This window comes from Rhamphochromis sp. 'chilingali', assembly GCF_963969265.1.
Source record: "Rhamphochromis sp. 'chilingali' genome assembly, chromosome: 4".
In the NCBI taxonomy this organism is placed as follows: Eukaryota; Metazoa; Chordata; class Actinopteri; order Cichliformes; family Cichlidae; genus Rhamphochromis; species Rhamphochromis sp. 'chilingali'.
This window is the reverse complement of record NC_137948.1, coordinates 45,144,584-45,213,844: the sequence shown is the minus strand read 5'-3', so window position 1 is coordinate 45,213,844 and position 69,261 is coordinate 45,144,584. Positions and strand designations below refer to the sequence as shown.

Sequence of the window (69,261 nt, the reverse complement as noted above, 5' to 3'; positions counted from 1 at the left end):
ACTGAGTACCAGGTAAGTGTGCAGGTTAAAGACTTTGTCTGCAAATGAAGTGGTCTCCTGTTTACTCCTGTGTATCCGAGGATTTCCTTTTCACAGTGGGAGAGTTTCTTTTTAATGTTTTGTAAAGATTTCAGGTGCATGTGTTTGTAACAGTTCATCATATTTATGTTAACCTGAATCATACTGTTACACTGGTTTTATTGTTTCATATTTGAGAAGCGCTTTACGCTACATCCAGTCATCCACCAATTCTTACACTGGTGTGATGTTTAGGTTAGTCTACCAGTAGCACTTAGTAAAGCTCTTAGTCTCATTGTTATTTCTGAACTGTTTGAGAACTGATTCTCACCTGCCTGTGTCCACATTTGTGTGGATATACTGTCCATACTGCAGTTTGATATACTGTTTCCTGTCTTGCAGTGACATGGCTTCTGAGGGAGCAAGGTTACGTCGCCTCTTTGCCTGGTTTGACCCTGAGAGTGTTGCGGTGAGATTTAGACACAACTAAGCTGCTTGGCTGAAGCTCACTTGTAACTTCATATATATTATTCAGTGGTTGTCTTTTGCGCAGGTGCTCACCATCCTGTTGGGGCTGTTCCAGGTGCTGTTCTCTGCCCCGTTTGCTTACATTGACCAAAGTCTTCCAAAACTCTTCATACTGCCACTAGTCTTAGGAATTGTGGTATGTACTTCATGATTCCTCCACCAATTTGCAGCCATAACGTAACATTCACACACATTCACACTCTGATGGACGCTTCAGAGAACAACTTTGGGTTAGCATCTTGCCCAGGATCTTGACACTCAGACTGGAGGAGCCAAGCATTGAACCACCAACCTTCCAATGTGTAGATGTCCTGCTCTAGGGCGTACGTTCAGAACCTGAGAGCAAGGCTACACCCATATGGGAGATTGTCCCGGGAAAATTTGCTTCAGGCCCAGGAACGTCAGCAGAGCTTGCACAACAGAGGGGCTAGGCTCAGACAGTTTTTGATTGTATTGCTTCTTTCTTCTAGCTCAAGGATCCTTGCTAAGTGGCAAGGACCCTTTGTGGTCACATGGCGATTGGGTGATCTTGACTAATAAGTAGTGCGATCGGACAGGGACATGCAGATATACCACTAAGTCGAAGCGTATAGAGAGGCTGGACAACCCGTTCTCACTCCCAAAGCGTAACATTTTACGCTAGGTGACAAATCGTCACCATATTACGTTTTCGGCTACCCACCACGTTCCTAAATGACGACCTCGGAAAAAAGAGGACATATGAGAACCGTCTGGACTGAATCTACACATGTTCGCTCTTTTTCTTCAAATCGCTTAGAAACACGCTATTTAACATCATTAAAGTCCTGGATAAGATCAGGAATAAGGTTATGGTCAGGGCTAGGGATAAGGTTAGGTTTAGGGCTGGAATACAGGGCTGGAACGTCTATTACTGCGGGAGCATCATTGCACTGGATTCCAGCCATAACCCGCCGCGTACCATAAGAACGCCGAAGGTCTCCTTTCGCGTTCCTCAGGAACGCCGCGGGACGTGACAAAACGTCGACATGTTACGCCTCGGGAGTGAGAACGCTCTGGGCTGGAACAGCTTCTCAGATGAGACTGGTGAAGGAAAGATGAGTCGTCAGAGGTGCCAGATTCGACCATTCCTGTCTTGCTCCATTGTGATGACCATCTCACACAGGCCCACATAGCAGATGTTGCTGTACTGCAACAGCACTTTGCAGATGTGTTCTCCCCCTGCCTGGTTGTACTACACTCATAGAGCACTGTTGAAATGTGCTCTGGCGTGGTGGTGCAGTCACGCACCTATTGGTTACCTGAACATGTAAGACAAATTTATCAGAAGGAGGTGGCGTCTATGCTGGAGGTGGGAGTGATAGAGCCCTGCAGTTCCTGGTGTTGCTCCATAGTACTTGTGGTGAGGAGAAATGGGTCTTTATGGCTCTGTGTGGGATACCACAAGCTGTCAGGTTGATGTTTATTCCAAGCCCCAGTTTGACAAGCTACTGGTCCAGTTAGGCACTGCTTGTTTTTTCACAACGCTGGATTTGACCATGGGCTACTGTGTCCGGGAGTCCCTGAGGCAGGAGGGCTCATAGCCAACCCAAAAAGAAGTGAGCACATTGATGGAGGGCGGCACACTATCTGGGGCATCACCTGGGAGGCAGGCAGGTGCGCCTGCAGACAGACAAAACTACAGCCATCGTCCCAGAACCAAAAAAGAGGTGAAGCAGTTTTTGGGTCTGACTGGCAACTGCTGCTAGTTCATGCTTAGTTTCGTGGTGCAGACCAGCAACCTATCTGATCTCACTCACAAAGATGCCACACACCCAGGTCAGTGGATGTGTAGCCGCTAAGGCTGGTAGGCCTGCTGTTGACTACACCCGTTGCCTCCCCCTCTAACTCTTCTTGCTGTTGGGACTGCAATATAAATATCAGGATAAAACAAGTATGATCAAAACAACATAAACCATAAAATAAACACAAATTTCCACTTTGTGACAGATCCCACACGGCATTTGACCAGTTCCCTGTGGGGAACCCCTACTCCACACCCTTACTTTTCCTTCCCTTTTAATAATAATAATAATAATGGCATTTATATAGCGCTTTTCAGGGCCCTCAAAGCGCTTTACAATACCACTATTCATTCACTCTCACATTCACACACTGGTGGAGGCTACAGGTGTAGCCACAGCTGCCCTGGGGCAGACTGACAGAAGCGAGGCTGCCATATCGCGCCATCGGCCCCTCTGGCCAGTTTTAATCTGTAGATGGATGCCTCGAACAGAAGCCTGGGGGCCGTTTTGGGTCGACAGCCCTGTTGTCTACATTAGCCCAAAACTGTCTGTGAGAGAGGCCAGAGAAGGAGGACTGAGTTCACCTCGACTGAAAAGACACCGCAGTATAAAATCATAATTATTACTGTGGTTGTTGTCATTGTGGCTAATAGGAATAAATGGACTCTCACTTTTGTTGTGGAAGTTTTCCATTCAAATAAAGGCTGCAGACGAGCGGTGAGCGGTAGCTAACGTTCTTTAATCAAAACACAAAGAACAGACAACCAAGCTTGATGAAGTCCCTGCATGACCGCGGGACAGACGGTCAGCAGAGTCTGAGCCCAGCATGGCTCTCAGTTAAATACCTTCTCCAGGAACAAAAGGCAGTACACAGCTGTTTCACACTCACTTGCTGCCTCCCAGAGTCCTCGAAGACACAAAAGATTCTTCCTGAGGAGTTGTCTGCTTCCCCCAACTTCCTTACTCCACCCCCACCATTTGTCTTACTGTATGAGTGTGAGACATGTTAAAATCCAGTGGCACCAAGGTATCATACAATAAAATAATGTGATTAATACATAAGTAAAAGAAATTCCCATACAGCCTCCACACACTGTGTGCATCGGGTCCTTGCCATAATGTAACTGACTTCATTATGGCAAGAATCAGATTGTTGCACTTTTGGGGGAGCATCAGAATCAGAATCAGAAAGGGTTTTATTGCCAAATGTTGAGCGGGTTTACAACATTAGGAAATTGCTGCGGTGCTTCAGTGCAAACATACTGTTATAAATACTGTTATAAATTAAGCTTAAATAGACATGAAAATAAAAATGAGAATAAGAATTAAAAGAGATGAGACTGAACATCTTTTAATCTCAAATGATTGATTTAGTCCCTCACATTAGACCAGTTCTGCTACTAACTGGAAAGTAGGTGCTTTGATTTCTCGTGGCTCCAGCCTGCAGACTAAATTGTCTTTTGGCCTGCAGCCTGATGGGAACAAACAGAGTGTACAAAGTGTCCTTTGGAGTGGGTGTATGTTGTATATGAAGCACTTGGGTAGAAAAAAGTACTTGAATGAGGCATGTTGTATAAAGTGCTTTAAGTGATCAAGTGCAGTAGAAAAGAGCTAAAAAGTTGCCCATTGCCTGCATATACACACAGTACACATGTTGTTTTTGTTCAGGGAAGGCCTTGTGTGAATCCTGTCCTACATGTTGGAGTACATGTAGGACATGGTGCATCATAAGAGTTCATACAGTAAAGGAGGCCACAAACTGTAGAACAACTGGAATCTCTCATCGTTCAAAATGGAAAAGCTTTTGATTTTAAAATATTTTTGTAAGTTGGATTAAACCATGTGCTGTGTGTACCCCCCGCCCCAACAAATGAAAGAATTCCTTAGTTCGAGGATTTTGTTCTACTCTTTCATATTTGACTTGTACACTGTTTGATTTGTGCGCTCCTGCTTGCTATCATTTATCATTGAAGCAACATTAACCTTCCAGTTATATTTCTTGTGTGTCTTGCAGGTTATGGCAGGGGGGTCCTTGACAATGGCCAATGAAAAGAACCCTAGCAGACTACTAGTGAGTTGGCATGAAATGCTAATGTGAAGGTCAGATTGAAAAAAAAGGGAACAAAAAAACCAAACTCAAAAACTAAAATATCACATTAGACGGGTTTTCTAACAGCAAATACACTGCTGTGTGTGTGTGTGTGTGTGTGTGTGTGTGTGTGTGTGTGTGTGTGTGTGTGTGTGTGTGTGTGTGTGTGAGAGAGAGAATCCTTGGCATAACTGGGATTGAGCACTCTTGTTTTTGCGACGTAGCCTGAAAGACCTCAAAAAGTAACGGCAAGCATCGAACTAAAGAAGCAGCTGAGACAATAGTCATCGATGTCTGTCGGTCTAGACCAGGGGTGAGCAATTCCAGGCCTCGGGGGCCACAGTCCTGAGGTTTTAGATCTCACCCTTGGTCAACACACCTGAATCACATGATTAGTTCATTACCAGGCCTCTGGAGAACTTGAAGACATGTTGAAGAAGTCATTTTGCCATTTAAATCAGCTGTTTTGGATCAAGGACACAACCTGCAGGACACCGGCCCTCGAGGCCTGGAGTTCCCCACACCTTGTCTAAAAGTGTTACAAAGACATTTGTAATGCTTTGGGACTCCAGTAAACAACAGTGAGAGCAAAATTGCTCCAAGAAGCCAGAACATCATCTACAGACCTGCAGGCCTCACCTGCCTCAGTTATAAGACTGGGCAAAAATGCATGGGCATAGGCTTAGGAGGAACCCAATGCTGACCAAGAAGAACACAAAGGCACTCAGGTTTCCCAAAAACATCCTGATGATGCCCATTCGATGAGGAAAAAGCTAAAGTGTTTTAGTCCTGTTGCATGTGGTGTAAAATCATTACATTTCAAAAACACAGTTTTTAAAGTAATGATACTCAGGTTTGTGTAATCTTAAAATTAGTTTGTTCTGAAACATGTAGAGTAAGTATAAGAAACATGCCAAAAGACTAAGACTGCTATCATGTCTCACAGTGTCCCAATACCTGATTACATTCCTGATAAAATGAGCATTTTTTGTATTACATAATCTCGCATGATTAATAAAATCACTGTCTCCTCTGCAGCTTCAAGGTTGTGTCTGCAGCAATGTGGTTGGTCTGTTGGGGACGTTGCTTGCTTTCGGCCTGTATTACTACACCCTCCACACATCACCCAGAGAAGTCACATGCTCGGATGACTACTACTCGAGGGGTTGCCTCCCACAACTACTGGCAGTCAGTGTCATCAGTTATGTTTTGGTTTTTCCCCTTTCACTTATTTTGACACATTGATCTCTTTTCATTTTCCCCCTTTCTAATCCTAAAAGTCCTGTGGATTGTAGTACAGCCTGTCTCTCTTGTGCTCTGCAGGACTACTCCTGGAGTGTGACGCTGCTGCTGCTGCTCTTTGACACCGGTGCTGTGGTCATGCACTGTCTCCTCTCTATCGCCGCCTTCAAAACACTGAAGACAAACTGAGACACACAAACCAAAACCACTGTAGTAGTCATTCTACTTTGGTGTCCTGAGCTTGATTCCTGGTGTAAGAAAACTTAATGGAATCTGACTTTTCCTTTACTGACAAGTCAGAATATCTACTGATCCCACCCTCTGTACAAACAACTACTTTCACTATATCTTATGTTTTGTAACCACTGTATAACAAAGACCCTCATTAATAAATGTGATTACTGGTTGTCACTGTATTATGTGGTCTTCATAGGTTGACCTCTTTGTGAATGGTAGCTTGGTTGTACTAAAGTTACCATCTAATTTTCTGTTGAGCTCCTGGTGATGGGGAGGCCTAGCATTGCACACACTGTTCCCTTTTCCCAGCTTCCAGTCTGCTTTCAGTAGACAGATGGCCTCACTGTTAGTCTTCAAACTTTTGTTGATAAAACCTTTAGTCAGGGCTGAATCATGTGACCCTAACCCATACATCAGTTATGCTGTTACATATTTTCATTTTCAATATCTTTCCTGACTTATATTAAATAGTTATCACATTTTTTTCTAAACCCCGCGTCTCTGTGGCTTTTAAACCCCAAAACACGCTGCGCCAAAAACTGGTCCACCCCAAGGATCGGGTCCCCCGACACAAACAGAGTAACATAGTGTACGCTGTTAAGTGCAGGAGGATTGCCAGGATTTATACATCGGGGAAACCAAACGACCTCTGGCGAAGCGGATGGCACAACACAGAAGAGCCACCTCATCAGGCCAGGACTCTGCAGTCTATTTACACCTACAGGCCAGTGGACACTCTTTCAATGATGAGGATGTATCAGGGCGGAGTCAAGGAGGCCATTTATGTGAAAAGGGAAAGACCATCTCTGAATGGAGGAGGGGCCTAAGGGTACATCTGTCACCATCTCCTCCTCCTCCATCCCAGACACCACAGATCTGCTCCAGTTCACCTACCGACCCAACAGATCCACCGAGGACGCCATCGCCCACGTCCTGCACACCACCCTCAGCCACGTGGACAAGAAACAGGGTAACTATGTGCGAATGCTGTTTGTTGATTACAGTTCAGCGTTTAACACAATAGTGCCCTGCAGACTGTTCACAAAGCTGAGGGATCTGGGACTTAACAGCCGTCTGTGTGCATGGGTGTTGGACTTCCTCACTGGCAGAACTCATTTGGTGAGGGTGGGCAGGTGCTTCTCCAACAGCATCACCATCAACACAGGAGCACCTCAGGGATGTGTCCTCTCGCCACTGCTCTACTCCCTCTACACTTCAGACTGTGTGGCCACCCATGGCTCCAACACCATTGTGAAGTTTGCTGACGACACAGTGGTGTTGGGTGCCATCTCCAACAACGATGAGGCGGCCTACATGGATGAAGTGAAGAATCTGGCATCGTGGTGCCAGGACAACCACCTCCAGCTGAATGTCAGCAAGACCAAGGAGCTGGTGGTGGACTTCAGAAGGGGTCAGCACAGAGACTACAAGCCCATTATCATCAATGGAGCTCCAGTGGAGAGGGTGCAGTCCTTCAAGTATCTTGGTGTCCACATCTCCTCAGACCTGACATGGGCTGCCCACATTCAGGTCCAGACCAAAAAGGCTAGGCAGCGCCTGTATCACCTACGACAACTGAGGAAGTTCAGGGTCTCTCCAAAGATCCTCAGGATTTTCTATACAGGCGCTGTGGAGAGCATCCTCACACAGAACATCCTGGTTTGGGAACAGCTGTGTTAAGGACCAAAAAGCTCTTCAGAGAGTGATCCGTACAGCAGAACGCTGCTGCAGGATTGCTCTCCCCCGCTTCAGGACACCTACACCAGGAGATGCCGGACTAGAGCAGAGCCTGAAGGTCCCGTCCCATCCTGCCAACAAACTGTTCCAACTTCTACAATCTGGTAGAAGGTTCAGCATCATCACGCATGTGTGAATGGGTGGATGACTGGTTGTGTAAAGCGCTTTGGGGTCCTTAGGGACTAGAAAAGCGCTATAGAAATACAGGCCATTTACCATCATCCGGGCAAGGACAGAGAGACTCTCTCTCTCTCTCACACACACACACACACACACACACACACACGACTCTCTCTTCTAGACACTAAACCAGGGGTCGGCAAACCATAGCTGGACTTTACCGGGCTGTGATTTTTCGCTTTTATGTGCTGATGGGTTTGTTTGTTTGTTTCATGTTTCAGTCATATGGCACACTGACTTCTATGTGAATGTGCAGTAGTATCATGTATGCAGCAAGCAGGTGAATTCTGTACATTAAGTGAATTTCCTTCGGGATTAATAAAGTATTCTGATTCTGATTAAATAGGAATGGACAATCTGAACATTTTACAAAATAGACAATATGAACATATTTAAAAGTAAAGGAATTTGAAATGTACACTGTGCCGGTGGGTTTAGAGCAGGAGTCAGCAACCTTTCTGATGATGAGTGCCATCTAAAATGTTCTCCCCCAAGGAAGACCAACAGAGGGGCAGCCGCGCCACTGTCCCAGAAAGAGCTGAGGAGAGTCCCAGATGAGGGCTCACTCAGCAGCCGCAGAGCAGAAGCCAGGGGGGGTTGCAGTGACGCGCCCGTGAGCTCCGCCGGCAGCCAGCTGTGCCTGAGTGACTGAGCCCCAGGCCGAGAGGCCGGGGGCACCCCACCCCCGAAGTGGCCTGAGCGGGCCCCAGGCTCCAGGCCCCGATAAGTGGCCACCAGGAGTGAGCCGGTGTGTACCTGGACGCCCATCCCCAGACACAAAGAACCACCAACGCACCGATGTCTGAGGGAGTCCGCCACTGGCAGGGGAAGTGGTGGGGGGATAGGCCTCCAAACCTTGGAGGGCCTGAGATGTCCCCAGAGAGGTGGCGCCTGATACCCAACCTGACATATAGACACAGACATACAGGCACACACATATACAAACATCCATTCCCACCCTCATGCTCTCATATGCACTTACTCCACACTCAACCAACGTGGAGACAGACATAAAGAGACGCTGTACACACGATTACACTCCCCAAGCGTACTCTACGAACCGGGTCTAGGTACCCTTGCCCCTGGAGGGGGAACTGCACCCAGACCCAGGTGGTGTTACCCTTTTCCCTGCGGTGGGGAGAGGCAGACCGCCCCGACTCCGCAGCAGCAGGGAGGCCCCACCCTCCAGACCCCAGTCGGACGGCCAACTCCTCCTACTGGCCCCCCCTTCAGCAGGCCGCAGGTCTCTTGTGTTCTGGGGGCCTCTGGATGTCTGGAGTTTTGATCTCCTCCATACCTGCTTCATGCCTTGGAGGACGGGGCTGTGGCCCCCCCACACCCTCTAGCAGATCATTACATGAAGGAACCTTTTAAAAACAAGCGCGTCCATGCTCACAGGTGTACACACGGGTGCTCACACCCACAAACTACACCCTTTTTGGCTCCTACCTCAAAGCACACTGTGTTCTGTTGATCTTATGTGCTGCACAATAATGTTTAATATTTAGTATTTACTGTCATATTCCCATATATCATCGTGATGTTGTTTATTATGTTGCTCTCGTTTTCTTCTGCTTGTTTTCTTTTTTCTTTCTCAACAGGTGATCCAGGTGATCGATATTTGTATTTTTTTGTCTGCTTATTTTGTTGGTTTGTTTTTTGCCCTTTACCCAAGTCCCTCTTCTCAGCTGTTTTTCCCCCTCTTCCGTTCTCCCTTTTCTTTTCCACATTCAAGTCTGTCCCATATTCAGCAAGTAAAAATAAAAAATAAAATAAACAATAAAAGGTGAATCAAATGGACCATTACCGCTGGGATGGTCTATTTGTTAAAGTAAATCCGTTGGGCATCTTTCTTTGCCTTTAGACAATAATTCTGATGCAAAAGAGCCAAACGGGACAGGCAAACAAAAAAAGTTCTCCCCCCTTTGCACAAGTCGACGAGCGTGTCAGGTTACATTTCACTGTGTGTTATAATTGTATAACGATGCATGTGACGAATAAAGAACCTTGAACCTTACAATGCTGTGATTGCAGCCATTCCCCAACTCTCTGTGAATGGTACTCATGGCCATGGTGGTTGTTGATCAATGGTCATGAGAATTTGCATAATTATGATGAAGGAGCTTGTTTGGGGAATTTAAACGGGTGGATTTAGTGGCAGAAACACACACGGGCACAGGATCGCGGTGAAGCAGATTTATTTACAGTGATACGGGAATATTTACAAGGGAAGGGGCTATATACAGTGGCCGGGTAAATGTGCGAGGAGACAGAGTCGAGGGGATGAAACGGAGCCGAGGTATGCGGGAGGATAGATGGCGCACCGGAGCTACCTGAGGACGAGGGACAAAACAGAGTTAGGGGATAACGTCGAGAGTAAAACTGAGGCGGACGGGGAGAGTTGGAGAGCTTACTTGAAACACCGAAATACAGGTAAGGCAGTGGTCACAGGCCGGCGCGAGGTAAGTCTCTGTCACAGATCCAAAGAGGGCAAGCACACAAAGAAACAGGCAGGCGAGCAGGCGGCGAGACAGGCTGGTGTAGAGGGAAAGCAGGCAGGAGACGGATCTTAAAACATGCAGCTCAGTAGCGCGGAACCAACAGATTAACCTTGCAAAAGCACGTTAGCACTTGTGGAAGCGACAATACTCCGACACCAGACGTCTGTCACTCAGCTCCATCAATGCTCCCACTGACGACGTCCAATGCACCGCAGGTGTGCCGAAATACCATCAAGCACCGCCCCGCCTACCTGTGTCTCAAAAAGGGAAACAAAACCCAGGAACAACAACACGCATGCCCAACGACTCGTAATAGTAGCCCCCCCCCTCAAGGGATGCCTCCCGGCGGCCCTCCAGGCTTGTCAGGATGCTTCCTGTAAAAATCCGTAATAAGACCCTGGTCCACAATAAAGGCCCCAGGGATCCAGGAGTGCTCCTCCGGGCCATATCCCTCCCAGTCCCCCAGAGGGTGGGCACAGCGGGCTGTGAGAGACAGGCTTGAGTTGAGAAACATGAAATGTGGGATGAACCCTCATGGAGGCCGGCAGCTGCAGCCTCACAGAAACAGGGTTGATGATGCGTTGGCTCGTGAAAGGACCCAGGAAGCGAGGAGCGAGCTTCCTGGACATGCACTTCAGAGGAATATTTGCAGAGGACAGCCAAACCTGTTGGCCCACCGTGTATCGAGGTGCAGGCGTCCTCCTCCGATCAGCAGCATGGCGGGTCCGAGTTGCAGTCCGGAGCAGCGCTGCCTTAGCCTGGCTCCAGATCCGCCGACTGCGACGTAAATGGTCAGCACCGCTGGGACTGCAACCTCCGCCTCCTGAGAGGAAACAGCGGCGGCTGATATCCAAGACATATCTCAAACGGAGAAAAACCAGTGGCAGCCGAGGTGAGGGAGTTATAAGCATATTCGATCCAGGCAAGATGACTACTCCAGGAAGCGGGGTCAGAGGAGGCCACACAGCGCAGAGTGGACTCCAGCTGCTGATTAGCCCTTTCAGTCTGTCCATTAGACTGCGGGTGATAGTCCGAGGAAAGGCTCACCCCCACCCCCAAAGCAGCACAAAAAGTCCCCTGTCAGACACAATGTCCAAAGGAATCCCATGTAAACGAAAAACGTGATCAACGAGCAAGTGAGCAGTTTCGAGGGCAGAAGGGAGCTTAGATAGAGGGACAAAATACGCCGCCTTGGAGAACCTGTCGACAATGGTGAAGATAACCGAGTGGTTAGAGGAACGCGGCAACCCGGTCCACCACAATATGCGACCAGGGCCGACCCAGGACAGGCAGGGGGTGTAGCAGCCCGGGGGGGCCAGGTGATGGCTCTTATTGCATGCACAGGTGTTGCAGGCCAGTACATATTTGCAGGCATCACTCGCCAAAGCGGGCCACCAAAAGGAGCACCTTAACAGGGAAACCGTATGACGCACGCCGGGGTGACAGGCGAATCGAGAAGCGTGCACCCAGTGCAGGACGCGTGCGCGCACGGCCTACGGGACAAACAGCTTGCCAGGCGGGCCCGAACCGGGGTCCGGTTCCTGCAGCTGCGCACGCCGCACCAGGCTCTCGATTTCCCACGTCACAGCCCCCACCACGCAGGACGAGGGGATGATAGTGGCCGCCCCTGTAGACTCAGATTTGGGAGAGAATTGACGGGACAAGGCGTCAGGCTTAGAGTTGCGGGAACCCGGTCGGAAAGAGATAGTAAAATTAAACCGGCTAAAAAACAGCTGCCACCTGACCTGCCTGGAGTTGATCAGGTCACTCAGCTTAATCCTGTGTGAACAACTGTAAATATTGTTTTTCATCTTTACATACTGTGTATTTGAAATATTCTTGTTTAATATCCAAGTAATACTGTTCAAAGTTAGGGTCATGTTCATACATGTTAAAAATGCCTGTAAATCAAACTGAGTTCAGTGACAATTACTGTTTGTTTGAATCAGTTTATTAATAACATAAAACCTTTAAACTAATGCAACACATATAACAATGTAACAAATATATTCAAATAAATGCATTTCTCAATACATACGTCATTTGGGAACTGATCTTTCTAGAAGTGAAACAGTCGGTCCATCCTCTCCCTGCTCTCCTCTCCTCAGCCTCTCTTTGCTGCCTCATGTCCTCTCTGATGAGGTCTAGCAGCTCATCATCTCTTCTCCTCTTCCTCCCTGTCGTAGGTGGCTGAGCCGCTTCGTCATCGCTGTCGTTTTGGTCACACACTGCTGTGCTTGGCCCTGGAGTGTCCTCAGGGAGAGAGGACATTAGGACAGGAGGCTTAGTGGAAGGCATCTGCCCTATCACCTCATCCATGAGGGCAAACCAGGGCCAAGCACAGCAGTGGGCTTCCCACTGACCCCTCTCCTGAGCCTGGATACTTGCAATCCTAAAGGCAGAGGAAATCAAAGATGACAGCAGGCAAATAAAAACACCACAACAACTCTTAGTAGTTGCACATTTATTAACTTGTGTTCTTAAGAATCATCTTCTTGATAACACACAGACGTACTTTGTATTTTTTGAACTTATCTCATGTCTTCTGGCCTGCAAGCGGGTGACTTTCCCCTGCAGGCCCATCTTCTCCAGAATTGTCCTGATCACACACAACAAATAAGAGAAGAAAGGAAACCATGGCAACTATGTTAATCCCTAAACCCAAAGGTTTTCACAGCAGAGGAACGCCGTCTGGACATCACAGGTTCTGCACAGCAGCGGTCCGTGGGTCGTTTGGTACCAGGCCACGAGAGTTGAGGCTCCGCTGTGAAATTTATGGTTTTCAGGGTTTGTATCGTTAACTCGGTTTCCCTGGGTCTTTCCCCTTGTTGTAGTTGTGCGTCTTATTTTGAAAGACATATTTACACGTTACCATAGCGACCAGAGAGCATTAAGCGGCAGAGAGGAGGATGTTACTGTCAATGTTGGCGCATTTCAGGAGGACGCTGCTAATAAAGTTACACAATTACACAGTACATTCACGTTTATTATTATATTTACAAAATACAACAGTTTTCGTCTTGGTCGGATCATTTTATGTGGTTGTATTTATCCGCGACACCTTAAAGGCTCCGTGTCTGACATAAACCGGTCTGTGGCGCACCAAAGGTTGGGGGACTGCTGCTGTGCAGCATGAGGGTTAATGGGACCGTACTCATATGAATATGATGTGTAAAGTGATTTATTCTTGTACATCCACGCCGTAGCGGCCCAGTTCTTCACCCTAGTGAAGAGGTGAACGTTTTCTCCTCATTTTCATAAATTAAGCATTTGGTCTTTGTTCCCCACAACATATCACCAATTCGAAAAAATCTAAATTAGCTGTATGTAAGCGGCAATACATGGAAAACCGCGGGACCTTGCTTCCTTCCCCTGAATTCGGACACAGCCAGTGAATGAGAGACAGAAGGGAAACACAGCTGGGGCAAATCAGAGCTAACGAGACAGGGGAAGCAAAACCTGAAACAATAACCTGAAACACGGACTTCAAAGTGAAACAGGAAACATAACACAGAGACGCGGACTTGACAAGGGGACACAGCAGCCAGGGGAGTAACTATGGAACACAGAAACCAGAAGACAGAGCTCTAATAAAGAAACCAAAGACTAGAAATGATATCAAAGTTCATAAATAACACAAAACTGAAAACCCAGGCACCCGAACACCTCCCCCTGATTCCCAAACTACCTCAGCTGTTTTTTGGGCTCTACTCTGAGCACCTCTTGGATGACTGAAGGGTGGCTAGTCCTCTTTGGGTGAGATCTGCCACCCTTTAGACAAAGCTCATTTCTGCTCTCTTTGTCATCTCATTCGTTCTGTCAGTTTTCCCACCTTCTAGGTTTCTTGTGGGTTCTTGGGTGCAGCGATGGCCTGGGATGCTGCTGACACGGGCTCTGGGTTCTCTCTCAGTGGGTGGTATATAGGAAATATGACTCTTTGTGCTGGCTCTCTCCTTCTGGGAGTCTTAAACATCCTGAACCCTTTCCTTTCCCCACTTCCTCTGAAAACACATCACTCACACACAAGGTATGAGCGGGAGGAGCACAAGCTACGTAGGGCGATGCACATGGATTTGATGGCCGCGCTGTGTGTCCATCTGTCTCCATTTCCCATTTTTCAACCCTGTCTGGGACCAGGGTTGGTTGGAGCACCTGTCCATCCTCAAATCACAGGGTGTGGTGGATGTCTTTGTGCAGCTTCTGTGTGTCTGTAGCTAGATCTGGGTTGGAGGCTCACTGAGCCTCGGTCCCTGTGAGAAACTGTCATTGAGAGTGGGGGTGGGGATTCACCTCCTACCGTTCCCCACTCGGCGTTGCTCGTTTTGGATGGTTGCTGGCCTGCTCTCCTGGGGGTTGTGGTCCGAGCCGAGGTGGCTTGGCCTTCTTCTTTGCCTGGACAGTCACAGGGCACAGATAATAATGTGAATAATAAAGTAAAATAAACAAATAAAACAGAGATGGTTAGAGCTGTGTTTAAGGATTAAAGGATATGACTTCTATACCAAACACCAAAGGAAACAAACAAAAAAATCACATTAAACAGAAACATTGCGATAGCTTCGCGGTGCAAAAATGCAAAGCGCCATAACCTGCATTCTGTACTGATACTATGTTTCACAATGGAAGCTTATATTACATTATATTACACAAACTGAATTTCCCGGAGGAACCCACCCGAGGGATGAATAAAGTTTCATCTAATCTAATCTAGACTGACGATTTATGATTGACAGGTCATCAGGAAATGGGCAAACAGTTTCAGTCAGACCCGCCCTCTTCGTCATATCCTTCCCTTAAAACAGGACTAATAGATGATGTCGCAGTAGCTTTCACTGCAGGAAAGTACACATAAAATAATACAGAAAAATCCTTCATATTTACACTTTACTTTAAACTAGAATTTCCCTGCATGTATTCCTGTAGAGTAAACATTTAGTGTATTGTTACTAATTTATATTTTACTTCTGCAGCTTTATGTGAAACCGTGTCTGCAATTTCATAAGCACGTACTGGATAGGCTGTTAAAAGATGGATGTATTTCTACTTTAATCCATTATGTTGGAAGTGGCTTGATCTTCTGAAGTTACCCAGGGATTAGCAGTTAGGCTGCACAAGCACTGATGCTCTTTTCCTTTACATCTGCCAGCTGTGTGTAGAGTAACCTGTACAGTTTTGTGGTAGAACGTTGCAAAACTGGTTTTACAGACAGGATTAAGTTTTTACACTCCAGTGTTACCAGTGAGTGAAGGTTATCCTTTGAATCAGCACGTCTTTAGCCACAGGAAACTTTCTGAATAGCCCCAGGTCTTTATCAAAGGACAGAATCCATTTATCTCTGGTTATCACGAGCAAAGTCACATTTGAAACACTTCCATCTCTGTCTCACCAAACTACCCTAATCAAAGAAATCAATACCAGCTGAGTATAACTGTGAGCTTTATGTTATATGTTTACTGTTGTAAACTGTGAGTGGTGACAAACAGGGTTCAACACTGTGCAGGACTCCAGCAGCTGTGCTGCAAAGCCGGCTGATTTGGTGGTGATTAGGTAGCTAAAAGACTTCAACAGTGGTTATAAGAATTATTTAAAAAAGTAAACGAGAAAGACAAACGTGAGGTGAGACGGAGCTGCCTCTGGCTCTAATGCAAACTTGTGTAAGTGAATCAGAGGCTCTCAGTGCTTCGAAGTTGTTTATTCATTCCTAATGAAGTACGACAGAAGGTCAGAGGGACAGGCGAACACATCTGTGATGGTGTAAACCTGAAATCATGCAGCTGCTCAGAGTGCTGTACACGGGTGTGCGTGACAATGAGTAACCATGGTTACAAAAACTCTCATCATCCACAGGGAAAGAGCTCAGGTTATTATATCCCTGCAAAATCAAGAATGCGCAATACTTCAGCATTAGTGTTGTAACATTAATAACACTGACACTTTCAACAAGCTTATCTCTGATTCCAGAGGAAATAACGTGTGCACTGTGTCACTGCTGTTACTTAAGGGGATGGTTTTGCAGTTTTCCTCTTTACATTTTATTTAATGTGTCCAAAGTTATTCTTCCTGTTAAAACAAACTTTTCCCTTCCCATTGTCACCCAGTGCTTTCTCAGTTCAACATAATTCATTTAAGTTGAATATCATTAAACTGTGTGGACACAGAATTGTGCTAATTACTGCCGAGTAACATAGAAACCTACAGTTTCACTCACCAATCTGTAGAAGGGAGGGTTTCTGTAAAGCTAACCACACAGCAAAATATCAGCTGTCAACCAGTAACAGAGCATGTGTTTGGGATGTGGTGGGATGGGACATTTTGGCTTGTGCCTAACAAAGAAGGACAAAAGTGGCATTGAGTTCAATTAGTCATTCTAATTAGGTTTTATTTGGTTTTATTTAAGAAGGTATGTTCAGTCTGTTTTTTTTCTTTTGGCAAGTTCAGTGTTCAACAAATAGTTTCAGAAATGCAAATGAAGATGTTGCTTGAAGACGTTTCACCTCTCATCCGAGAAGCTTCTTCAGTTCTAAGGTCAAATGGTAGAGAGTCCCAGATATAAACCTAGTGGGAGTGACCCCCCACAGAGGGACAAAAGGACCCCCTGATGATCCTCTAATCGCCTGAGCCAAGGTGTGAAACTGGGCGTGGGTCACAATCAGCCAGAGTTTCGGGTGTGTTCATTGTGAAACCTGGCCCCACCCTATCATGTGATTTCCTGAGGTCAGATGGCCCAGGATGTGAGTGGGCGTTAAGGCGTCTGGGGAGGGAACTCAAAACTGGATTATAGATGGCAGAGAGTTGGTGTCGTAAACCCCGCCTCTGTTCAAAGATGGTCGCGCACAGTGGACATAGATGCTTCTTTCACTCCTCTTTCAAACCATCTGTCCTCTCTGTCCAAAATGTGAACATTGGCATCCTCGAAAGAGTGACCTTTGACCTTTAGATGCAGATGGACTGCTGAGTCTTGCAGTTGCATGACGAACTCTGTATTCCTCGTCCACACGTAAACACAAAAAAGGAGTTTTAAAAAAATCTCCGTTTTCGGTGATTCGAAACGCCGTTTACGTTTTCAAAATCACCCGTGTAGGTGCGGACGCAGCGTAAAAGAGTTAGTAGTTTATTTTATTACTACCTGCAGATTACCTGTATTTAGTTAATTGTTTCCTAAATGTTTGAGGTGTGAAATAAACCGCAATGGAGCAAAATATGGGCGTGTGTGGTTAAAGGATGTGTTTGCGCGTGCATGTGCGCGCGCGGGGGTGGCGTGAACATTTTTCTTGTAAAACAAAGGGGGGCCTGGCAAAAAAGTTTGGGAACCACTGAGTTAGGAAAACATAACATTTGAAGACAAGTCTCGAAAAAGTACTACAATACGTTATTATTAGTATTAATAGCTATTACTGCTCACAAACCCGCCTGCAATACGAGCCAAATACGTGAGAGCTCGCTTTTATGGATTCAGTGGTGTTTTTGCCGCTGTGGAAAGTGGACATCACAGCAGAGGACGGAACATTACAGTCACGCAGGGGTTTCCCTTGTATCAGCTGAGCACCGGACTGTACCATTACCCTGCCTTATGGGGGACACACTAGGGAAAACGGACACAGTTAAAATAATTACATCCAAGTGTGCCCAGAAATAATAATTATCGGGAAGCATTTATACATACAAACTTCGATGTAATTAAAGTTCACGAGCGCTGTATTCAGAATGTTCGGGATTTGTCCGAATACCACCCGCAATTCGTGTAGGCTTCCAAAAATGGCGGCGGTTTCTGTCAGTGTGGAGTGAAACTTTCCTATTTTCAGCGAAATTCTTCCTCCATTCTAGCATTTTGTCGACTGTAGTCGAGTGTTTATTAAAGTAGGCATCTTCGGAAGACACCGGCGTTTGACAGTCGTCGTCAGGACTGAGGGGGTGACTCTAAGCTCCGGTTTTGAGCACCAAATCGCTGAGCTTCCTTCGAAGTTGACGGTAGCTGAGTGCCTGACATTGCGATCATAGCGACTGTTGTCATCGTATCGCTTAGCGCCGAGCCGTCAGGTGAGATTGGACGTCGGTCGATTAGCAGTAGATAGCTTTGCGGCCAAAGGGCGTCGGAAACAAAGCGGTTGGTGTTTGTGTGTGTGGATCGAGCCGGGGCAGATTACAGATCCCGAGGACGTGTCACGTCACCTGTCAGTTGGAATAAATAGGTGCTGTTGGATGTCACCGCCACTCTGTGCCGCACTGAATTTGGTTTGCTAGCGTCGTGTAAGTACCGGCTCATTTTCACCCGTGTTCTCGCTTCACTGTGCGCCCAGACAGCTTGTTGTGTTTTGGGGCCTACAGTCACTTGCCTCCATATGTTTGTACTGCGCTTTTATTATGCTAGCTAGCTGTTAGCCGTCATTGGCTAATTTGTTGTATTATAATTTGTCTAATGGCATATTGCGGGAAAATAACTAAGTGCAGTTTTCATATATCGCCTACATCGTGGTGACTTTCTTTAGGGAACAGCAGCAAGGGACGTGGTTGGTGTTTTCTTGATTTTCCGGGCTGCCTCAGAGCGGCTCATGGCTGCTCGGAGATTGTAAATGTCAACTTTCTGTCTCTAACGAGCGTTTCTAATGTCTCTTTCCTGATTTGTTTATGTTGGACAGCCATCCTGGCAAATCAAATGGAGAAGCTTCAGGACCTCAGCCAATCAGAGCTACAGGAGCTCCTGGACAGTCCGGAGAGGGTGGAATCGATGGCTCTGGAGTCCGATGAGGTGAAACTGGTGCTTCATTCTTCTTCCCCTTTGTCGAAACGCCGATTAAATTCCCTTAATGAGAAGTCAGGAGTTTGATTATGTGGCATTGCAGTGACCCTACAACCGGTTTCTAATTTAAATCTCAAACGGTCTATAAAGTCTTTCTGCCAAGGTTACATCAGCTCAGTGAAAAGTGACTAAGACGAGGCGGTCAGTGGGAAGCATTTTAGTTTTAAATGTTCAGTAGTTGTGTGGTACTTTTCTTCTTCAAAATAATAAAGTTAGGAGTTATTATAATTGTCCTGGAAGTGAGCAAATAGGGATTTGCCTTTGTCCCTGTAACCTTTGCTTTGTTTGCAGTCATGCAAAATTGTTGAGTTGTTCCGAGGAACTTCGTGTCCTTCATCACCTCCTATTTCAAATGACTGACTCATGTCCCCTTATCTCTGAGCTGGTTCAAACTGAGTCCAGAATACTTCAGGTGTTTTGTTTTGTGAAAGTGTTCTGATGATTTCAAATGTTGGCAGATCTCCTGAAATCATTAGGTTAGATACTGACATTGAACTGCTGATTTGACACAAGCTTGCAGAAACCTGAGCTACTCAAGGTGAACAGAGACAACACAGTCACCTGTGAGAGGAGTCTCAGTGGTTTATCTGCCATTTCTTCATTTGTCATCCAGTTTAATCCGATTTTTAAGGACTGAGTGCACGCCAAGACAGAGCAGGGTTTCAGGTTAAAGCTTGTAGAGAGTCACTTTGTCGGTTGTCACGCTGTGTTAAGTTTTCATAACTTCAACTGGGAGGAATGGGAAGAAATGACGTGCTTTGTGGCATGCTGCTAGCAACAAAGTCCCTGAAGATGACATTTCTAACTTTGCTAAGCTGCCTGTTGTGTGCAGACACAATACTGGTTCATCCCTTGAGTGAGCCGATTTTTCTGCTTGAGTGATTTATAGGTCAGAGTTAGGTGGCTTAACAAACCAAATAACATTGCCCTGAACATGATCAGGTACAAGTACTGAAAACAGCCAGTGTCCAAAGAAAAGCCTGAGAACTGTTGCTCACTTTGAAAATGACGCGTCTGACTGCGTGGAAGCAAAATGGAAAGAAATGAGGTGAAGGCTTTTTGGGCAACTCTTTATGCCAGCCTGACCGCAGTGACACTTTCAAACATGCTGCTAATCCCAGAGGCCAACAGACGTTTTCCACTGACGAATGTGTAATATTCAGTCAGTAAATAATGACGCTGCGACACAGTTTCCTTTGAGTTCTAGTCGTCTCATATTAAGACTGTTGTGAAAGTCGTGTGATGTTTTTGGGGTCGTAATCGTGGAAAAAATGTCCCCATAGCTGTATATGTGTGTCACAAAATAATAAACATTATGTACTCACGCATGAAAAACAGCAGTCAGATAAAACTGATGAGCTGTGCAGAGAGCGGACAGACAGCAGAGCTGTCCCACTGATGCCACCAAAGTCCAGTCCAGGGCCGGATCCTGGTCTTGACTTGACTGAACGCAGCGTTAGGAACGTTGTTCAGCTGTTTCACATCGCAGGGCTGTACACACAAAGACACAGGCTCGTGTTAAAACTGTAAAGATATGCCTCAGCTGTGACGCGTACTCACAGTACAGGAACAGGACACGCACACACTTATGTCAGCCTAACAAACTTATTAACTGCAGTTATTTTACACGCCAAGAACAAGATGGAGAATCCGGCTCGTTTGCAGCACACACGAGGCTCCTGTGTTAGTCGCTGTGGTTGCAGTAGTGCTTTTGATATGACTCTATGTTCTACACGAGGAGAATCTGCTGACATCCTTCCACCAAGTCAGTCCATCGTTCGGTCTTTTAGAGAAGACTGCTGAGGCTTACTAAACGCCACATTTCAGTACTTGTATATGTGGTGATGCAGACACACTGAAGGATCTACACAGACACGTGTTTGATGCCGACACTTAAAGTTATAATTCCCATTGCATCACATGCTTTTGTTTCAGATCCAGAACATCCAGCTGGAGAGAGAAATGGCTTTGGCATCAAATCGCAGCCTGGCTGAGCAAAACCTGGACATGAAGCCTCGCTTGGAGTCGCAGAAGGAGCTGCTGGTGGAGAGATATTCTCAACTAGAGGCAGTCAGAGAAACCTATAGACAGCACTGCTCCCTGAAAGGTAGGGGGAGGGATGAACACTGCACACTACTGACTGCACCTGACTCACTGTGTCACTGAGTGAGTTTTCATCACGTGCGATGATCACATAAAAGCCACTGATTGTCAAAAAAGGTTAAAGTAGATTTGTCTTTTTGGACGTTGACTATAAATGTCTGAAATGGGAACTGGACTGATTCACGTACAGCACTCTTCTACTCTCTCTGAGCTCTTACTACAACATTCACACACACTCACACTCTGATGGATGAACTTGAACCTGGTTGAGTATCTTGGCGTGCAGACTGCAGGAGGCAGCGATCGAACTACCGACCTTCTGGTTAGTAAGTGACCTGAAGTGTCACTCAGAAGCGTTTCTTTGTTTTTCACCTGATGGGGTGTTGTTGTCAAACTGCTCCTATTTTTCCGTCTGTTATAGGACTTTCTTTTTTTACATAGGTACACTTGGTGTCATTTTACACATTTATTTCTGAAAATGTCAGAGCCGTGCATCATTTACTACAGCAGCGTTTCTTTATCATTTAATGTGTAGTTAAACCCGACCAGGGAGTGTCACTGGTCGGGGTCAGGCGATGATGTAAAGTGAGTTTGACATCTACTAAAATTAAAGTCTCAGATGACTCTGAATCCCGGTGACCTTGACCTCAAAATGAGAGGTCAGCCTTTCTGAAAAGAGTTTTACATTTATACCACAGGTGCTCCTAGTATGAGGCTGGCAGTGCCAGTGCCCTGGGTGTGGTAGTAGTACACACAGTGTGGGCACTGGACCCATCCCTCACCGTGGCCCCTGAAAGCCTTGCTTTATGTGACTCAGGATTTTATTATTTCTCTTCTGCATCTGTATGTTTGAAGTGCCTTTGGAGAAGATACCCCAGGTACTCTTTCATGCATCCATCTAGGTTTGCATGTGAGGCTGTTAAATGTGTTCATGGATGCAGCTCAAAGTTCAAATGTCCTTGAAGTGTTAGGTGAGAGTGAAAAACACCATATAAACGCCAGCCATGTACCATGGGCCAAACTAAGACTGGGTGGGACGAACCTCATGGACCTGATAGTCAGACGGAGTTTCAAGAGTGAGTCGGTAATAAACAGTCACCTCAGTGAAGGAAGGTTCCCAGTTCGAACCTGTTGAAAAACCTGCTTGGCAGGTTAGCTGGTGATTTGACAGTGGCTCATTGTGCGACAGTACATGGTTATCTGTGTCTGTGTTTAAAAACAGAGGGAGCGCCAGCTTCAGAGAGCTGAGTCTTTATGTGCCCAATACATACAAATCCTAATAAACTGGCACCAGATGAATGTGCAGTGTTGCAGTGAGTCGTAGTTCTTCCTCCACCGCTGTGCAGGTGGAGCTGCCAGATAGATGGATCGATACATGAGGGGACCATGGCAGTATTGAGTCTGTGTACAGCCACCGAGCCAGAGTGAGCGAGGCACTGTGTGTAAAATGGTTCGTTCAGAATGTGTATAAACCCTCTTGATTCAAAGCTGAAAGTGTGCACTTCAGCACCGTTATTGAACGTTCGTTTGGAAACAGTCTGCAGAATCTCTGTCCTTAGCAGCTGGACTTGTACCTGTGCAGCCCACCCAGGTAAAGTCTATTTGTGGGACACACAGGTGGGAATTTCCCAGCATGCCTCTCAGTTTGCCTGTGTTTTTAATCCATTATAATAATGTGAGTCCACAGCTCTCATCAGTCTGAGCGTTTATCTGAGCGTTTAATGTTTCCATCATCAGACACGCCCAGGCTCATACTCGGTCTCTTTCTAACTCTTGCTCCCCTCAGATGGCATGGCAGGTCAGGTGTCTCCAGAAGCGCTGTTCTCAAGACTACAGACAGAGGGCAGCAAAACAGAAGAAGAGTCAGAGGTCAGTGTTCGACTGTCAAACATGTTGCAGGTGCATCGTTTAACGTAAAGGCAGACGCGTCAATGTTTTTAACGTGGGCTCAGCATGTTCAGGTAATATGAGCGAAAGGCAACAGTTTAAAGTTGGGTTCTAAACGCCGACGATCACGAATAGATTAAAGAGTTTCCTGAAGATGGGATGTGTTGTTTCCTATGAGTCTCTGCATGCATGCAGACATGACAGCGTGGTGGAAGTCAGTGTGTGGGCTCAGGAGCAGCGTTTCCTGCTTCACCCACTAATGCATGTACCATTCGATGAAACACTGATGAGTTTTAAGTTGGATTTTTGAGGCTGTTTCAGATTAACTGGACTGTTCTGTGGTCTGACCAATCAAAATTATTTTTGATGCCGCCATCTCTGAGATGGAGCAGACAGACAACCTGGTATGATATCATTACACGATGCATTCTGTAGCCATGATTGGCTGTGCGTTAGTGCACATGGTACGGTGAATTTGCTCCTGAGTGAAGAGCCCATTAATGCTGACACATCAATGCAGGTTTTGGAATCACACAAATCACCATCAGATGATGTCTTTGGTTCAGAAGGTCTCAGCCTGTAAACGTCTACGCCAGTGTAAAGTTAGTTTCTCTTCATAAAAATTTATGGACACATTCACACTCCGATGGATGCATCAGAAAGCAACGTGGAGTTAGTTTCTTGCCCGAGGATATTTGGCATGCAGACTGGGATCAAACCACCAACCATCTGGTTAGTAGGTGACCTGCTCTGCCAGCTGAGCTGCAGCCACAGGTGTCAGGATGTGGTCAGCTTTCACTGAAGTGATCAGACAAAAGCTGGGAACGCTTTGTTGTCCCCGTGGAAGAGCGTCTGAGCTGCTGCCTATGGTACCCACCCCCTGAAAAGCAGCGATGGATGGGTGAGCTGGGATTCTACTTCCCACGAGCTCACTATGCTCCAGTCAGATGTGACTGACGTAAACGTCACCATCAGGCAGCGAGCGTGAGGGTCCACGTGACCTCCTGATGACTCTGCTCCTCCTCTTTACTCAGCCACACTCACTGATGCCTGTAAATATGCGACCCACCTGTTTGTGACAGCATGGTGGACACTAGGGTTGGGCGATATATTTACGCATGCGCAGGCTTTGTGATGGGCGGAGCAATGCAATTATGCACGGACTGATTTGCGTGTTTACAACACAGAAGTCCAAACATGGACGAACTCATTTCCAAAAACAATTATGGCTGTCAGCGTTAACGCTGCATTAACGTGATTAACGCCATTAAAATCTGGAGCGCAGAACGAACGAACTTTGGACAAACTGCCCAAAATACGCTGACAGAGACATTTCAGAGATTTTGACTGTCTGTCATGCAATCGTGTTTGTCGTGATGACCCCTCATTGACTCGCCAATCACCAATTTGGGATGAAAAAGGTAAACCTAAGGATGTAACCACAGCGGTGTGTCACTCGTGCAGACGTATAGTGTGAGCAAAGTCCTCAAACACGACTAACTTAGAGGAGCATGCACGCGTCCACCATCCAGCTGAGTGTGTTAGGCTGTCACCAGCTTCTGCAGCTCCAACAAGCATCTGAGTGCCCTGTGAGGAGGGGCATCGCAGATGAAAGAGGGTGTTGTTAAAACAGCGCTATTATTTGTATTTCTGTTGACTGCTTCTATTAGCTACATTATTATTAGCAAACCTACTCATGGGCTCAGTCTATCGGCGATAGTCAGTATATTCGTCCAGTCGCCCGAACAGCTCGTGTCTCCGTGCTGTGTTTTGGATTAGTTGCTTCATTCATCAGGAAATTCAACTAAAGACTAGCTGGACTAAGTGCGCCCCTGGGCACACTGTGTTATCTAGTTGGGCAGCTCAGCAGTGCAGACCTATCCGAACTAGAAATGCTTTTACTTTGAAGGATTTTGCACTTCCTTTAACAGCGGCTGCTGTTTATCTGGGCTGTGGCAGGCTGTGGGCTTGTTTTCAGGGTGCCGTCACATTGTGCAGGTTGTGAAGCAGTGGGTCCCACCCCGCAGCACATCATTAGTCTGTGGCTACTACAAGTAATTTGACCTTAGAGGTAGTTTGATACCTGCTCAGCAGTAAGCACCGCTCATTTGTCTTACCTGTCTCGTCCCGCAGGCTCTAGCAGATGAGTTTCTGGAGGGATCTCTTCCGCTGGACTCCTTCCTCGACCGATTCCTCTCCCTGCGCTCACTCGCTCACAAAAGACGCGTACGGATAGAGAAACTCCAAGAAATCCTGCGACAGAGGAGCGAGGGCAATGCCACCGCCATGACGTCGTCAGCATGCCTGAAAGAGGACTCTGCCACCCCGCTGTCACCGTGGGATCAACAGACAACAACAGCAACGACGACGAATCAACAGCAGCCGAGTTCCAAACCTCAGAACGCCTCTCAGCCCGTGTCCTCGTCTGCAGGGGGCTCATCTGGGCTCCCCTACAGTCCGTACCCCGTGTCGGGCCCTACTCCTCCTGCTGTAGTGGCAGCAGCAGGTTCTGTTCCAGCCAATGCCCCGTCACAGTTCCCTCCTTACCCAGGTCCCACTTCAGCTTTCCCTCCGGCAGGGAGCTACTCTGGCCCTAGCCCCCCTTTTGGGCCTCCAGCTTCGGCCAGCTGCCCTTACCCGGCCCAGCCCTCCTTTCCTTCGCCACATCCGGGCTCAGCATTTGGCCAGTACACCCCGAGCCACGCTCAGAGTGGCCCTGCGCCCTACCCGGCCTCCTACAGCTACGGGGGCTACAGCTACCCATCTGGGCCAGCCTATTCCAATTCTCAGTCAGCAACAGGGAGACCCATGTACAGACCGGGATATGGAGTTCCACAGCCGTACTCCTGAAAGCACTGCTGCTCCGCTGTCTCTCTTCTTCTTAAATCTTTCCTCCTTTGCTGTCTCACCATTTTCTCTTCCCTCACTCCTGCTCTCCTCGCCCTGTCCTTTCTCCGATGCTCCCAGACTCAAGAGGTCTCTCGCTTTACTTTGTTGCACTATTTCTCTAATATCAGTCTGTCTCTGTTTATTTCTTTGCCCTTCCTTTGTCGACCCACCAACTCCCCCTACTCTGGTCTCAGGTTGTTGCATTTGTGTTTAAGCGTTCAAACACTGTCTCTGGCTCACTCACCTTCTTCCTTCTGCACATCGTTGTCTCCTCCCTCCTCTTCCATGTCATGTGTGTGTGTGTGTGTGTGTGTGTGTGTGTGTGTGTGTGTGTGTGTTGCTGTTTGGCAATCAGAAAGTCCTTATAGACACAAGTGCACTCCCCCTTATGACAAATACATGGCAAGAATCACACTCTGTGACAGTGTCCCCATCCCCTGCCATAGTCTGTGTGGTTCACATTGTTTTCTGTGAGCACCGACGAGATATGGAAGCTTTATGTTCTGCTTTGATGACCTCTGGGCGTAAATGATGCCATTAAAAAGGAGAAGGCCGGTACACAGTACGATTCTTACATGAAGTTAAAGTGCAGGGTTTGAAGTTCCCATATTCTTATCTGTAGCTGCCCGGATATTCAGCTCTTCCAGTTGCAAGCGAATGTGAACGCGGCCACTTTGTTTCCTTTAACCAAAGAAACTTCTGCTGATGACACTGCTTTCATTCCTCTTCCTTTCATTAGTGTTGGACAGAGGAAGCAAACTGCAGCAAGAGATGTCACAGTACTACGTTTGTAGTAGTGCACACCAATGCCAGTAGCACATACCAGAGTAGAAACAGCCGGTGACTATCTCAACAGCAGCAGCAGTGTGCGCACTGCCCCTTTAAAACAAGAGCCCACCGTGTGTAACCTACAGTACACTACACAGAAAATACCACGTGTATTTCCAGGTCACAGTACATGTACAGCATTTGGAAGCTACTGTAAGCATTGGTGCTGCGACGTCCCCAGCTGCAGCTGTGTCAGCAGCTTCTCCTCTCAGCCCTGCTTAAAGCACTCGAAGAGGAAACAGGCAGACTTGGAAAATTCTTCAGATTCCTGATCCCGACTGTGATGTCCTTTCCTACTTTTCTGTAAAGTCAACAAACATGTCTGTTTCTGTGAGTGGAAGCCTAGCTGGAGAACCGACACTGTAGGCAGGTTTCTGGTTTTCTCCACACATCTTCACGATCTTTTGTTTTGTATTTTTCCAATAAGTAATTCAAAGGGAAACCCAGGAAGGGTCGCTTGTCAGAACGGTCACACTCATGATTTCCTTATAAGCATGTTTTATCGTGGAGAAGCTGACACAAAGGGATTAGTTGGTGTCACTCATGTTGCTGTGTGCTCCCTGCACCTCTCTGATTGGTCCACGGAGGCTCTCCAAAGTCAAGCTTTGTGTTGGCTTCAAACACTTTGGCACTGCAGACCATCGTAGGTGAGGTGGAGGTGTTGAAGGGAATTTAGTATGTGTGTATTTTTAAACTGAAGTGCCAACATTGTGACAGGCAAACGCGTAAATCTCACATTTCTTTGGTGACGAGCTGTACCTTACATCCCTCCAAGTGACTGAACTGAATCTAAAGTGATCTGGCACTCAGAAATACTGCACCGCTAGAAAGCTCCAGAAAGCTGCATTAGTGAAGCGAGCTCAGAGTTCAGGCGACTGAATGATGATGATGATGATGATGTTAAAGAGGGGGAGGAATCCCGGTGTGGTTGTGCAGCGGAGAGCGGTGTGCAGAAATCCTTTTTGTTTCAGTGCATGTCAGACACGCAAAGAGCAAAGTTGAACCTGCTGTTAATCAAAACACGGTAAATCTGTACCTGAAGACGGGCTGTGCAGGCTTCAGCTGAGAGCTGGCTAATGCTAGGGCGAGCACTGTGCGGATACATTCAGTCATTATCGTAGTAGCCAGTGTGAGCCACGCTTCTTCAGATGTTACATGATTTAGAAGAAGTTGGATATCAGCTGACTTCCCTGCCAAGGTCAAAGATCACCTCTTCCTGCTTTAAGAGCTGTCGCTAAGACTGCTAGCACAAAGGCTTTCACAGTGGCAGTAGCAGGTGTTCAGTCAGTCAGCAAACAGTCACTGTACACTCAGTCACACAGAGGTTTCTGTGGTGTTTGGAGAGGTCATTTATTTTTTATTTAACCAGGTTAGTATAACCATCCTCTGTTCCTCTGCCTGTCTGAAAGAGCCTGTGATGGACGGCTGGCTGTCAGAAAGAAAGCAGAAGTGTAAAGTGGCTCGCTGTGGTGAAGGAGCACATGCTCCACCACAGACACGAGCATCAGACTCGCTGTAAGGTCTGCTGGAAACAAAGATGGAAGGTTCGCTCTTCTGAACAGGGAGGGAGTCTGATGAAACTCACTCGTGTACCGTCTGCACATAGAAAACACTTAGAGGCACAGGTACAGTCAGCTGTTGCGTGTAACTGACCTGTCTGTTACTAGCCACAGAGCGCTAAGCCACGGCAGTAAGGTTCTCTTTATAAACCGCTCGCTCACCGTGCTGATGTCTGTCACAGAGCAAAGACACTGAAGGAAAGAGACCAGCATTAGCTCCTCTGCAGGAACCAGGTACCCCGAGGGCAGTGACTGCAAATGTACTTTAGACCTTTCATGGCAGTAGTCGATGTAATTGGCAGTTCACTGTTTGCTTTTCCTGGTTTACGATTACTGCCAACTCTGAATTGATTAATGCTTGATAGAAACTAACATATAAACAAATATTTCAGCATTAGGTGAATTAGTCTTTTATAAAGGGTGCCTTACTCCTCACAGGTAAATGTGGGCTGTAGCTGACAGAGTGCATGTGATGGCTCACCTGAATCCAGCTCTCAGTACCTCAGATGTCCACACAGTGGCACCAGCTGACAGACTGGCGCCGTCTGATTGGATGAGAGCTGACGCTGCACCTCTCTTGGTGCTAACGTCGCCCTCTGGTGTTACCTGTGGAGTCTTACTGCACACACACACAGCAGATGTCTCGCTGGCTTCAGTTGGTTTTACGTGAACACGAGTAGGTGACGACTTCACATAGAGATGCTGCAATAACCCGAGCATGACGAGCTTTCACATACGATAAAAACATGACGGTGGTGGATTTGTCCTGAGGACTTCAGTGTTGTTAGGAAAAATGACGACAACAATAATAATAGTTTTACAGTGTTTTAGAACAAGCACAAGGCAGATGTCTTAATATAGTTAGCATTAATATTCTGGAGGGAAATATCAGATTGATTTAATGGTTCTGATCTGGAGGGATTCTATTACTGATGATGTAGATGGAAAAAGAGAAAATGTTTTCTTTCTTGTTTTGGTTGTGAATAATTAAACAAGTTGATTTGAAGTAAAATGCTCAGAGTCTTTATTACGTTAGGATTCATGGAGTCATACTGCTATAAAAATGATTTGTGTGAGGTGCATCGAGTCATGAAAATGAATCTTAAATGTTACCAAAACCTTCACTCATCAAAGTTAGGTGTGTAAAGTTCTCTAATACCAAGAAAACCCGGTTTTAACTGGATCAATGAGGAGCCACTGATATCAAGACAAGGAAGCTCCTTACATGAGTGGAGGGCTTCACACCAGGACCATGAGACTGCACGCTACATGGAAGGAAGGAGGCCGAGGACTGGAGAGCATCCGGGATGGAAACACAAACGCAGGACGATGGCGTCCAATGGTAGCGTGCTTACTTACAGCAGAAAACTGGGAACGAAGGAGAGGAGGCATCGTGGAAGGACGTAAGACTCCACAGCATGCACCACTCACAGACAGCGGCTGGACTCAGGACGCCAGAGCCTCCTCAGGTATTTTAAGGATGTACTTCACAAGTTTCCCTTTTTAGCACTTTGGGATTCACCTTGTTGGTGTAAAATTATTATTTTATGGCTGTCAAAGTGTTTTCTTTCATTTCTCACAGACTCGAGTACAGAAATGGGAGCACATGGTGTGTTTTTTGACAAAGTTACTAAAGATTTAAGATTTAAAAATGGTACATGGTGCAGTTTTCATGCTTGAATGATTCATAGATCAGTGTCAATGTGCAAAAAATCATTCTTCTGATCATGTCTGAGGAACTAATATGTCAATAAATGTCACATCTTTCACTTCAGTAGTCCACGTGCTGCACTTGTTACAGTGTGTTGTGATATACCATGATATTGATTTGAGACATTACGGTTTTTCAAAGACTTTTTCATTTACAATTCCTTTTAGATGGGTCAGTGAGTTTTGTTGTATACGCTGCAAACACTATTCCCAAACATCACGTTCTTGCCTGAGAGACTGATACGAGCTCGTGGATGTGCTGTGGTTGATGGTTTGTGAAGCTCATGACGCCAGCTCCTGTGAGGGGAAAACGCGCAGACATTTGGGAAATTCAGTGCAGAGAGGAGTAGGAGTTGAAAGTTGTGGGGGTTTTGTCGTATCTACGGCGCCGTAAACCAGAGGTGGAGAATGAGAGAAAACGAGAGTGACGAAGGTGACGGAGTAAAGTAGTGTGCAAAGTCCACGCCGAGATGAATCAACAACACAAGATATTTTTGTTTGTCACAGACCCAGAGGATGATGTATGAGTTCACTTAGTCACAGTTCCTGCACAAACTTGTCATCTTGTGGTGTCGTAATTTATGCTCGGATCTTTGCACATGGTGAAGTCTAAGGAAACGCTAATCTGCTGCTAACATGACAGCACGCACACAGGGCCTCCAGATCCTGCTGTGGGATCAAATGTACATGTTTTTGTCACATGTATACAACACATCATTGTTTAAAAAGCCGCAGTGATTATAGCACGTTACACACCACGTCTCACTTTCTACTATGTGAATCTAACATTCACACTCTGATGAAATCATTTTAGCATAGGATCAAACCACCAACCGTCCCGTCAGCAGATGAGTAGCTCGAGCTCCTGAGCTACAGCCACCCGTCCCTCCCTGTACTGTTTATGTTATATGAATTCTTACTTTGGAACATTGTAACTGCTTCATGTCTTGTACTGAAAAGATCTCTGACAATGTGCTTGATATTTACGCTCTGCAGCTGTAGCTCGCTGTAAGCAGCACAGTTCTTGTGTTTCCCCAGTGCATCAGATTACAGCGTGTTACCTGAGAGCTCACTGTTATTAATATATATATATATATATATATATATATATATATATATATATATATCAATCATAACCTGGTATAAACATCTTAATTTGTCATGTCTGAAAACGTTTACATTCATGAACCCAAACAGCCAACTCGATGCTCGGCTCTGCTCCAGCAGCCAAACTGTATTCCCCCCCAGTCTGTGTCTGCACACAGCACGGCAAACTGAGTGTGTGCTGACACATACTGTCTGAGTGTGCCGTATTTTGTGTTACAACTTTGTATTAAGTTTGTTTTCTTGTCTTTACGTTTTGCTAATAACATGGCTGCACTGCTTTTATTCTTCTTCATGCTGCAGCGTCCCTTTGAAGGGTGACGATGAACGACTCTCAGCACCAACTTTATTTATTAAGCACTTTAAAATCAAACGTGCTAAACATAGACAAATAACATAAACAGAAAATAAAATCAAACATGTTAAAAATAGAGAATTTAAAAAAAGCCAACACTTGATTTTACTCGAATATATATTTTTATTATTGTTTGTTTAATTTAAGACAAAAAAAAAATTAAATGAATGAGAGGTAAAACTTGAGGGGGTAGGGACAAATAAGTAAATACTTCAGCCTACTCCTTTTCAAACAAATAATGGAATGATATTTTGTAATGATTGTGAAGGCACCTGTTTGAAATGTTTGAAGTAAAAATGAGCTGAACTGAAATTTATTTATATAGCACATTACCAACAGGCTGCACAAATCGCTTTACAATGTGAAATACCACTACAACAAATAAATGCACAACAAAGATGCAGAGAAGAAAAAATAAAAAATGAATAAATATGCTGTGTGAATTTTAGAGGTCATGTGACTTTATGCTGTGTTATAAGAATTTAAACTTATCTTAAAACTGCTGTAAGCCTGTTATACATTAGATTATCTACAATGTGCAGTATCGTGTATAATACGATATTGATTTTATTTTGAGCATTGTTTAATGTGGGAGGTGCAGAAACGCAGCCATCCTGGCCGCACAGAGTTTGTGTCCTCACGCTAATCCCACTTTATTCAGGAGTAATGTGTTGTGTAAATTTTACTTCTACGAGTGTGCTGTGTGCACGGATTTTTTTTCAAGGGGGAGAATAAAGATGCAGACATTGTTTTATAAACTGTGTTGTTCATATTTGAATCAGTTAGTCAGCCACAGGAACAACACAGTTTCATTACAGTCAAAGCTCACCACAAATCTGTTTGTGGAATGGCCTTCCCAAAGCCGGCTGTGTGCCGGGAAGCCAGCCACTTTAAAAGAACTCTGCTCGAGAGGTTGAATGTCAGGCGGGTTGTTGATGACTACAAAAATGTCCAGTCAAGTTACAACAGAGACACTTAACCAAACGTTAGTGGGGTTTATAAATACATACTTTAGAAACAGTTCATGTATTTTGGATGATCCAAAATAAACTCTTCTTTGTAAAGCTGAACAGCTGTTCCACCCTGGAAAAAGAAAAGCCCTAAACTAACATGACATTCGACCACGTGATGAGTGGATGTAAACATCTGACCACGACTGTAAATATGTACGTTATGTGTGTTTACGTATAGATGTTAACACGTGTGGGCTCGTTACCCCTAAAGTCAGGTGTCCGAGGAAGCTTCCACAGCGTATGTGTGTTGGTGTCTTTATGAAAAGCAGAGGGACACACTAGTGTAAGATTTCAGCCTCAGAACTAAAGCTAACCGAGAGCGACGCCACCTGAAAACAGGTTTATGTTGCTGCAGTCGGACTCGGCGGGCGACAGAGACTTGTGAGTCAGAACTGCTGAAGTGAAAATGAATACACACATGCACGTAAGTCTTCCCTTCACCTCTTCCTCCTACCCCTTCCTTCTTCCTCGCTTCTTATCGTGCTACTTTCCCCACCCCTTTCTGCCTTTCTTCACTCAGCTCGCTTTGAAGGGAGGAAATTTGCACTTTTGCACAAGCACGAGCAGCAGCAGCAGGCTGGGGATGAAGTGATTCACAGCCTGGAGAAGGGGGAGGGAGGGCAGGGCAGAGGAGTTTGACACTTCTGCATCATTTCCTTTCACATCAGGTTTACTGTTGTTGCTGCCTTGATCTGATTTGTGTCGTCTGTCTGCCTTCTCACTTACCTTCTGGTGGCACGTTGATACTGTGATGGATCTGAGGGCTCTTGTGATCATCTCTGCGCTCTTACTTGTGACTAATGGTAAGTCTGCTTTATTTTGGGGCAAACTGAATACTAAAAGCAAAGCAGGCCTCTCAGTCAGACCGGTTTGTCTCATTTCGCTGTAACTGTGGATGCATTGTAGACGCAGTGCTTAGGGGCACGAGATAAACTCCTCACTTTGTTGCGAGAGGTCAGTAAAGTCCGTCCTTTCATTTAACTTTGCTTTCATCAGACAAACCTTGATGAGCGAGCAATAATCGAGAGCTTAGAGCTGTAATGTGGAGCTCGTGGTTTGACATGTTGTCATATATTCACCATGAGGATGAATGAACGCTCGGAGCTGATTTTATGCTAACAAACATCAGGTAAAGAGTGAGCGTGTGGAGGACTCTGTGATCACTGCATCACACTACAACAACACGACCATCTTACAGTGTCAGCCCTGTTGTTGTGCGTGTGTCACTGCTGAAAACATTCAGTGACCTGCATTGTAACCTTTATAGTAACGACTATAAAGGTAGCGGTCACTGTGTTACTAACTCACGGGAACACGTCCGTGTCACCAATAATTAACTTGGATATTTTACAGTCCGGAGAGTCTGCTGTATCTCATCGTATTGGTTTCACCTAACTGGCAGCGTCTCCTCTACCACACCACCAACAATGAGCTAAATACTGTCAGCGTCACTAAGAACTCAAAGCTTTGAGCAGCAGCGTCCTGCTCCTCTGCTGAAGGCCTCTTTGTGGAGCTGAACTTAGCTAACAGGTGCTTCCTCAAAAAGTGAAGCGAACACTTATTTTCACCCCACAAACTTAAAATACTAAAGATAGTACAGTAAGTATAGTAAAGATAATGTGAATACTGGCCTCCTATTTGTTCACCGAGTTTAACATGTGCACTGACGCCGTGGGCTCCAGTGTCTCCCAGCAGCACAAAGCTGTGGTCCACGGACCCTAAACACTCACAAATACTTTAGACATGGAAACAAAAGGAGCAGCAGGAAACTAGCACTGAGCATGTTTACTCTTTTCAACAACAAAGTCATTTTAACATATCACACGTCAGGCGTTGGAGAGGAACGCTGTCCGTCATGTCATTTGCCATCAGTAGTGAAAACCTGCAGGAGCGTCAAAGATCGGTGTGGCCCAGTCAGCCTCACAATGCACTCCAACAAAAACAGCTTCTGGGAAATAAAACACAGACAAGAGACACACCAGCATGGTGTCAGTGGGTTGTCCTTCCAGTGTCAGTCCGTTTGCTGCTGCGAATGCAGAGCGCCGTTCCATTGAAGGCGCTGGCGTCTGACCCGCTCTCTGAGACCTCTAATTCATTTCTTCCACTTCACCTTTTTATCCAGGTGATTTTGTGCCGACCGTCGCCACAGCCTGGCAGGTCTGATCGGCCTTTCATCCTTCCATCACCTAAAATCTTGTTTTTAATGAAAAGCTGTTACTGACCTTAAACTGCTGACAGAAGCGTCAATTTGAATTCAAGCATCGCAAAGTTTGTCGTAAACCTGAGAAATTCATTATTTTTCTTATAAAGCCGTGAGCTCGATAACACCAGGACAATAAGAAAATTACTGTTAGACACTCGAACATTAAAATAAATTTAAATATATATTTTAGCCTCTTATTAAACATTTAATTCTTGTCTGTTTCGCATCATCATTGCTCACACGATTGGAAAATGTTGAAAACTATCGATGTGGGATGTTTAAATCTGATTTGCTTTAAGGTCGTTCAGGTTCTGTGAACATCATGCAACAACAATGCTGAATATAAATTACAGGAGACACCCACACTGCATGCAGGAAGTTTTCAAGCATCGTTTTTACACTGTTTTATTTTGTGTGTTTGCACCAAGCACGCGTGACTGCAACATGGTTTTAAACTTGTTTTAAACGGGGAAAGAAGTAAAAAACAGAATAAAATAACACCTCAAAAACAGACAGAAGATGGTTACAAATAACGTGAGAATAAAGAGACCAGATGCAGATTATTCACATCCATTAAAATAAGAGATTTCAAAGGTTAAATGTTGTCTGCTGCACATTATTTCATGCAGTACGTGATGATGCAAACAATACAGAGCACAGCTAAAGGCCACCGACACAAGCACAAATCCTCCCTGCATTTACAATCCTGCTGGTTTTACTCAGCGTCAAAACCTTCGTCGTTATCTTAGTGAACTAGGAAGCTGTTAGCAAAGTATCGCCCAAATCATCCTTTGTCTTCATCTTTCTTTTATTTTGGACTGATTTTAATCTGAGCACAGGAAAAACATTTCTGGTGCCAACTCGTCATTAATGTGTGCTGCTCGTATGACTCTTGTCTTCACCAACATGCTGATATTGTGATATCCCAGCAGCTGGGCCGAGTTTGTCCACCGCTGACTGCGTATTCAGGGTGCTGCGTACTATTGTGTCGATCGCTAGTCTGGAATGGATAGTGATGAGAAAAAGCTATTTTTCTAACCAAAATAAAAAATGCTGTCATAACACCAATGCAACAAATCAATGGTAAACTGCTGTGAACTGTAAAACGGTCATGAACTCATTTTTATTACAACCGAGTATCACCAGCGCTCACACCACAGCGCAGTTACAGCCTGTGCGATGTGTTGTAGCTGCCCTCTTTCAGGCATCAATGATGCACTGCAGAAACAACCGTCAGCTGGACTTTTGATCTTATTTAATCTACAAATCTTCATGAGTTTAGTTACTAAAGTAAATATATGGAGAGATAACGATGTGCTGTGAGTCATTTTTACAGGTAATAATTTACCTGGAATGAGACAAAAGCTAGAAATGACATCAGTGAGTCTGAAACCTGCTTTAACTGACAGAGAAAAGCGCACTCTTATTAAACACTAGTTTTACTGGCAGATACGATTTAGCACCGCGTTCGTCCACTAATCTGAGTATCGCTCCCGGTTTCTGCAGAGTTCCTTCATATCTTTGAGCAAGTTACTGAACTGTTGATTATCTGTTGGTGCGAGTGTGTGTAGTAAAGATAACAGAAGAAGAAGCACTGTATAAATGTGTGATTGTGGCTTGTAGTGTAAAAGCAAGTGCTGGAAAAATATAGCGTACTTAAAATACCCCCCACAGATACTTCAGTATCGGCGCGTTACTTCAGCAGCACAATGATCCTGAGCGGTGGATCGATAACATGAGACAATGAGTTCGAGATACTAACAAAGACTCATTTTGAGCAGGAAGAGGGAATAAAATCAAGGTGAATGCAAGATGTGATGTTAGTTTAGACCACAGGTGTCAAACTCTGGCCCGCGGACCAAATTTGGCCCGCAGCCTAATTACATTTGGCCCGCGAAGCCATACCAAATTACTATTAGAGCTGGCCTACTGGTATTATACAGCTAATATATATATTGTTTAGTATTAAGCTTTGCTTGTTCCATATTCAGTTTTCCAGCAAAAATTGAGTCCATAAGAAGAGATTCATTCTTAAATCTGGAGGAAGATTTTTTTTTTTTTTCAATAAATATTAACGTTAGCCCGCGACTTTGTTCCAGTTTTGAATTTTGGCCCACTGTGTATTTGAGTTTGACACCCCTGGTTTAGACCGTCTACAAAGGTCACCTGTGGTGCTTTCAGGGTCCTCGGATGATCGCTGCCCGACACTGTTGCAGAAAACAGAGAAAATGCTTCAGAGGGGCCGTCAGCCTCTTTGGCCATTTTGATCTGCTTGTCGTAGTGCAAACAGTCGTTGTTATCGTCAGCCAAAAATGACCATACAATAGAGTTCACATTCGAACGGGCACTGAATTATGCTTTAGGAGTAGCACCCAATGACCTGATACTGTTCATGATATACTCAAAGGGTAATTTTACTGGTTTGATACATCGGGTACATTTTAATGGTAGTACTACTGTACATTTACACTTTGTTGTTTGTTGTTTTAGTTGTCCCTAAAAACGATTGCTTTTTAAAGCTTTCCTGTTCATTCTGATCCACACAAACCTCGACTGTGACACAAGCCAAATGATAAAATAAATAAGAAAAAAATACCAGTAAAAATAAATTAAAAATAACATGCATACATATGAAATGTTTTGTATGTATTCCAGATAAAATTAGCATATTTTATTAGTAAGATAAGTTTGAAATGTGGGTCAGTCTGTACTGTTCATCTTTATATAAAAAGGTCTTATCTGTACATGTTTCCCTACAGCGGTTTAGTCGTGCACATAGTTTCACTTCTGTTTGCAGAGGCTTTGAAATCCATGCCGCTGAAACTTGTGTCACCACTACAGCTCAGCGGCACCAAATAGAAGATGGTTTCTGGTGTTTCAAGAATAAGAAGGTGATATCTAAAAACACATCAGAGCTCACGTACCTGCTACTAGTTTACTAAGAAAGTCATCGCTGATTAAAAACTAAATATCCATCAATGAACTTTGATGTCATTTTTTACAGTTTGTTACGGCTCTAAAAAATAACATTTCCAACATGCGGGACAAAATTCACAAAACTATAAATTTGTAGCATCAAGTCTTTTCTTCTGGTTTCACCAATTTCCAAAGTGCTTTGAGTACACTGTTAAAAAAACATCTTAAAAAAACGGTAATAGTCCAGCAGCTGGGGCGCCAAAATACCACCGTAAAATAACTTCCTCATGAAAATACGGTTATTTCCAGTAATGTAAATAGGGCTCACTTCACATGGGATTCTGCCTTTTCCAAGTGCTTTTAGACATTAAATTAGGAACATTTTAACGTGATCAAACAATGAAATTACCTGTAAACAAGGTCACTGAATGTGGCAATATGAATCATAATACGTAAATGTACAGAAATATACAGTTAACGTAAATAATAATGGATTGCATGCCCTGGGACAGACCGACAGAGGCGAGGCTGCCATATCACACTATCAGCCCCTCTGGCCATCACCAGTAGGCGGTAGGTGAAGAAACAGCAATGATAATAATACTTATGTGATGTAACACAAGCTTATAGGGATCATGTTATATACTTTTCCATAGCAGTTCAATCTTTCAAATAACGGACAGATATTTGTGAAAGCATGATACATTTGTGAATCTGTATCTATTTAACAATCATGACAATTATGTTTTATTACATTACAGTGATTTAACGTTAATTTACATTTGAAATGTGAAATCAGTCTATTTACGTAACTTTAATGATGTTCTAGAAGAACAGAACAAAACTGTAAAATGCAGTAAAATACTTTCACATTAGGATTTTCCTACAGTGCAGCCATACCCGCGACCTTGTGGTTGTTAGTTCACATTCATTGGCCGATGCTTAGTGTCATGTTATTATGTGTCCCAACATCCAATGGCATGTCACATTGTTTTCATGGCCACACCCTCACCCCAGGTGCAGAGGCCTCTTTCTGTTCAGGAATGTTGGGAATACTTTGAGATTTATATTAATTGCAATTCCTACCTCTACATTTATTTTTTAAAATATATAATTAGCACAGCGTGGCCATGCAATGTTTTATGTTTTTATTCCTATTAATTATATTTTCACTTGTTACCTCTGAATTATTGAATCAGACCTGGATGACATGAACTTTTCAGCAAACTTACAATTCAAATGCTCCTTTAATTATTGATTATTCTCATTAATTTTCGATCATTTTATATATTTTTCCATAGTATTACATTTGAATTTAACAGATCATTCTCTCACATAACAGACAAATATTTGTGAGATTATGATACATTTCTGAATGTATCTTTACAATCTAAATATGCACATGTACAAAAAATATATTTAAAAAACAAGTAAATTGTGTTTTACTATATTTACAGTGATGCTATTTTACCTTTGACATGTAAAGTCACAGTCTACTTATGTAAATGTAATGATATTCTAGAAAGACCAAACTGTAAAATATACAGTAAGATGCTGTGACATTACTATTTTTTGGAACAGTGTAGAGCAGGTCCTGAATGTGCGTCTGCAGTTGATGAGGATCAAAGGTTTATATGCTGTAATCTGCAGGAGCTTAGCTGGGTCATAGTCAGCTTCACAGCAACGACCGTCCAATGGAAGATAAACTTTAAGGATGCTGTTCCTTGAAAAATCTTTTCGTTTGTTGTTTTTTATTTTCTCACAAACATAATCTTAAAGAATATCTTTGTTTCTCTTGTAAATGTATGATTTTGTTCCATGTTTCTTGTAACTTTATTCTTCCCTGCAGGTCGTCTTCATAAGGTTTGATTCACAGCGTCTCTAGTCCACATACTGAAGTCCACAACAGGGGGACACATTCATTATTGTTGTACTTTTGTTATATATACTAACTGATATGTGTCCTCCAGGAAATACCCAAACTCCAGACTATACCCAAACTGAAAACTACACTGTCAGCTCCATTTCCCTGACTAGCAGTCCTGTGACAACTGCCACCACCTCTAAAACTACAAACGTTGTGAATAAAGCGCCCAATGCAGTCACTTCTTCAACCAAATGTAAAGGTAATGTTGTGGTAATCCTGCATTTTCTATCCACCGCTTCCTGTTTGGTCAAAAAACAAAAACAAAAAAACAAACACAATTCAGGCATCATTTGAAAGATGTGTGTCAGATCAGAGAGCCATAGCTGGATTGGATTGAAGGCAGAGATCATCAAGGTGACAGCGTTACTGAGAGAGTACAGGGCTCTAGACTAACTTTTTGCCATGGGCGTACTGGCACAAAAGTTAGGCGCACACAAATTTTATAATAATTGATATAATATAATGTGTTTTTCTGGATACACTGTGCTTTTTCAGCATTCAAAGATTGATGGCACCGTGTCAGAGCACTGGCTATGAATTTCAGAAGAATCAGGCCTTAACAGAAAAGTTAGCAATAGTTCTTTTCCTATTACAGCTACATCCACTTCTGTCGTGCCTAGGCTGCTCACTAGGGCTGGGTATCATCACTGACTTCTATAATCCATTCGATTCCGGTTTTCAAAGTCCCGATTCGATTCAACTTAGCCTCAGACAGTCAGAAATATTATAATTCTGATCATTTATCAGTACTGACTTCATCAGAATTGTGAACATCACAGCGGATGCCTTTGTGTGAAAGTAACTGAGAATAAAACACAGAAAAACATGAAGGAGATTTTCCTGGTCTGGCTTTTTATAGCAGATAACCTTAAAAATATTCTACAATGTTCTGCATATAAAGTTTAAATTCAGTATTGAATAACAGAAAAAATAGGCTTTCTTGTCCGAGGTCATTTAAGTGAAAAAAAGAAAAAGACAGCAGCCACAGCCTGTAAACAGCGGTAGACTGGTGGGTAATAAGCGAATGAATAATACAGAAAACAGAGATTGGAGACGAGAAACTGTTCTTGAAGTACAGAGAGAGAGAGAGCTGTGCACGGAGTGTGATTTTAATAGTCGTGGAAGCAAAACAGCAAAATTAATGACGACATTGATCAGATGTGAAGCGCAGTTTGCTGCTTCTTTTGCTGCTGGCTCGGTGAATTTTGGTTGGAGAGACAAAACCTGCAGCTCAGAATCAGCGCAAGAAGATGTAATCACAGCGCGGACCTGACGCATCAGGATCGCTGAGCTCCGACAGCGTGTCCGTCTGCGGGCCGTCGGGTGAGAAAGCCGAGAAAGACAAAGCTGATTCTGATGCGTCGGGTCTGTGTTTACGTCTTTGTGTGGAGTCCGTGTACCTGCTCTCATCTGCTGTTTGGTGGTTGTTGAAATGGTTTTGTGAGCTTTAATCTGAGAATCTGGCGTTTCTGGCAAAACACAGTTATATTTAAAAGTCGATTCAGGATTTAATGAATTGATATCGCTTTATTCAAGCTACTCACCTCCCACTTCCACCTGCACTTTCAACTGGACCACGGCCAATCAGAGAGGTCCCGCCCCTGACTATCTCTGATTGGTTTAGTCCACGATAGGGGCAAAATGTGTGTCTGTTGTTGACCACAGGGAAGGTTGCAGATTTTTTTTTTTTTTTTTGCTACCCGAACATTTGGTCGCACAGGTGCAACCAAATATTTTTTTTTAGTCGCACCACTGAAAAATTTGGTCGCATTTGCGACCAAATTGGTCGCACTCTAGAGCCCTGGAGTAGCAAACAACATGCCAGCCTGTGCTGTGGGTCAAAGGCTGGTCTGCTGTCTGCAGGTCTTTGTAGATGTTCAACGGTGCCAATTTCATGTCGTGTGGTTTGACTTGTTTTTTCTCTGCAGACTTTAAGTTGTGCATTTAAGAACTGCAACACATGTGATACTCTTTTAAATTTATGATCGACAACCGAAACCAGTTGTGATCTTGGAGTCTAGACGGCACTGAGGGAAAATAAATACATGAATCTATATTGATTCTGTTAATTTATGCCAGGCCTCAGAAACACTAGCAAACATTACCTGTAAACATGGGTCGTCACTGCACTCACAAACACATTTAGGGTGGAAATGATGCTGTGGTTTCCCTTAGTGCAGCTGACAACTTGTTTTCTATAAATATGCTGAAAAAAATCACAGGAAGACTTGGAAAACAAGAAATCAGATCTCAGTGGGGAAACAAACCACGCTGGATATCTAAACTGATATGGCCCGGGGAGTGAGAAGATCTCACACTGTTTGATGGAAATGTAAATTATCACCCTACAGAGGACTGAATTCAAAGACAGGTGCTGCGGGCTAGTCCATTTTACCTAAATTTCTTTGCAGCAATAGAGCATGCACACAAGCCCCCATGTGTTTGTATGCATGTCTGACAACATTGGGACATGCTCCTAATGAGGAGGAATGTGTACCAGTGTAGGGTCCAAGGGTGCAAGCATTTCATCCTGAAAGCTAATGGCAGTCAGGGTGCTGTTGCCAAGCCTGTAGAGGCCTGTGACATCATGTAGATGTGTCCCTAGACCATCACTGATGCAGCACCAAATCGGTCATCCAGAAGAATGTTACAGGCAGCGTGCTTCTCTAGACCCTCTCACGTCTGTCACATGTGCTCAGTCAACATGCTGTCATCTGTGAAAAGCACATTGTGCCAGTGGTGGACCTGCCAGTTCTGGTGTTCTATGGCAAATACCAGTCCAACTCCATGGTGCCAGGCAGTGAGCACAGAGCCCACTAGAGGCAGTTGCCTGCTCAGGCCACCCTCGTGAAGTCTGTTTCTGATTGTTTGGTCAGAACAATCAGAATCGGTTACCTGCCAAAGGATCTTTTGCAGCTCTGGAAATGCTCATCTTGTTCCTCCTTGCACAAAGGAGCAGATACCGGTCCTCCTGATGGATTAAGGACCTTCTACAGCCCTATCTGCCTTTCTCTTGGACTGTGCTGGGAGACACAGCAAACCTTTTGGCAATAGCACTTATTGATGTTCCATTCTGGAGGAGTTGGACTACCTGCACAACCTCTGTGGGGTCCAAGCATCACCTCATGCTATCGGTAGTGACACCAACCTTAGCCAAATGCAAAACTAGTGAAAAAACAGTCAGAAAAGATGAGGAAGAAAAAATATTGGCCTCCACCTGTAAAACCATTCATGTTTTGGAGGTTGTCTCATTCTTGTTCCTGAACATGTTGGTAATGTCGTGAACACAGTAGAAGCTGAAACTAATTAATGACCCCCTCTGCTACTTAACTGATGAGAGCAACTTCCCAAAAGTCTAACTGGCTTCATGCTGTACTCTGATGAAAACGTGGAGCAGTCTGTGTAAAACCACATTAATGCTACATGGCAGGTTTAGGAGCAACATATGCAGATTCTTCACAAAAATGTTAGTTATTTCAAAAAGATGATGCCAAACCTTTGTACTATTATCAAATAAATAAATTATCTGTATACTATTGCGTTAAACTATTATTTGTACTTTACACAGAATACCAGCTTTTATACATACAGTATATGTGCTATTCAGATAATATGTGTGTTTTCCTGTGTGTCCAGCTGAGAAGGACGCGGCACAGCTGAAGACCTACAAAGTGATGACAGCGTTGCTCTTCTGCATATTGCTCATCCTTTTCCTGATGCGCTTCACCAGGCCTACTGTAAAAGCCCTGCAGAAGAGATGTGAGTACACACAGGTCTTTTTCAGAATAAAATAGAATAGATGACGTGCTGTTGGAAGACTTCAGATTCAAATTGATGCACACTCAGTCATTCAGATAGTGAAATCCAAGAAAGTTCATTCTGCTCATCTGGAAATGGCGTTTTCAATGAGGGGACCATTTCGTTAATCCAAGTGACTTCTTTAGTCTCAGCTGACTCCAGGTTTCCCCAACATTATAAACAGTACATTTGCACAATGACCAATAGGATCATTTTGCAAAAAATCACCCCAAGGATCTGCTCCATTGGCACAAACAGAGTAATATAGTGTACACTGGTAAGTGCCAGGAGGATCAAGGAGTCGAGGAGACCATCTCTGGAAAAGACCATCTCTGAATCAAGGAGGGGGCCTAAGGGTACAACTGTCACCATCTTACAATGATGTGATTGCAACCATAGTCATCTCTGTGTGGATGGTACTCATGGTATTGATCAGTGGTCATGTGACAATTTGCATATTAATGATCATGCAACTGACCTCACAGCCCATTGTTAGCCAGTGGTGCTAGATTTGGTCACTTTGTAAATGTACCGATGAATAGAATCAACTTTCTGGGAGTGTTTTTAATTGGCACACAACAGAGAAACCAGAGTATGGCATAGCTAATGTGCTGACACACATGTTCACTGTTGATTTCCAGTTTCAGACAGGAGGCAGAATCGTTGGATAGGACCAACACAGAGTCACAGCGGTGAGTCATGCACTCTAAGTCTCAGCTCTAATATCATTGATCACATTGTATTGTATTGTATCTTTATTTGTTTCAGACATATAAAACAAAAAACAACATATACACACTACATATATTTTCATTTACAGATACGAATATATATGTAGATATACACACACACACGTATGTGTTCAGATAAACAAAAAATATATAATGAAATAAAACAAAATCGTCTGACATAATGTAACAATGTTTGGTCTGAAAAGGAGTAGGAAGAAGTATGAACATACTGTATTTCAAAATAGTACCCTGTTTGATATATGGTCATGTAAGAAGTGTTTCACAGGACTCAATGGATCCGATGGCTTGTGGAACTCCTGTTTGTAACAATGTTGCTTTAGATTGTTTCCAGACATTTGCTGTCTTTGGTTTTTACCAAATATGGAATTGTGCATTATGGCCAAGGATTTCATTTTTGGTCTCATTGATCCAAACACTGTTCCAGAAGTCTTGTGTTTTGTTCAAATGCAACTTTAAGTTGTGCTTCCGTGTTCTTTTTTTAAGAAAAGAGGTTTTACCTGGAAATCCTTCCAAAGAACCTATACTTGTGGAGTCTTTTTCATATTGTACTATAATCAGCATTCACAAGCCTGAAGATTAAACTGAGATGTTGCTCCTGGGTGTTTTGACATTTCTTTGAGCAAACCCAGACATCTTGCAGTCCTCGAGTGGACCATGAACTATCTAAGCCATATCTATCCATCCATCCAAATCAGGGGCTTATTCCATTGGTCACAGGGCAAGAGGATGGGAACACTCTGCATATGACTGATTGTAATATATAGAGACAGACAACCATTCAGCAAGTAAATTATAACTTAGGGCCTTCTTGCTATGAGACAACAATGGAAACAATCACATCACCACGCCACAACCTCCTCTGTATAGCATAATACTCTAGAGTCAAATGTGAGGCCATCTGAATGACAGGTAAAGCTTGACTCAAATTGGGTCAAATATGAGGAAAAAAGAAAATCTGAAAGGTCGACCATGAAAACAATCAAGGTGTTGCAATGGTACAAAGTCCAGACTTCAAAGCGTTTGAAGAGGTCTCTCTCCTCCAAGTCTCTGTTAGTACATGACTCAATAATTGATCAACAAATCGATTTACTCTGCCTTACAGAAACCTGGTTGCAGCAGGATGATTATGTTAGTTTAAATGAATCAGCACCCCCGAGTCATTCTAACTACCAGAAACCTCGAAGCACAGGCCGAGGGGGCGGTATTTAAAAGTAGAATGGGAGGCAGTGTCACGTTCAGTTAACGGACTGATGCACAGACCAGAAATCCTTGTAGAGAAGACAGTTTATTGATACAGACAACACCAGGTGATACTATATACAATGTGCTGGAGGGAAAGGAAGGGGATCAGACGCGCTCCAAAGAATCACTCTCCTCTCTCCACAACTGGGTTACACAAATCCACACACTCGTCCACGAGATGGCAGGCAGGCAGGGAAAGGTCCGGGAAAGATCTGTACACATAAACTTTAGTTAGAGGCGAACAGATGGAAACAACTCACAGATTCTGATTCTCAAACTACTGAGCGACTGATGCTGATAGCTCAACGATCCAGCGACGATTAGCACAGTGCTGCTATCTTAAGTAGGGCTCACGATTATGCAGATAGGCAGCAGGTGTGGAGATGGCAGGTGCGTGGGCCGGGGGGGGGGGGGAGGGGAGCCCATAATGAGCATCGCCCCGGCAGGAGAGAGAGAGAGCAGAAACATCAAAAACACATGTTGCCTAATACAGGATCAGCTGGTGAGCACAGGCACCATGACAGGCAGAGCCTTCAGTTTTCAGGCCCCTCTTCCGGACCAGGGGCTTCCAGTTTGATTCAGGAGACAGACACTATCTTACTTTTAAGATTGCCCAATGCAGTCACTTCTGCCGGGGATTCCCATGATGCATTGAGTTTTTCCTTTCAGTCACCCTTTTCACTCACTATGTGTTAATAGACCTCTCTGCACTGAATTATACTTGTTATTAATCTCTGGCTCTCTTCCTTCTCCCACCCCAACCAATCACAGCAGATGCCCCCCCCCCCCCCCGAGCCTGGTTCTGCTGGAGGTTTCTTCCTGTTAAAAGGGAGTTTTTCCTTCTCACTGTCGCCAAAGTGCTGCTCATAGGGGGTCATATGATTGTTGGGTTTTTCTCTGTATGTATTATTGTAGGGTCTACTGTACAGTATAAAGCACCTTGAGGTGACTGTTGTTGTCTTTTGGCGCTATGTAAATTAAGTTGAATTGAATTGAATTTTAAATTCTGTGACAGGACCTTAGAGAAACATTTATGCAAACACACTGAAGGTCTTCACTAAAGCAACTTTGTAAAGAATATGGAGGCAGAATAAGGATCTGCAAGAGACAGTCATACACAATATGATTACTTAAGGTTATTGCTGCTAAAGGTGGTTCCACAAGCTATTGACTCATAAAGTTTATGTAATTGTCTTATTCACAGGACTGCACTCGTTAATGTACATGGGTGGTTTGTGTGCTTTGTTGATGATCAGAAAAATAAAGGAAAAACATGTAGACATATAAAAAAGTAATGGATATCCCATCTCTTTATGTCTCTTTCAGTGTCTTATCATCGAGGGAAAACGGCAGTTAAAAATAATGATGGAGATAAGAGACACTCCTACCCTGGTAACACACACAAAGTCAAAAAATATGTATAATTATTTCCTCCTTTAATTCTTTACAATATTTGAGAAAAATGCATTTCAAATTTTAGAATTTAATTGTTACATACATGTACATACTTTTACAAGTGCAAAAGTAATAGGACAAGTCACTGATAAGGTCATAAAAGAGGTCATAATTAGGCTAAACAGAAGAAAAACATCACAGGTAGAGGAAACTTTAGGACTGTCCAAATCAGTTATTGGTCCAGTCTGTAAAAGAGGAGTACTGAACCTGAACAGACCACAGGAGGTAAACGACGTGGCGGAGGAAAACATTTTTATCCCCGATTTAACAAAAACACCGACTTCAGCATCTAGCCACATCAATAATATTCTCAAAGACCCAGGCATGTTGTTATGAAAAGTATATGAAATATATATAATATATAAATCCAGACTGTGTGTGTGTGTGTGTGTGTGTGTGTGTGTGTAGACGGGTATTAACATCTTTGTGGGGACCATAAACCAGGTCCCCACGAGTTTGAAGGCCTTGTTGAGAGTCAAAATGTGGTTTTAGTGTCAGGATTACAATTAGGTTATGGTGGGGTTTAGGATAAGGGTCAGGGTTAGGCATTCATTTTTAATGGTTAGGGTTAGCACCTAGGGAGACGAGATGTCCCCACAAGGCCATAAATACACACACACCTGTGTGTGTGTGTCTGTACACAAGAGTTCATTTTGTTGCTCTAAATCTGATGTCTCTCCCGTGTGCCGACAGCTCTGGATCGTTTGGTAATCTCTGACAGCAGAGAGCCTTCATCCAATAGGAACAGTGACTACAACCTCTGACTTGCATCTTCCTCCGTCATCTTCCTCCATCATCTTCCTCCGTCATAATCACTGTCATCATTGTCTTATGTGAGCTGGAAATGTAGTATATTTTCATTTGTAACTATATTTCACCTATTTTGTGAGTCTATCAAGAAGTCACAAATTTAGGTTCAAAGTTATGTAAAAGTGAGTTTCATTGTGGCCTCACCACTGTGAGAGATCCACTGTGAGAGATCCACTGTGAGAGAACAAAAACGTTGCACAGGGTCTCATCCCTGCCCGGCAGCTACAACACCAACCCAAAAACTGTAGACCACACACACACACACACACACACACACACACACACACACATACACACATACACACACACACACATACATACACACACACACACACACACACACATACACACATACACACACACACACACACACACGCACACAATATTCATGAATGACTGTACAGCACACAACTTTGTAGTAGATAACATCCAAATCAATTCACCCAATTCTTGTTTTGAGAGTGATGTCAGAGAATGCTGTGCAATGATTCCACTCTGGAAAAGAACAAAGCCATTAAAAGGAGCTTCATCAAATCAGACATCTGTTTATAGTTTGTTGTCAAGTGCCAATCATGTAACGTTTAAATCAATAAAACATACAGGATGTAGCACACACACCTAGATTTCCAAGTTTACGTTAATGTAGTTGAGTTTTTTTCTCAATCACACAGCTATAAAACCACATCTATTCTAAAACAGTCGTATATAACCTTAGTGCAAAGCTCCCCATGTTTCTGTGTGTCTGAATGTAACTCTTGGTTTCTTTTTGGTTACACCACCTGCAGCTTTGTCCAAATTACTCTCGACACTGAAACAGATGGCGTTTTACATGTTGTGCAAAGCCTGTAACTTAACCATGAATAAATATAAGACAGAGACAGGACCATTTAAATCATTTCTACATCTCTGACATGTGAGTTGTCGCCCTCATCCTCTCAAACTTTAACCAAATCCTTTGTCCTGTTTTGCAGAGCCTTATCTCCATCACAGTTCATTTAGTTTTAGTTTAATCCACTTAATCTATTAATATCTCACACACATAAACATTTTTAATTAGGGTCTCTGCCTTACAGTGTAAAGCACCTTGAGACAACTTCTGTGTTTAAATATAACTGAATTGAATAAAGTTTTGAATTGCATCACATTTTGACGTGTTCATGAGCAACAAACTCCTGGGTGGAGTTTGGCTCACATCACCCAATGATTCAGAAGAATCCACTAAGCAATTAGAAATGTCTAAAGTTGTTTTTTGTTTTTTTATTTATTGTTTAATATGAAAGTTAGTCATGAAGAAGGATTGAAAACAGAAAATGCTATTTTAAGCAAGCACTCCAGCTTTTTAAATGGTAACTTGCAGATAAATGTTTTTCTTTCTGTGCTTTATTCTATTAAATGTTGTGTCTGATTGAGTATATCTTTAGTGTTAGTGCAGTTAGTGGCCTCAGCGTCTTCACAGCCCTTTTCACTTTACTTTTTACTTTGCTTGCTTACAAGTTTCACAACTTGAACTCTTTGTGCGTGAATAACCAACGATGACCCTGAGAACTGCAGGAACAATCTTCAACATGTTGTAAATATTCTCCTCATCAAAACATTTTCAGAAAAAGAACAATTGGAGCGTAACATGGTAATATAGTACTGTTTGTTATACTAAGTGCAACTTTTTGTCATAAGTAAAATGATTCAACCAAGTTGACCTGATTGTTTCTTTGAACATTTTGTTGATTTTAAAGAAGACAGAAAGACAAAGAAAATGGGGAGAGACAGGGATGAAGGTGGTTACCGAGTGCAGAGATGTGGTTTCCTTTGCCGTTGACACCAGCTTCCTGTTTGTGTTATTTCTGGTGCAATCTGTATGTCTTCCCTCTTGTCTTTCATTAACTCTCTCTCATGTTCTCTTCTCATTTCTATCAGCCCTTCCTTGTTCACTATGCTCATTTTTCCATCTCCTGTGTGGTGAAGTGAGGGCTGAGGGTTGAGCTGTTCGTGTCACACAATGTCTCCACTACCACTGAAAGGATTTGAACCAAAAGCTTCTTACTGATGAAAACTTCAGTGATGTCACTGTAGAGGAGTCCTTTCTCCTGTAACCTCACAATCACCATTTCTACACACTTTGTGTTGCAGATTTTAAATAGAGTTTTTTAATTGCCATTTTGTCATGTGGTCTTAAAGAGCTAACCAATGATATACCAACTAAAAGCTTTATAAGAATAAAAGTCTTCCAATAAGGAATTTGTATATTGAACAAGAAAAAATAACTCCACATACATTGTGGCTACTGGGAGTATTGTAATACAACCAGTAATGGTAATGCATTGTGCATTATTTCTTTTTTCATAATTTATAATGTGGCATAAATGCAGAGAAAACTATAACAGAATGAACTGCGGTACTGCACAGGAAGACAAGTATGTGGGGCTGGGACAGGTGAGCCTGGGATCGGCTCCATGGACTGTGATGATGATTGCAGGCCGAGCATGTGGGGGCACGTACAGCTGGAAACTGCTCTATGTTTTTAATGTTGATTGTTATTTTTACACCACTGGACCGGAAAGGTCACCTCATTCCTTTAGTCGTGTTGGTACTAGCTCATGTACCAATCACATGCATTTTGCTGCATCTATGTATAGTTTATTTTTCTCTTTCTCTCGCTCTGTCTTTTCACTTTTGTTTGTCTATCTGTATCAACCACATTTTCAACAATAAACTGAAAAGATACATGAGCACACGGGAGGTAGGGGAGGGGCTGGTTGTGTTAAGAGATTTGGGTAATCCAGTGTCAGTAATGAAAATGAACAAATGGGCTGCTGTCAGTGGTTGTAGGCTTGGTGCACAGCACTACCCAGTCTGCTATAAAACTATATTGACCCATTGCCCCACATGCTCTTCATGCCACCTGGCAAATACCTGGCATGTCAGATTACCATTTCAGGCCTGGTGGCAGCCAATGGCAACACGAGTTGAACAGGCAAGTTTGTAGCAACTAATCCATCTTTCATATAATCACTCAAACCATGTAGGAACGCTCCAGAGAGAGCCTTGTCCTCCCTGCTAGCCAAAACAGCCTGGCTCTGACACCATCACTCTTTCTGTGAATGGAAACTGTAAATGTGCTGGAAAGCAAACAGAAGGCAGCCATGCTCATTGGCACAGTTCAGCAGAACTCTGATGAAGCAAAAAGGAAAAGACCATGGCTGTGTGTTGGCTTTGTCACAATAAACTGGAATATAACCAGTCGAAGTCAGTAACCATGTAAACATGTTAACATTATATATCGCACAAACTGGAGCACACAGTGGTGTGAAAAAGGGTTTGCCTCCTTCTTGATTTCCTATTTTTCTTTATGTTCGTCACACTTAAACATTGCAGATCATCAAACAAATGTAACTATTAGACAACAATAACACAAGGAAACATAAAATGCAGTTTCTAAATGAAGGCATTTATTGGTAAGGGGAAAAAATCCAAACCTACATGGGCCTGTATGAAATGTCTTTGCCCCCTATCCTAAAAATGTAATTTAGGCTCGCTCATCTTTGACCCCCCCACTCCAAAGTCTTCATCTTGTTTTTCCTAAGCCATGCAGAGGTAGATATTCTGGTGTGTTTTGGATCATTGGCCTGCTGCAGAACCAGGTGAGCTTCAGCTTGAGGTCATGAACAGATGTGCGGACATTCTCCATCATGTTTTGGTAAACAGCAGAAGTCGTGCTTCCATTTACCACAGCAAGTCTTCCAGGTGCTGATGCAGCAAAACAGCCCCAGACCATCACGCTGACACCAACAAATGTTACTGTGGTATGATGTTTTCTGAAATGCTGTTACTTTTACTCCAGAGTGTTTTTTCAGAAGTCTTGGAGATAATCAAGATGTTTTCTGTTAAAACTGAGATGAGCCCTTATGTTCCTTTTGCTCAGCAGTGGGTTTCGTCTTGAACTCTGCCATGTAGGCCATTGTTGCCCAGTGTCTTTCTTTCTTATTTCTTACATATATGTATATATATAGAGGTAAGTTACTGCCTCATCTTGATTATCTATATTATTACTGAAGAATGTTATTTCATAATGTACTAACTGAGTTATTAAACTTTCTTCATACAACAATAAGTCCTCTATGCACTTTTGGCCCATGTTGCACAAAGAAACAAAAAGATCTTGTTTCTCAACACATCCAGCTCCAACATCTGTTAGGAGGACATGGACACACCCGTGATCTTCTATCCTGTCGTCCTCCTCTCACCCCAACCGGTCGCAGCAGATGGCCCCGCCCCTCCCTGAGCCTGGCTCTGCTGGAGGTTTCTTCCTGTTTAAAGGGAGTTTTTGTCAGGGCTCTGAGTGCGGGCAGGCGGAGAGGAGGATCCAAACGCAGGACTCAGACACTAACTTGAAACTCAAAAACCTCAGCTTTATTGCTGGTACGAAAACAAAACATGACGTGAACACTGAATACGGAGAACAGAAACACACAGGCACAATCTGATGGTACGACACGACACCGAGCATGGGAAAACACAGGGCTTATATACACAGGGTGGTAACGGGGGAATTGGCAACAGGAGGGAGGCACAGCTGGGAGAGATCAGGGCTAACGAGACAGGGGGAACAAAGCTGCACACACACTAACATAAGACAAAGACTTTCACAATAAAACAGGAAACATGAATCGCAACTCAGAGACACGGACTCAACACAGAGACAGAAAATGACACATGGAACTGAACTATACATGAAACCACAATTCCTAAAACATGGATAACAGTAACATGAAATTCTAATAATAATAATCACAACCACAACAAGAGAACAAGAAAACAATCCATGATGCAAAATTAAACCAAAACATAATAAACTCAAAATACTGGGTCCAACGGACCCAGAACCGTGACAGTTTTTCCTTCCCACTGTCGCCAAAGTGCTTGCTCATAGGGGGTCATATGCTGGCCATCTACTGAGACCGGTTGGGGTGAGAGAAGGAAGACAGGATAAAGTGATGCTGTGGAAAAGAGACAGAGCTTAATAACAAGTACGATTTAGTGCAGAGAGGTCTGTTAACACATAGTGAGGGAAGAAGAAACACCCAGTGCATTATGGGAATCCCCCAGCAGCCTACACCTGTTGCAGCATAAACAGTGTTGGGGAGTAACGGCATGTACTGGCATTGCGTATTTAAAATACTGTATTCTGTTACAGTTACCTTTTGAATCGTTGGTAATCAGAATACAGTTGCTTTGTTGAAATAAATAGAATACATGGCGGTCATTTCCGATTTCATTTGTTTGGCTATCCCCTCTCTATGCCTTCTCCAACTTTGGTGATTGAACACAGTTGGGCGCAGGTTCAGCTCATCTGGGATGTATATAGTTTCTCTGATTCTGATTGCTGGAAACCCAAACAAAACATGTAAGAAGAGGTTAAGATAAGATAAGATAAGATAACCTTTATTAGTCCCACACGTGGGAAATTTGTTTTGTCACAGCAGGAAGTGGACAGTGCAAAAGTTATGACGCAAAAATTAGAATACAATAAGAATAAATACAGTACACAGCTGTACAGAATAGAATACAATAATATACTATATACAGTAGAATAAAATAGAATAAAAATATACAATAAGATAAAAATAGAATACGAATGCTATATACAACTGAGTAAAAATACAACGATGCCAGAAAAGATTATTGCACTTAGTGTTATTGCACATGTGTGGATGTGTGTGTTTGTTCAGTTAAAGTCTTTGTTGTGGAGTCTGACAGCAGTGGGGAGGAAAGACCTGCGAAATCTCTCCGTCCCACACCGTGGGTGCCGCAGTCTCCCACTGAAGGAGCTGCTCAGTGCTGTCACAGTCTGCTGCATGGGGTGGGAGATGTTGTCCATCAGGGATGACAGCTTAGCCGCCGTTCTCCTGTCACTCACCACCTCCACTGGGTCCAGAGGGCATCCTAGAACAGAGCTGGCCCTTCGGATCACCCTGTTCAGTCTCTTCCTGTCCCCAGGTTCTAATGTAAGCGACCTGTTAATGTTAGTGGTGTCAGATACAAAATGGACCTGGAGCCAGCAGTGCACGGGCAGGAATGCATTTCTTACTTGGAAATGGGATGGGCGACATACTATTGCTGTGTGATTTTTGTTACTATTAATGTAGACTACTCACCACCGAGCTAACATTGTTAGCTGGTGTTAGCTGAAGTTATTTCATAGACTGCAGACTATTAGGCTGTTTCTAAATACTCATGTACGCCCGTCTGTTCTAGGATGCCCTCTGGACCCAGTGGAGGTGGTGAGTGACAGGAGAACGGCGGCTAAGCTGTCATCCCTGTTGGACAACGTCTCCCACCCCATGCAGCAGACTGTGACAGCACTGAGCAGCTCCTTCAGTGGGAGACTGCGGCACCCACGGTGTGGGACGGAGAGATTTCGCAGGTCTTTCCTCCCCACTGCTGTCAGACTCCATAATAAAGACTTTAACTGATCAAGCACACACATCCATACATATGCAATAATACTAAGTGCAATAATCCTTTCTGTCATCGTTGTATTTTTACTCAGTTGTATATAGTATTTGTATTTGTATTCTATTTTTATCTTATTGTATATTTATTTTATTTTATTCTACTGTATATAGTATTTTATTTTATTCTATTCTGTACAGTTGTGTACTGTATTTATTCTTATTGTATTCTAATTTTTGCGTCATAACTTTTGCACTGTCCACTTCCTGCTGTGACAAAACAAATTTCCCACGTGTGGGACTAATAAAGGTTATCTTATCTTATCTTATCTGTACTCGCGTTTTTGCTAGTCTGGACTTCGTAAATTCACGGAGTCCGGTGTCGAGAACGCAGAGCATGATGACATCGCACCTCTGGAGTTTTTGTAGCCATCCCCCCATAATTTAATTGTGTTTAATATTTGACGTTTTAACATGCTGGTTTTAGACTTGATGGATAGCATTAACAACCTGCTAGCTGCAAATAATCATGTGCAGTTTCACATGATTATTAACAGACAGAAAGAAAACATATGACTGATACAGAAATAGTTTTCTATACAAGATCGCAGCAAAAAGTGCAGCCTTACCTAATGTCCACCCTGTTACTCATTTCATTTTAAGATTTTAAAATTGAGTTGGTATTGGAATGACGAGTATCCTTCAGTAATAGTAATAAATCACACAGCAACAGTACATTCATGTAGTTGTAAAAAATATGATAATATATTATCCATCCAAAATATTCAGAATACCTTACTCTCATTGAGTAACGTAACGGAATACGTTACAAAATAGATTTTGGGGCATGTAATCTGTAATGGAGTGGAATACATTTTGAAAGTAACCTTCCCAACATTGAACATAACTAGGGGAGGATTCAGGGTCACCTGGTCCAGCCCTAACTATATGCTTTAGCAAAAAGGAAAGTTTGAAGCCTAATCTTGAAAGTAGAGATAGTGTCTGTCTCCTGAATCCAAACTGGAAGCTGGTTCCACAGAAGAGGGGCCTGAAAACTGAAGGCTCTGCCTCCCATTCTACTTTTAAATACTCTAGGAACAACAAGTAGGCCTGCAGAGCGAGAGCGAAGTGCTCTAATAGGGTGATATGGTACTACAAGGTCATTAAGATAAGATGGGGCCTGATTATTTAAGACCTTGTATGTGAGGAGCTGGATTTTGAACATGAGTTTCGACTCATGGGACTGGGATCTTTCCTCAACCATAGGCAAGGCAAGTTTATTTGTATAGCACAATTCAACAACAAAGTCATTCAAAGTGCTTTATAGAGACATTAAAAAACAAAAACAATAAAAAGCACGATTTAAAATTGATTTAAAAAAAGTAGATAAAATCAGAACAACAGATAAAATCAGTAGTTAGAATGTAAGTGTCACGGTCTGGCTGGCAGACCGTGGGGATGTGGGGAAAGGAGGACCCAAAACGCAGACTCTGCGATGCAAACAGTGCTCTTTATTCACAGTGAAAAGCTGTAAACACAATAACTCCCGTTGCTCCCTTGAACCCCGTGTGCGTGCTTCCCTCCGACGTATTTGCTCGTGCTCCCCGCTGTTGTGTTTCCGCACACCCCGTGCGTGCTGCCTTTCTGGACCACTCTTCCTCCTGCAGGGAAACCATAGAGGCAGCCGTCAACACTAACCCTCGGCGGGCATATACGAACAACACAGACATATGCTGACACACTAACTTGGTACGATAACTCAATGATCCCGCGCCGGTGGGAGCTCCAACACTCTCCTAAGTAGCTCCCCCGACGAGCCCTGATCACCAACAGGTGTGGCAGGAACTTCAGGTGTGGCCAGTCCTTCGCAGGGCCACACCCATCAGGCCTGCAGGTGGCTGTGCTCCATCCTCCAGCCACACCCTGCCTATACATACGAGTGGGACACAGACTAACACAGCATTGTGGAGAAAACACACATCACCAAATAATAATAATACTAACAACAATAACAACAGTCAAAACTGGTCACGGACCCCCGAGTCCTCCAGAGCCGGGTCCGTGACAGTACCCCCCCTCTAAGGGTCAGCTCCCGACGACCCAAAAACACAAACCAAAAGCAGTACAACCAACCCAGGGCGGGCGGCGGGAGGTCCAGGACGGAGGGCAGAACCAAAACAAGCAAAAACCCCCAAAGAAAACAACCCCCCCCCCAAGGTCACAGTCCCAGAGTCCGACCGCGCATCCCGTAGCAGAGCAACAAAAAGAAAAAATGCCACAAAACAGTCTCAGGCAGCCCATCAACATAACAAAAGAGTTCAGGGGGCCTACCTCGAGTCCAATGGTGGCGACATTGCAGCTCCGGCGGACGGCCACGGGTCCGGCAACAGCAGAAAAACGGTTCTGGGGGCCTGCCACTGCTCCAGTGGCGGCGGCACTGCTGCCCCTCCGGTGGCGAGCCCCGGGCCCAGTAGCGGCGGCGCTGCTCCCCAGGCGGCCTGCCCGGGATCCAGAGGCGGTAGCGGCGCTGCTGCTCCTCCGGCGGCCTGCCCCGGGTCCGAAGGCGGCGGCGCTGCTCCCCAGGCGGCCTGCCCGGGATCCAGAGGCGGTAGCGGCGCTGCTGCTCCTCCGGCGGCCTGCCCCGGGTCCGAAGGCGGCGGCGCTGCTCCCCAGGCGGCCTGCCCGGGATCCAGTGATGGTAGCAGCGCTGCGGCTCCTCCGGCGGCCTGCCCCGGGTCCGGTGGCGGCGCTGCTCCTCCGGTGAGCAACAGCGAGGTGTGGCACACGGTTCATGACGCGCTGGTCGCTGACGTGGATGCAGAGGACGTGGATGGCGTGGATGGGGTGGAGGCCGCGCCAGAAGTGGAGGTCCCTCCAGTTCGCTGACCTCCGGCTCCGGCTGAGCGGGTCCCTCCTCGGCTGGCAGCGAAAGCCCCTCCTCGGCTGCTGGCAGCGAGAGCTCCTCCTCGGCGGCTGGCAGCGAGAGCTCCTCCTCGGCGGCTGGCAGCGAGAGCTCCTCCTCGGCGGCTGGCAGCGAGAGCTCCCTCGGCTCGCCGAGCTCCTCCTCGGCTGGCAGCGCCGGTTGTTCCTTCCGCTCGCCGAGCTCCTCTGCTGGTGGTTCGCTGAGCTGCTCCTGCTCGCTGAGCTGCTCCGGCTCGCTGAGCTGCTCCGGCTCGCTGAGCTCCTCCCGCCCGCTGAGCTCCGGCTCGGGCAGAGCGGGCTCCTCCCGCTCTCCGAGCACCCTGAGCACCTCCGGCTGCGCTACAGCTACTGACGGTCGATCTGGAGGTGAAGATGGTGATGCGGTGTCTGCAGGTGGGGAAGGTGAAGGTAGAGTAGGTGATGCAGATGGCGAAGCCGAGAGTGCTGCGGTCGCTGCAGTCTGATGGGACTCTGGTGGAGAAGTAGCTGCAGAGGGAGGAGGTGATGATGGTGCGGCAGCTGCTCCCGGTGGACTGGACAGCGATGCAGGGACAGACGGGTGAAATGATGGCAGAGGTGGTCCAGCAGGCATATCGACCTCCAACTGAGGATGAAGGTGAGAGGCTGACCGGACTGAAGACTCAGTCACCAGCTGGGCACCAGACTCCGTTACTAGCTGGGCAGCGGACTGAGTTGAGGGTGATATTGCTATTATGAAGGGTGGAGAGGATGAGAATGTTACAGCTGGCTCAACAAATTCCAGGGGTCCAGAGGCAACTGAGGCCTCCAGTTCGGCCTCTGGGGAAGCCCTGGGGAGAACCTCTGTCTCCATATGGCCAGACTGAGCCAAAAAGTCATCTGGGTCTGTATGCTGTGAACTCCCTAGCTCCCAGCTCACAGTCTCAGAGTGAACATCTTCAGAGTTTTTGGAGGTAAAGCAAACAGTTTCGGACCCCACCGACTCTGAGCTAACTACCTGAGGGCTGTCTATGCAAAATTCTGCCCCAGCATTAGCACTCAGGCCACATTCGTCCGTCGGTGGTCCAAAAATCCCCACTGGGAGTTCAGTTACACCTCTTACAGTTTCTCCATTGTTAATTGCCGTAGTGGCTATAGTCTCTATGTCCATGTTCACAGGAAGGGAATTTACGACACCGGCAGAGTCCATTTTACTCACTGTGGCGTCCAGAGCCGCTGGTCCTGAGTCTTCGACCAGCACAGGAGTGAGTGTAGATGTGGCTGAACGCTGCTTGCGAGGACGCCTTCTCCTCCGTGAAGGCGGGGCCGGGTGTAAGGAAACAGTCCTCTGCTGTTCATCTGTGTTTTGATTTTCAATGACAGGATTAATAGACACAAATGAGTCGGGTTTACTCACTGCGGTAATGAGTGCTGTCGGTCCGTCGCCAGCTGACCGGACTGAAACCGCAGGAGTGGGTTGAGGTGTAATGGGGTGATGATGGCGAGTGCGACATCCCTTCTGTAATGGAGGATCAAACAATTGTGCCACAAGCATCGACGGGAAAGTCCTCCGCCGATGCGCAAAAAACCAAGCGGCTAGAGTTTCTAGGTGAGCAGCCGAACCTTCCTTGCTCGGACTGCCCAAGCCGAATAAATCAAAACTAGAGCTCTCTCGTAAAATAGTGACCAATAGCCTAAGGTTGTTAATGTCCAAAAAGTTCATGGTGAAGGTAGTGGATGAGAGATAATTGTCAAAGAACACTACCTGTATATGTCTCTTGTGTGGGTCTACAGCCTGGATTACGCTCCGGCAGTAATCCCATAGCTGCGTGAGCGATCTCTCCTCCGTGGCAACTCCTGAGTTTGCTGGGTCCATGGTGGTTGGCGGGATCATTCTGTCATGGTCTGGCTGGCAGACCGTGGGGATGTGGGGAAAGGAGGACCCAAAACGCAGACTCTGCGATGCAAACAGTGCTCTTTATTCACAGTGAAAAGCTGTAAACACAATAACTCCCGTTGCTCCCTTGAACCCCGTGTGCGTGCTTCCCTCCGACGTCTGTGCTCGTGCTCCCCGCTGTTGTGTTTCCGCACACCCCGTGCGTGCTGCCTTTTTGGACCACTCTTCCTCCTGCATCGAAACCATAGAGGCAGCCGTCAACACTAACCCTCGGCGGGCATATACGAACAACACAGACATATGCTGACACACTAACTTGGTACGATAACTCAATGATCCCGTGCCGGTGGGAGCTCCAACACTCTCCTAAGTAGCTCCCCCGACGAGCCCTGATCACCAACAGGTGTGGCAGGAACTTCAGGTGTGGCCAGTCCTTCGCAGGGCCACACCCATCAGGCCTGCAGGTGGCTGTGCTCCATCCTCCAGCCACACCCTGCCTATACATACGAGTGGGACACAGACTAACACAGCATTGTGGAGAAAACACACATCACCAAATAATAATAATACTAACAACAATAACAACAGTCAAAACTGGTCACGGACCCCCGAGTCCTCCAGAGCCGGGTCTGTGACAGTAAGTTTTGAAATTTAAGCTTAAAGTGTGGATTTGGTGCTTTATTCAAATGCAGCTGAGAACAGGTGAGTCTTCAACCTGGATTTAAATAAACTGAGTGTTTCAGCTGATCTGAGGCTTTCTGGGAGTTTGTTCCAGATATAAGGAGCATAAAAGCTGAATGCAGCTTCTCCGTGTCTGGTTCTGACTCTGGGAACTGATAAAAGACCGGATCCAGATGACCTGAGGGATCTGGAAGGTTCATACTGGGTCAGGAGGTCACTGATGTATTTTGGTCCTAAACCATTCAGAGCTTTATAGACCAGCATCAGAACTTTAAAGTCTATCCTCTGACGGACAGGCAGCCAGGACCTCAGAGCTGGACTGATGTGGTCCACTTTTTTGGTCTTAGTGAGGACTCGAGCAGCAGAGTTCTGAATGAGCTGTAGTTGTCTGACTGAGTTTTTAGGTAGACCTGTAAAGATGCTGTTACAGTAATCAAGCCTACTAAAGATGAATGCATGGACTAGTTTTTCCAGGTCCTGTTGAGACATCAGATCTTTTATCCTTGAAATATTCTTGAGGTGATAGTAAGCTGACTTTGTTATTGTCTTAATGTGTTTTTCTAAGTTTAGGTCTGCATCCATCACTACACCCAAATTTCTCGCCTGGTTTGTGGTTTTTAGATGTATAGATTGAAGTTCTCTGGTGACCTGTAATCGTTTTTCTTTGGCGCCAAAGACTATTACTTCAGTTTTGTTTTTGTTCAGCTGGAGAAAATTGTGGCACAACCAGTCATTAATTTCCTCAATGCATTTACCAAGAGCCTGTACAGGGCCTCGGTCTCCTGGTGACATTGTGCTTGCTCATAGGGGGTCATTTGATTGTTGGGTTTTTCTCTGTATCTATGAAGCGCCTTGAGGCGACTTTTGTTGTGATTTGGCGCTATATAAATAAAATTGAATTGAATTGAATTGTGATATATATTTGTGTGTCATCTGCACAGCTATGATAGTTTATTTTGTTGTTCTTTATAATCTGTGCCAGTGAGAGCATGTAAACAAACAGACAAAAACTTCCTGAAACTGGGGTTCTCAGGAAAAGAGAGGGACAATTTGCATGAAATTATGAGGTCATTAAGGATTAATATTGTGATGACTTTCTGTCTTCAGTGATTATTGTGGTAATACTAGCGTCATACAGCAGGATACTCCGCCGCTGGTCTGCCTTTTGCCAACACACCTGCTGACAATCAGCCACCTGCGACTCATGAACTCATCATCGCAGCCATTACTTAAGATGGCGGCTGAACTGCAGTCTTCGCTGGATCGTTGAACTCTCTCCAGTTACTGTGGCTACTGACCATCGTCTGCTCTAGTTGTCTTGCCTCTGAATGCTAACATGTTCCCAGTCTCCTTGTGCAGAGCTCCCTGGATTTCCCTCCTGGACTTTGGTGAGCCTGTGGCTGCCAGTGAAGAGTGTGTGAAGACTGGATGTTTCTTACCTCTCCCTGGATCCCTGGAGTCTCGCTCCCCCACCTGCACCACTGTATATAGCACTTTGTGATTGCACTGTAAATAAATGCACACCTAAATGTGATAACCTTGAGTCCTAGAATCTATGACGGTCATTTCAGTGATGTTTCCTGCACTATTTGTGCCATTAAGAATTAAGAGAGCTTCCAGGCATAAGGGGATTTAAGCAGGTTGAACCTAATGAAGTGGCTGGTGACTGTAATATCACATGTCATGGTAGTACTGCACTAAAGTCATTCTCTAGCTTCTCAACAGCCACTGAGACCATATCTGATGATGCTTCAGTGAACAGTGCATCTTCCTGGTCCTACACCAGGTTTATGCTCCTTTTCATAGATTCAACTAAAGAAATGGGAACTTTTTTTGTTATAGGCTGCTAGTAACAAAGTGCCTAACATGTCCTTGGGAGTGACTGAAACATGACTCTATGTTTGTATCTATCTGTATATGAGTGGGCGTATTTTGCCCTGTCCTCCCTGCTCAGGTCACAGCATGGGATGTTAATCTGGCCTTGCTGCAAATGTTCCATCCAGAGAAACAATGACAGATGATGGTAGATTACAGCTGCAGATTATCCTGTGGAGGTGGGGGCTGGGGGGGATTGACACGGGACAAATATGAAAGGAGATGAGAATAAGAAAGAGACAAATGTGGAAGAGTGGCATATACTAAACTATGAAGACAAAGTTAGATTAGTTATTCTGAAGAGAGAAACAGCAATAAACGTGAACACTGCAATAAAAGTCAACATGCACAGATTTGTCATGTTTTTATAGTAACCTAAATAATAACATTTAACATTTAGCACCACGTTTAAAAAACACTAATAGTGAAAACACAAAATGGTATGACTTGTATTAACTCATTTGCACAATGACTGAAACTAGCACCACTGGATGAACAATGGGCAGTGGGGTCAGTTTGTTGAACATTCAGAAAGATCAACCGGAGAAAATGAGTCTCAACAAATATCAGTGGCATTGATAGTATCTGTGCATAATGTTACTTCTGAGAGATGGCTATGAGTCATTTTTTCTCTAATGGTTAAAATTTTATTTGTGAAGAAGTTCATGAAGTCATTACTAGTTAACGTTAAAGGGATGGTTGGCTCAACAGAGCTCTGACTGTTTGTCAGCCTGGCTACAGAGCTGAAGAGAAACCTGGAGTTGTTCTTATTTTCTTAAATCACTGATGAATAGTAAGATGTTCTAGCATTACAGGGGGATTTTTTTAAAGAGCACCAAATGAAGACCTTGTAAATTAGTGAGATGCCCTTTCCTCTCCAGCTAACGAGTTGTTTATTTCAACGTGCATGTTTGAAAGTTATACCAGGTAGTCAAATTCTTCTGATTTGAGGCTTTCTTTTTTAAGAGAAGTTACAATATCCAGAATCGTATGTAGTGAAGATGTAAGATAATCGACCTTTGTGGGAGTAGAATTCACATAGCTGCTCTGCATTGTGTTGACACATGGCATTTAAGAGGACAACATCTGTCATGGTGGGACGGTCCTTCCCCGGCGACCTGCCGGGAGGAGGAGAGAGTGTGTTTCTCTCTCCTCCTCCCCATCCTTGTTGTCTCCACCCAGCGGCTGACACACCTGCACCTAATTTGCCACCCAGCTGTCAGTAATCATCCTTTGTCGTGGGCTGAGGCATTTAACTGTGTGTCCAGACGGCAGTCGACGCTGGATTGTACTTGAAGCTTGGTAGTTAAGAGTGTTTGTCACTTGCAACTTAGCTTTAGCCGACTAGCCTTCTCACCTGTTGTTGTCGCTCGTTTATAGGAGGAAGAGACACGGAGCAGGAGGTTGGAGAGAAGAGAGAAGGAGCCCGCGGAATTAAGCTCTCGGAGGAGAACACACACTCAGATCATCACTTTGGAAACTCACCTGTGCACCACTGGGAGTTTGGAGAAGATCACTGTTGGATTTTGCACTTCGCTTTGTGTTTTGAGACTGTTTTTGGGTACTGTAAATAAACGTACTGTTTACTTCACATCCAGAGCTCCGTGACTGAGTCCGTATTTTCCCATTACCCGTGACAACATCGAAGGGATTTTAAGGATTGTTATGCTCCTTAAACGTAGTTACAGACATGTATTGTGATGAAATTTATTAACTATGGCTCTGTAATCAATTATTGTGAATTTAACTGTTATCAGGAAATGATCAGACAGCAGAGGGTTTTCAGGAAACACTGTTAAATGTTCAGTTTCTATGCCATATGTTAAAACAAGATCTAGAGTGTGATTAAAGTGGTGGGTGGATTCTTTTACATTTTGAGAGAAGCCAATTGAGTCTAATAACAGATTAAATGCCGTGTTTAGACTGTTGAGGCAGCACAGTGGCACGGTGGTTAGCACTGTTGCCGCACAGCAAGAAGGTCCTGAGTTCAATTCCACCATCAGGCCGGGGTCTTTCTGTGTGGAGCTTGCATGTTCTCCCCGTGTTTGTGTGGGTTTCTCACCGTCCAAAGACATGCAGTTTGTGGGGATAGGTTAATTGATTAATCCAAATTGCCCATAGGTGTGAATGTGAGCGTGATTGGTTGCGACAAACTAGAGGCCTGTCCAGGGTCTTGCCCTATGACAGCTGGGATATGCATCTGACCTCGGAGTCCTGTGAGTCCTCCTCATCAACTGTAACATTGAGTCTGAATGAACCACGTTTAGCGCCTCCATTGCCAAAGCAGCCGCAAGGTGCCTGTCATGGTGGTAACCCCTGAACCAAATAGTGTTCACCAGAGGTGTGGGGAGCCACCAAGCTGAAGAAGGAGTCCTGTTGGGCTTGGCTAGCCTGTGGGACTCCGGAAGCAGCTGATAGGTACCGACAGGCCAAGTGGAACGCGACTCAGGCAGTGACTGAAGCAAAAACTTGGGTGTGGGAGGAGTTCGGAGAGGCCATAGAAAAAGACTGCCTCAAAGAGATTCTAGCAAACCGTCAGGTGACTCAGGAGGGGAAAGCAGTGCTCTACCCTGTGTGCTGTGCAGGTGGAGCGCTGCTGACTTTGACTGTGAACATTGTCAGGAGGTGGAAGGAATACTTTGAGGACCTCCTTAATCCAATTGGCACATCTTCCGTGGATAAAGCGGGGACTAGGGGGACGGCTCAACAAATCCCCTGGTGTGGATGAGGTCCGCCCTGACTTCCTGAAGGCTGTGGATGTTGTAGGGCTGTCTTGGTTGACACGCCTCAGCAATGTTGCGTGGAGATCAGGGGCAGTACCTCTGGATTTGAAGACAGGGGTGGTGGTTCCCACCGGAGCGATCCCTTCCGTTGAGAACCGGATGATCCCGGTTCCCCCTATAGTGTATTCCAACTATAGGGGGATCACACTCCCCAACCTCCGTGGGAAAGGCTAAGCCAAGGTGCTGGAAAGAAGAGTCCGTCCGTTAGTTGAACCTCAGATACAGGAGGAACAATGTGGTTTTCATCTTAGTCGTGGAACACTGGACCAGTTCTTCATCCTCTCAAGGATACTTGAGGGTGCATGGGAGTTTGCCCAATCAGTCTACATGTGTTTTGTGGACTTGGAGAAGGCATTCGACCGTGTCCCTTGGGGGGTTCTGTGGGGGGTGCTCAGGGAGTATGGGGTGTCTGGCCCATTGCTACAGGCCATTTGATCCTTATACAACCATTGCAAGAGCTTGGTCCGCTTAGCCGGAAAAAAGTCAGACTCGTTCCTGATGGGTGATGGGCTCCACCAGGGCTGCCCTTTGTCACTGATTCTGTTCATAATTTTTATGGACAGAATTTCTAGGTCTAGCCAAGTGGTGGAAGGCTTTCACTTTGGTGGTCGCAGGATCTCATCTCTGCTTTTTGTGGTTCTGTTGGATTCATTTGGTGATGGCCTCCACCTCGCTTTGGAACTGTTCGCAGCCGAGTGTGAAGCGGTGGGAATGAGACTCAGCACCTCCAAATCTGAGGCCATGGTCCTCAGCCGGAAAAGGGTGGAGTGCCCACTCCGGGTCAGGGACGAGTTATTGCCCCAAGTGGAGGAGTTTAAGTATCTCGAGGTCTTGTTCACAAGTGACGGGAGAAGGGAGCTGGAGATCAACAGATGGATCGGTGCTGTGGCTGCAGTGCTGTGGACGCTGTACTGGTCTGTTGTGGTAATGAGAGAGCTGAGTGTAAAAGCGAAACTCTCAATTTATCAGTCGATCTACGTCCCTACTCTCACCTATGGTCACGAGCTGTGGGCAGTGACCAAAAGGACGAGATTGCGGATACAAGCGGTGGAAATTGGCTTCCTCTGAAGGGTGGCTGGACTCTCCTTTAGAGATAGGATGAGGTGTTCGGCCATCCAGGAGAGGTTCAAAGTAGAACCGCTGCTCCTCCACATCAAAAGGAGACAGTGTAGGTCCTCCTGGGTGAGGCAGGGCTGGACCGGGACAAAAAATCGGCCCGGGCATTTTGACTAGAGACCGGTCCACCAGGTATTATAGGAAAAGGCATAAAACCTTTGAATGAAAAACAAATGCTGTTGTGACAGTGATGTACACTATCTTGTTGGTATATATGTAGCGAGTAAAAGCTACAGAGTAACCGCCAGGGGCCTCTATACTACTCGTGCAAACTTTCAGGCCCAAATTTCTTGCAGGAATGAGCCAAGAATAAACGGGACAAGAGGGTCAATATCAGCCAGGATACGTTAAAGTTTATTATTTTAAAGAAAAAGGGTTTGCAATACGCCTAAAACATCACAATAAAAAGGTCACTAATGACCACAATATACTCTTACTGGTGCAACCTGCCAGCAATGCAACTATCACCTGATGGCCTGCTCTCCCCCGGCGGGCCCAGATGCTCGTTGCTTTAAAAGAAACAAATCCACCCCAAATAAATACGAGCCCAACAGAACACTTATTGCATGCACTAAGTGTTTTAGTTCAGGCAATAATTGGTAGCACTACAATCACAGCAAATCCACACGGAGCACCTCTGCGAGACCTAATCTCCCTAAGGTAAGAGCCCAGCTCAGGGATTGCACATTGCCCGGCTAATATTGCACCAGCCCAGTGAAGATAAAAACAAACCCTGAATAAAAAAAATCAGTTTTAAAAGGTGGCCCTACTCTAAAACTAACTTGGGAGAAAAACGCAACGAAAAGGAGAAGGAGTAAAAGACAGTGACAAATCCATGTGTGCAGCCTGTCCTGCAGGAGGCAATACAATATAAATTAGATTGCAGTGCATAAATATCCTTTTTTTAATGTCAAATATATTAAATTAACATACCTCCAGCTGACTACTATGTTTACTGCACAACTTGCTTGTGGTCTTCTAAAATCACTACTAAAAACATGAAATATAATAAACATGGGTAAGTTTCTAGACCTTGTCGGTGTAGTCGGTGGAGCTCTTGATGTGATGTGGGGTGTTCCCCACAAGAGGTGCAAGGATGGTAGTAGGGTGTTTCGAAATGTTGTAAGTGGCTGAGTTGATGCTACTGACACTAGGTCTGAGTGGGACACCTTCTTTATGGATCTTAGGAAATCTGTAAATGCAGGGTATGGCATCCCCTGGGTAAAGGCGGTGATATGTGAGGCGGTCAATGATTTTGTCCCTTTCAAGGTCCTGAAGGCAAACTATAACTTTCTTTTTGTAGCTGCTTGTGGGGTCTTGCTTTAAGGCTTCGTAGGTATTGTTGTCACTGAGGAGAGTAGTGATCTTTGTGTGGTAATCCATTGTGTTTAGGACCACGGTGCACCTTCCCTTATCCGCTGGTAGTATAATGATTTTGTGGTCTTTGATCGGGGAAGCAACGGCCTTCTTTTCTTGTATTGTGAGGTTAGACGGAGGGACTTTGGCACTGGAGAGGGTGGCTGAGACTTTCATCTTGATTTGCTCTGGTTCTGTCTGTGATAATTTATTAATCCGTCTGGCAGATTCTGTGGCTGTGATGAGGTCCACTATGGGCAACTGTTGCGGAGAAATGGCAAAATTGAGTCCTTTGGCTAGTACTCTCTTTTGAGGTTCAGTGAGATTCCGGTCTGAAAAGTTCTTCACCCATTTTTCCTGACTGTCCTCAGGTGTGTGTTCTTCTCTGAGTTGTGTAGGTTCAGAATGAGGAGTGTGTTTTCCAAAGAAAAACGATTACAGGTCACCAGAGAACTTCAATCTATACACCTAAAAACCACCAACCAGGCGAGAAATGTGGGTGTAGTGATGGATGCAGACCTAAACTTAGAAAAACACATTAAGACAATAACAAAGTCAGCTTACTATCACCTCAAGAATATATCAAGGATAAAAGATCTGATGTCTCAACAGGACCTGGAAAAACTAGTCCATGCATTCATCTTTAGTAGGCTTGATTACTGTAACAGCATCTTTACAGGTCTACCTAAAAAATCAGTCAGACATCTACAGCTCATTCAGAACTCTGCTGCTCGAGTCCTCACTAAGACCAAAAAAGTGGACCACATCAGTCCAGCTCTGAGGTCCTTACACTGGCTGCCTGTCCGTCAGAGGATAGACTTTAAAGTTCTGATGCTGGCCTATAAAGCTCTGAATGGTTTAGGACCAAAATACATCAATGACCTCCTGACCCAGTATGAACCTTCCAGATCCCTCAGGTCATCTGGATCCGGTCTTTTATCAGTTCCCAGAGTCAGAACCAGACACGGAGAAGCTGCATTCAGCTTTTATGCTCCTTATATCTGGAACAAACTCCCAGAAAGCCTCAGATCAGCTGAAACACTCAGTTTATTTAAATCCAGGTTGAAGACTCACCTGTTCTCAGCTGCATTTGAATAAAGCACCAAATCCACACTTTAAGCTTAAACTTCAAAACTTACGCTAACTACTGATTTTATCTACTGTTCTGATTTTATCTGTTTTGAGTTTATATACTGTTGTTTGTTGTTTGTTTGTTAATTAGTTAGTTTGCTTGTTTGCTTGTTTTAATCAATTTTAAATCATGCTTTTTATTTGTTCTTGTTTCTAATGTCTCTGTAAAGCACTTTGAATCACCTTGTTGTTGAATTGTGCTATACAAATAAACTTGCCTTGCCTTTTGAAAGCAAGGTGTGGAATTTCCTGCATTGTTTTTCTTTTCCTTTAGAGTGTTGGGCCCGCTGAGCCTTGTTCACAAACTTGTAAACCTCTTCTAAGATTGGAGAGGGTAGAACGGTTTTCAGTTCCTGCAGAGTCTGGCTAATCTTGCTCTGGAGGGCATATATAGTGAAGTGGACCTGTCTTATCCTTTCACTTAGCAGCTGATTTTGTGCTCTCTGTAGAATCAAGTCTGCTCTGTATCCCCTGACAGTGGATCCAAGGCGCGAACTCTTAGGAACAACTCTGCTTTGTCTTCATCTTAGGTTGAAACGGAGATGGTTCCTATAATCCGCTAGTTTCCTTGATTCTCTTTCATGCTCCCGCACCAGTTGAAGGGTGTTCCTCCCAAAATGTACGGTAATATGTCTGTGAAGGTTCTCAGTCATCCAGGTCATCGTAGTCTAAGGAGCTTGGAAAGAAAAGCATCTGGACTTCTTTAAGTTGCTTGAAGACATTTCACCTCTCATCCGAGAAGCTTCTTCAGTTCTAAGGTCAAATGGTGAAGAGTCCCAGATATAAACCTAGTGGGAGTTTCCCCCCACAGAGGGACAAAAGGACCCCCTGATGATCCTCTACCTAATCACATGAGCCAACGTGTGTAGGTCACAATCAGCCAGGGTTTCGGGTGAGCTCATTGTGAAACCTGGCCCCACCCTATCATGTGATTTCCTGAGGTCAGATGGCCCAGGATGTGAGTGGGCGTTAAGGCGTCTGGGGAGGATCTCAACACTGGATTATAGATGGCAGACAGTTGGTGTCATAAACCCCGCCTCTGTTCAAAGATGGTCGCTCACAGTGGACATAAATGGCTTCTTTTACTCCTCTTTCAAACCATCTGTCCTGTCTTTTAGTTATTTGACATTTTTAATAGGTTTTATTTATATTTTATGCATTTTTATTAATTAGTTCCAGTGTACAGGACTTTGTGTCATCTGTGGTTGTTTTATAAATAAAGATTTGGTATGGTATTTTCCATGCTTTCATCTAAAAAGTCCTTGTTCCAGTTTATTCCACTCATTATGTTTCTCTCCCCCTGCAGCACTTCTTGGTTTGAATGAGGAGACTGTAGGGAGGAAACCCTGGGCATCTCTGATTATGCTGATGCATAAGGAGAAAAAGTGGAAGGCAATCTCCTCTTGAAGAACAACAAAACCACTTCACATAGGTAATTCAACACAAGCAC

At 44.7% G+C, this 69,261-nt stretch overlaps 3 protein-coding genes across 4 annotated transcripts in view; all 3 read left to right on the top strand.

Annotated features, from left to right (window-relative positions):
- LOC308395528 (uncharacterized protein) overlaps nucleotides 1-6,579 on the top strand; it is a 15,993-nt gene extending 9,414 nt beyond the window's left edge. The window contains exons 2-6 of the mRNA XM_080880411.1: nucleotides 421-487; nucleotides 572-682; nucleotides 4,324-4,380; nucleotides 5,437-5,586; nucleotides 5,722-6,579. Coding sequence (XP_080736537.1) covers nucleotides 425-487; nucleotides 572-682; nucleotides 4,324-4,380; nucleotides 5,437-5,586; nucleotides 5,722-5,829 — 489 coding nt within the window. The 5' untranslated portion in view covers nucleotides 421-424 and the 3' untranslated portion in view covers nucleotides 5,830-6,579. The remainder of the gene's footprint in view (nucleotides 1-420; nucleotides 488-571; nucleotides 683-4,323; nucleotides 4,381-5,436; nucleotides 5,587-5,721) is intronic.
- An 11,390-nt stretch (nucleotides 6,580-17,969) lies between these two features.
- On the top strand, nucleotides 17,970-27,758 carry vps37c (VPS37C subunit of ESCRT-I). 2 transcript variants are annotated; one of them, XM_080881481.1, is made up of 5 exons: nucleotides 17,970-18,332; nucleotides 18,932-19,041; nucleotides 21,028-21,199; nucleotides 22,982-23,064; nucleotides 25,216-27,758. In XM_080881481.1, exons 2-5 carry the CDS (start codon nucleotides 18,949-18,951, stop codon nucleotides 25,930-25,932), a joined length of 1,065 nt encoding a protein of 354 aa, XP_080737607.1. In that variant the 5' UTR covers nucleotides 17,970-18,332; nucleotides 18,932-18,948; the 3' UTR covers nucleotides 25,933-27,758. The 2 variants fall into 2 exon arrangements, with proteins under 2 accessions (XP_080737607.1, XP_080737606.1); XM_080881480.1 differs by having other exon boundaries at nucleotides 17,973-18,542.
- Nucleotides 27,759-33,217: 5,459 nt separating this feature from the next.
- Nucleotides 33,218-49,187, top strand: cd5 (CD5 molecule). Its single transcript, XM_080880775.1, has 6 exons — nucleotides 33,218-33,343; nucleotides 39,630-39,785; nucleotides 43,223-43,345; nucleotides 44,026-44,076; nucleotides 46,705-46,770; nucleotides 47,527-49,187. The coding sequence occupies exons 1-6, from the start codon at nucleotides 33,292-33,294 to the stop codon at nucleotides 47,595-47,597; spliced, it is 519 nt and encodes a 172-aa protein (XP_080736901.1). The 5' UTR covers nucleotides 33,218-33,291; the 3' UTR covers nucleotides 47,598-49,187.
- The last annotated feature ends 20,074 nt before the right edge of the window (nucleotides 49,188-69,261 follow it).

Excerpts from the sequence above, each read along its gene's own strand:
- vps37c (XM_080881481.1), top strand. The coding sequence starts at position 18,949 with ATGGAGAAGCTTCAGGACCTCAGCCAATCAGAGCTACAGGAGCTCCTG. Across the intron at positions 21,200-22,981 it reads ACAGCACTGCTCCCTGAAAG|ATGGCATGGCAGGTCAGGTG; the intron begins GTAGGGGGAGGG and ends TGCTCCCCTCAG. Across the intron at positions 23,065-25,215 it reads AAACAGAAGAAGAGTCAGAG|GCTCTAGCAGATGAGTTTCT; the intron begins GTCAGTGTTCGA and ends CTCGTCCCGCAG.
- cd5 (XM_080880775.1), top strand. The coding sequence starts at position 33,292 with ATGGATCTGAGGGCTCTTGTGATCATCTCTGCGCTCTTACTTGTGACT. Across the intron at positions 33,344-39,629 it reads GCTCTTACTTGTGACTAATG|GAAATACCCAAACTCCAGAC; the intron begins GTAAGTCTGCTT and ends TGTGTCCTCCAG. Across the intron at positions 43,346-44,025 it reads AAAAGCCCTGCAGAAGAGAT|TTTCAGACAGGAGGCAGAAT; the intron begins GTGAGTACACAC and ends GTTGATTTCCAG.